The sequence below is a fragment of the Centruroides vittatus genome, unplaced genomic scaffold (assembly GCF_030686945.1).
Source record: "Centruroides vittatus isolate TY-2023 unplaced genomic scaffold, ASM3068694v2 scaffold_2979, whole genome shotgun sequence".
NCBI lineage: Eukaryota > Metazoa > Arthropoda > Arachnida > Scorpiones > Buthidae > Centruroides > Centruroides vittatus.
Genome location: NW_027122697.1, coordinates 298,923 through 363,254, shown reverse-complemented (window position 1 = coordinate 363,254; position 64,332 = coordinate 298,923). Strand labels below are relative to the sequence as shown.

Sequence of the window (64,332 nt, the reverse complement as noted above, 5' to 3'; positions counted from 1 at the left end):
CTCACAAAAGGGAATACTGGTCATAGAAGTACGACGGTTTACCCGGTGGGAAAACGACAAATCGGTCCCAAGCACGACAGTATTTATAGAGATAGCCAACGGATCATCGGTAGAGATGGTGAAACTTTATTACCAAAGATATAGATGCAAAAGGTTTTACCCCTATAAATGAATATGCGGCAGGTGCCAGGTGTTTGGACACGAGCCAACTTCCTGTAGAGGTAATCGACGGTGCCCTAACTGTGGGGGCAGCCACGACCGGGTGGACTGCACGGAAACAACCAGCCGGTGTGCTAGATGCGGAGGGGATCACAGGGCAGATTTCCAACCTGCCCAGAATATAGGAAGGAGGCTCAGCTGCTGAAGGTGAGCACGCTATGGAGATGTTCGTACATAGAGGCTAAACGACAGAAAGGGAAAGCCCCTATCACCTATAGCTAACCCAGGACAAAGGTATTGGAACCCAAAGGAAGGACGATAGAGCTCCAAGCCAAAGGGAGGGGGACGCGGCTATGCTGACCCTGGCAGAAAGGATAACCCATCTAGAAACACTAGTAGAGGAGCTCAGCGCATAAATACATCATCTTTGGCGAGATAACAGGCTAAACCAAGGAACAGGGACATGTGAGGGAGGGCAAGCAGCAGCTGTAGAGGGACCGAGGGCCCCTCCGGCGTCAACATCCCAGGTCTTTAAACGCCCGCCGCTTGAGGAGGGGAGGGCCTGGCACCCCAAGCCATCCAAGAAGGAAAAGGGGGATCAAATGGTCTAGATATGATCTCGGCAACTTCGGAGTCGAAAGGGCAGCCCTCCGATATAAAAATTGGCTTGAGGACAGGCCACAGGCAGACAGATGTAGCAGAAGAGAGCTGTGGAATGCCTCCAGCAGAATGCCTGACAAAGTAAGGGGAATAAGGGACATCCAGGTTGTGCACTGGAACGCACAGGGGATATCCTCAAAACAGGATCTTTTGATGGGGGAAAACTGGTTTAGGAAGGCAGATGTAATCATGATCCAGGAGTCATGGCTGGGGGAGGGGAGAGCTTTTAGTCTCCCGGGGTATATGGTCTTTAGGGCCAATAGGTCAGGGTCGCATGGCGGGGGTTTGTAACGGCCTTGGCTCAGAGGTGGCCGGCCAGGGTTTACGTGGGGGGGTCGGTTTCTACAGGGGTGGAGTCCCTGGAGGTACAAGTGTACTTCATGAGGAACCCCATCTCATTCGTGAATGTATACGCCCCAAATGGGATTCAGGAGGAGGGATTACTAAACAGGCTTACGCAGGACAACTACAGTCCAAGGATATTGGAGGGAGATTGGAACTCCCACCATCCATATTGGAACCAGGGGTGCAGTAGGCCCGACACTTTGGGGCGTGTCCTTTTCAATTGGCTGGTGGACAAAGACCTTTGCTGTTGGAACTCAGGAGAACCCACCCATTTCCACGCTACAGGGGCAACTGCCATTGACCTGATGCTTTGCTCCCCCACCCTTTTAGGGTCAGCCATCTGGCGGGTGGGCTACGACCTGATGAGCAGTGACCACGCGCCCATCCTCCTCACTTTGACACTTCCGGCAAACCAAGACAGGCAGGAGAGACCCAGAATCCATCAGACTACAGACATGGGGGGAAGTAACAGTGCACCTGGGAGACATTTGGGCAGCGGAGAGCGGCAAGCTGTGGGACCACAAAGAATTTATAGGCCAGGTCAGGAAGGCAGTGGAGGATCACTCCCGGATCCGAGTCTTTCCCCCGAGGGAAAGCCCCCTTGGTGGAATTTAGATTGCAACCTAATCAGAGCACGGAAAAGACGGGCGTTTAGGAAGGTGCGGCAGTATGGCTCCCTTCAATGGTGGATGAAGTATAAGCAGCTGGGAACGCTTCTTCGGTGGACAGCCCAACAGGCAAGGAGGGCATGGTAGGGGGTGTGTGCGACCCCCCGAATCGGTTGACCATCTACAGGATCTTCCGGTGGCTGCGGACCCCAGTCAGCCAGTCAACGTCCCACTATGTCTTACAAACAACGGCCACCCTAACGGCTCTGGAAGAGCAAGCGGTAGCACTGGCTTCCTTTTTCGGTCGGCCCCGCCCAATAGGGACATATGCTTCGCTGTAGGCTCCACCACAGACAAAGGTTCGAATGAAGGAAGGGGAATTCCAGATGATCGAGCTTCAGAGGGCTCTTCACAGCCTACGCAATGAAACACCGGGGCTGGACAGTATCTCTGCGAGGGCTTTGAGGGGGGTCCCCAGGGAGGGGAGGCAGGTACTGCTGGGGATCATAACCAGATATGGACTCGGGGCAGTGTCCAACGTAATGGAAGCGAGCACATATTATCCCAGTTTTAAAGCCAAAGCGTGAGGCGACGGTGTGTGGGGCGTACTGTCCAATCTCCATAACCTCACATATGGCAAAGCTATTTAAACGGATGCTACTAATCCGCCTTTAGGATGACTTGGTGGGCTCGCCAGTGTTCAATAGGAACCACTTTGGGTTCATCCCGTATAGGGGGGTAGTGGACGCCATAATAACAATCCATCAGACAGTAGCGGTCACCAGGGCCCAACGGAAATGAACGTACATGATTTCACTAGATCTGGAAAGGGCCTATGACTCGGTACACCAACAAGGCCTGCTAGCTAAACTGGATAACTTTGGGATAACAGGGAAAGCCCAATGGTGGCTGTCTTCTTTCTTACTGAACAGAGAGTTCCAGGTGAAGTGGAGGGGGGGTAATGTCATCTCCCCACCAGTACGTTCAAGAGGTGCCGCAGGGGAGTGTGCTTGCGCCATTACTGTTCACGCTATACATGGCCGACATGTGGACTACCCTTACTGGGGACGTGACGACGATTCTATATGCAGACGATTTATACTTGATAGCGACGAGTACCCAGGCTGCAATGGCGGCGAGGAAAGCCCAAAGGGACCTGGACCACATGGAACACTGGGCTGCGGGGTAAAGTATGGCCTTTTCGGCTGCTAAAAGCGCCGTCGTCGATCTATCCCCGATGAAACAGAAGCCACCGGTCAACCTCCGGCTACTCTCAGGAAGTATCTCACAGAAGGATACCTTAAGGATCTCGGGGCTGCATTTTAACAGTGCTCTAACTTGAAGCTCCCACAAGCAATACCTCAGAAATAAACTAACGTGGGCGGGGGGTATCTCAGGTAATTCGCGTCAAGGTGCAACGGGGCGAGGACAGCAGACCTACTTAAACTGGTTCAGACGGTCATTCTCCCCATGGCAGAGTTCGGGGCACCTCTGCTGGATGGCGCACCTCCCACAACTATTACACGGATTGAGAAGCCCATCCATGCAGCTTTCCGGATGGCCCTAGGGGTCCCGAAGACTACATCGCTCCTCTCGGTGTACACGGAGACCGGGTTCATAGGACTGAAAGCGTGGTTGAATCACCGGGCGGTAACCCAGGCAGTTACGTATATCTTGCGGGGAAAGTTCAGCACTCTACAGGGGATGCTATCGGCTGTGGGCAGCCTGGGTATTACAGGTGGCAAAAATACCAGGAGCCATTCCTGGTCCAGGCAATGGCAACTCTGGACCAGCTGGGCATTTCTATGGCCAGGATACACAGGCAAAAGCGGATTCTGCCAAATATCGCCCAAATTCAGGGGAAGGTCAATCTAACAACTTTTCAGGGGGTAAATTACACCCACCCAGGGGAATACAGGGTACTATTCAACAAGATTGGAAAGAAGCAATGAGAGGGGAGGTTTTTATTAGAGACTGATGCCTTGGTAAAAAACGATAGGGCATCGGCAGGGATCTGTATCCTCACATGGGGCCTCCAGGAGATTTGGGGCCTAGCAGCGCACAGCGGGGTTTTGGGGCAGAGGCTACCGGGATACAGTGGGCAATTGCCCTGGGGAGTAGTGACCTTGGGCCAACGACGATTTTTACCGACAGCAAGGCAGTACTTCAGTCTATACTGAATGTCAATTTCAAGTCTCCAGCGATGATAATAGACTTAGCCTTGTCGATCCACTTGTTTCCGGCTCCACTAGAGATAGTCTGGACGCCTGGGCATAAAGGGATAAACATTAACGAAGAGGCAGATAGGGCAGCGCGGGGGGGGGGCACCCTCACAGGCTCGGGCAGGGGTCTCTCATGCCCGCTGACATCCACCGCCTGACGCGGGACAGAGTATGGACCACTCTAACAGACCGCTGGGTGGCGACCCTCAGGAATAAAGGGAGGGAACACCTTAAACCTTTCGACAGGTGGCCTTACCAGCTAACTTCAACGTGCGGGACAGAGACGCTTCTGTCCAAGCTTCGAACAGAAATGGCTCCCCTCAACAGGTTTTTGTATTCGAGGGGTCTACACCCCACTAATGGGTGCCTGCATTGCGAGGACGAGGAGACTACGGCGCACTACTGGGTGCAATGCCCAGAGTACGCGGCGGCCCGCCGGGACTTGGGCCGGAGCATGTCGTTGGACTTTACCCTTGTCAGGTCATTGGCCCCGCTTTACTGGCCGAACGCGGCCAACAATCCAAAAGCTCACTTAGCAAGCCTTGAGAAGTACATAATACGGACAGGCTGCTTCTCGTAGGAAGATGGCACTGTCTATCGGAGAAAAGGCGTATCAAGGCCAGAATCTCCAATCTATAAACCGAAAGACAAGTACAGAAAGAAAGAATTCCCACCTTTTTCCTTTGGCGCCTAATGAGAACCAACTGCTTCCATCCAAGGGCGTCTCCAGCCAATGGGCCAGGGGGGGGCAAGATGATATAAATTGATAGAGGATATGAATTGTATGTAGGTAAAATAAAAACGATTCATAAATTTTAAGAAGCTTAAGAAGATTATTTTAATTAAAACATAATCTTCTTGGGTTTTTCGCGCGGGAATTATAAATCTGGCAATAAATGACTTAGCATTTAAATAATTTTTTTCGCATGTCTAGGGAGAGGCAACTGCCCCTCTGCCCCACCTCTGGCGACGCCTTTGCTTCCATCTCTCAAGGACTATAGTGCCTGACGACCACAGCCTACACGACCCAATAACTGCTCGCTAAGTACAGGTATACCTCGTCTTACATCGGTAATTGGTTCCAGGAGAGGCGACGTAAGTCGAAAAACGACGTAAGTCGAATTTACTTGTGTAGTTACGACGTAAGTAGTAGTTTCGACTTACGTCGTAACTAAACACTAATAATGGAGGAAACGCCAATAATGAGCATTTAAAGACCGCTAAATAAGATGACAACACAGAAACACAGATGTTTTCATGGTTCGTTCCCTAGGATTTATGATGATTATATTAACATTTACTGTAAATGTACATATTTTAATATGATTTTATGTGCTTTCAACGCTTTTCTACTGATATTACGACTTCAATGTTTATAGCGAACAGATTTAAAGTCGAATAAACTGACTTAAACTTGATTTTTATTTTTCCATATACTTTTTTGACAAACGACGTATAATCGGAGAACGACGTAACTCGAGAGCGACGTAACTCGAGGTATACCTGTATTACAATTATTATGTTTGTCTCATTTCAAACATATCGATTATTTTAATTGAAAAATAAAATAATAATAATCGGTCTCCTTGCTTTCATTCCTTGAGTTACCCATGTTTTTGGAGTGATTACAGGTTAGTAATTTATACGAATATGAAAAACTTTAGAGGTTTACTTTTACCAAACGAATTTACGTTTTAAAAAAAGAGACGTTTTGAATTCACTATAGAAAAATTTTGCTGTGAAGATATAATTTTCCTAAAAATCATATTAAACTTATAATGTACTACTCAGTATATGCACCGTTTATTTTGAAAGTGGTGTAAATCCATTTTCGACCCAAAAAGAATATATTGATTTAGTTAAATTCACATAAAACTCTTTATGTAATCAACTTACGTATTTTTACGGGAAGGCTCCAAAAAGCCATTTTCCAACAGGACAATGCTTGATCACGCATATCAGGGGTGTCACAAGACTGCCTCCGCAGTGGCGTAGCGTGGATGTCAGCCGCCCGGGGCGGAGAAAAATTTTGCTGCCCCCTTGTTTGGGTATCTCAATTTAAAAGACTAAAATATACAGTAATTCTAAAGAACTTTTCGGCAAGAAACAATCATCATTATTGTGTATTGTACAGGTTACAAATAAAAAAGTCATGGATATATGTTTTACAATATAATAATCATATTTATTACAAACATTTTTACAAGATATTATTATTATTTATTGTGAAATTTTGCCGCCTCCTAAAAGTACCGCCCAGGGCGGGCCGCCCCTGCCGCCCCCACTATGCTACGCCACTGTGCCTCCACCACATTGCCACTCTTTTTCTGATTTGTCGAGAGACAGTCTCCTCTGGATTAAGCCAAGTTTCCTCGTTATTCGGATAACAGTCGTGATCTGTATTGAGTTGTGTCGTCGCTCAAGATAGAACTCCGTTGCACCATTTCCCCTATCGTTCGGCTATCCAGCGATCTCATCTCGTCCGCCCTGGGGCTACGACTGGGACGCTGAAGTTCTCGTCTGGATTAGTGAAGGACTGTCGATTGACGATGTAAGCACTAATGTTAACAAATAAACGGTTTTCGTGTGAAAAACACTTGTTATCATTTGTCTCCTCCGTCACTATCCACATACAACCCTCTTTTCGGTTTATCTTGACGCAGGATTAACCGATCCCACCTAAAGGGCGGCAACCTAACACAGGTGCCGAGGAATGGGTTTTAACTTCCCCTATCTCCACCGGGTCGGCTACCTTACAAATTCACATAAAAGTCTTTATGTAATCAACTTATTTCTAAAATCATAGAAACATTGTCAAATTTAGTAGACTTTATTTGTATTTTTAAATTAACGAAAATGCAACCATTAAATATTTTGAAAAAAAAGAACTTACACCACTTTAAAATAAACAGTCGATATTAGGAAGAGATTTGCAAAAACTAAACGTAACAGAAAATTGATCAAATTATTGACGTCAATGAATGTATAGGTTAGTCCATAAGTTCATGCATATTTTTATCTATAAAAAAAGCAGCAAAAACTTTTAATTAAATTTTATTTCAATCTATAATGTATTCACCATTATTTTGTACAATTTTTTGCCATCTTGATGATAGCTTTTTAATCCCATCTTCGTAAAATGATTTCGGTTTTGAATCAAAATATTCAGAAATAGCCTTTTTTACATTGTTCTCATCCTCAAAAGTTTTCCCTTTTAAAAAATTTTGCAAACTGCGAAAAAGATGATAATCACTGGGAGCAATATCTGGCGAATATGGTGGATGAGGTAAAATTTCCCAGTTGTAGCTTTCAAGTTTCTGTACAGTTATTTTTGCAGCGTGTGGTCTGGCATTGTTATGCTGCAAGAGAACCTGCTTTCTGTTCACTAACGACGGTCGATTTTTTTCAATTTTTTCATTTAAACGCTCTAATTGCTCACAATACATTTGAGCTGTAATTGTTTGATTAGGTTCTAACAGCTCAAAGTGAATTACACCTGACATATCCCACCAAACAGACAGAAGAATTTTTTTTGGATGCAACTTACGTTTTGCAGTCTGTTTTGGCTGCTTGTCGCGATCCATCCATTGTTTTTTCTCGTCACATTATTATAGAGGATCCACTTTTCGTCTCCAGTAACCAGCCTACCAAGAAAAGGTTCTAAAGCAATACGAGATAAAAGAGACGTGCAAATGTTTACACGTTGTTGTCGGTTAGCTATTGACAGTTCATGTGGTATCCATTTTCCTAGCTTTTCCGATTTGTCGTAGGTGTCTATGAACAGTTCCGTGGGATGAATTTAAACGTTCCACAATTTCATCAATTGTTAAAGATGGCTCTGCTTCAACTAGTGCAGAGAAAGCATCATCATCAAAGTCAACGGATCTTCCAGTACGAGCCTTATCCTCCACACTGAAATCATTGTTTCTAAATCTTTCAAACCACTTCTGCGCAGTCCTTGCACTAATTACGATTTGATTATGTACAGTATTTATTTTTTGGCTGCATTTGTAGCATTCTCACCACTTAAAAATAAAAAGTATAAAACATGTCTTTTATATACATCCGTTACTTCCATTTTAACGAAAATAAACAACTGAAATGTTCACAATTCTGAACAGTATTATATGAATGAGATCCAATTTAACACTTCAGTGTAAAAATTATCACATTAGACTGACATTTTTAGCAAAACAAGATTTTTCTCAAGGTCTTAAAAATGCGGATGGACTTATGGACTGACCTCATATATAAATCACATATAAGAACTGGTTTTCCTTATAACGTTTCAATATTGCGAAGATGATTGCCATCGGAATTTTCACTTCTTTCCTTTTATTTTCGTCTTCGATTTCTGCGGAAAACTGGAAACGACATTTAAGATTCGATTCTAATTATGAGCTTTGGTGGTCCATGTACGACGATTCCATCACTTTCCAAGTAGAAGTGGCGACTAATGGATGGGTCGGATTTGGAATCTCCTCAAACGGAGGCATGAAAGGCAGTGATATAGTCATTGGATGGATTAACGATAACCAAGCGATATTTCACGTATGTAAATGAAAATACATTCTTTTATATAAAATACCTTAAACCTTTCCTAATTTTTAAGAAGTGTGTTCAAGTAATTTGATTAGTTGAAGTCATCAGTATGTTATGTCACGATAAACAACGTGAATCTGCCACCAATTCATAACGCTAATATTTAATTGCTTGCAATTTTCACTAAAGAATTAAAAAATAAATATATTAGTAAGAGATTCGTAAATATTACTGAGTAAATTTATGCGGTATTTAAGATCTGTTTATCAGACAATCAATAAGCGCACACTTGGGCGGGCGGAAAGGACGGCAAAAGATATCTTCATTATAAGTAGAGCAAGGACAACTAGACACTTAAAAGATATGTAATACAGTAGAGCATCGATTATCCGATTGGGGACTGGGGTTGGTCGAATAACTGAAAAAACGGATAACCGAAAAGTATGAAAAAATACATTAATTAGTATAGTATAGTTAATTATTTGAAGACAAAGTCCTTCCCAAAATAAGGAACCACCATTTATTGTGTTCTGGACACCTGGTGGTTCCTTATTTTGGGAAGGACTTTGTCTTCAAATAATTAATCATAATTATCGCCATCGGACGAAGATTTACAAAAGTATAGTGTGAGGTTAACCGAGGGTAGGAGATGGAGGATGATTCCTATCTTCTCTACCTCTTAACGGCACAAGACCTTGAGGTCCGACCTCGGTTGTCGAAAGGATGATTAAGGCTCGAGCTGTCAATGATTAGTTACGGATTTGGGATCGTAAGATCCCGTTTACGTCAGGAACTGACACCAATCTATCAAACTTCTCGCGGATAGATACGCGTTATTTTCCGAATCGTGGGATGCCAGATGGTGGCAATGGAGGAAGAAACGCACACTCTTCTAATATTAAACAAAAATACCCGTTTATTTTGAGATTGATAGGGAATACATCAATTAACATATTTGGAAGTATTTATATCATCGAATCGAATTATTAAACCGCGTCTCGAGTGATTGGAGAGAGAGAGTTTACAAAACATCGCGAGTAGGATAAATACCTTAGTGATCCTGAGATTTGCACAAAGTCCGAGGAACGAGAGTTCGCTTGAAAATAAGAGTCACTGGACTGAAGATAGATGGGATGGACGGCTTCAACGGCGGGAGATGATAATCCACGGCACACACACACTTGACAGTTGTCGAAACTCTTTCTCTCTCTCTGCGTCATCGTTCGTTTTCCTTTTATTTCGGAATCTCGGGTTCGAGATTTTTGTGAAGTTCGTCAAGGGTGGAAGTCCTTTTTGACCAATGGTGAATTACATGATATAATTATTTTTCAACAGTTAACTCATCTTCTACAAGGAAGTATTACCGTGGGAACGATGGTTTATGATTAATTTTTACGAGAAAATTTGTCGGGTGTTTTTCCGTTTTTTGTTTCTGTGTTTGATTTAACCCTAACTGTCGAAAATCGGTTGGTAAATAAAATAAAAAATTTAAATCGAATCTCGTTATTCTTATATTCGGGCCTTCACATCAGTATAGTAGTATATTAGTATATTAGTATATTGCTATTAACCTACTTCGCGTTGAATTTTCATCGATGATAAGCCTAACAAACTTTTTTTAACATATAATAATCGTCGCTATTGTATGTGACGATTATTATTGTATTATAACCGATGTGACGGTTGATCGGGGTCGGATAATCGATGCTCTACTGTAGTTATAAAAATCATATAAGTAATAAATCAGAAGTAGTTACAATTTTTAGTGTCTAGATGTCCTTCTTGTTAATAATGTGAGCACTGTAGTCTTGTATGCAATCTGAGACGAACAGTAAAGGTTCTACTCCCTTCCTTAAGACTGTTCTATCCCGAGGATTGTCGTGGACTAAAAATGAAGATATTTTGTGGAAAGTTTGAATACGTTCTGAAAGAGTTTTGAAGTTGTAAAGAATCTCAATAGTTATAACCTGATGAAGACCGAGTTAACGGTCGAAAACGTTTGTTTTCAATTAACTATTACAGGTTTTTTCAAAGATAGTTGAGAGTGAATTATTTTGTGGTTCTTCAATTATTTTTTGTGAATGTTTTAAAAACAAAATTGAGCAATCAAGTAATTAATTAAATTTTACTAACAGTTATCGGATATATATTTCTTTATCTTAAACAGAAGTATAAGAAAATGAAAGAAACTATAGAATAATATCATAATTTTATATAAAAATATATAGTACAAATATGGAATTTATAAACGATTGTATTAAAGGCACAGTATATGTTTAGTTTATATATTGCTGATTATGCACACACGAGATAGCATAAACATACTATATATTCTGTTGCGTATATTTTGAATAGTATTCACTACTGTGAATTACACAGTACTTTTTTGAACATTTCCAATACTAAAGTTAGCATAATATTTAGCTATTCGTTGATAAGTTTTAAAATGATTTACTATCCATGGATGTAACAAGGATTAAGAAAAATTCTCAGTAGACTACTTGTGATCTTTCAAAGATAAAGCTAGTAGTAATCTAAATGCAGTGTGTACTACGCTGACTATATGAACTTACAATGCGAAATAAAACAGTAATTTATTCGTTTTCCTTAAATATATAACTGCATTTCCGATTTTCATCAGTTTCATATGATATACTGTAATTCAATTGTTTGCCTGTTCCGTAAGCAAGAATGCTAACCAGTTTTTCCAGCTCAGTTTCTGTCATAGCGGGGTTCACCAGCAAAAATAACGGTAAGCTTTCGGCCATCATCGAATAATGTTAATAGACGTCTAGACGGCGTAACATGCTGAAAGTGCTTTCACAGGAGCATGAATAGAAAGCCAAAATGCACAGAAATTTTAAAGCTAATAAAATGTTCCGAAACATTTCTTTATTACATTCTGCAAGTGTTTCAGGACGTGTGTATGGCAACTATGCTTTTGGCACACTAACCGTCTCTCACTTGTGCTGTCATCTGTTAATTTCCTGTGACTGTAAATCGGAATTTCGCAAATCACCATGCTGAAATGATGCGGACACTAATAAGAATTTAGAACTGTCATTAAACGTGATACTTGTCATGAGGTTTAATAATGGCATGTTCTTCAGTACTACTTGAAAAAATTTAGAATTCATCTGCGTAATGTTGTGGCCAAGAAAATAAATAGAAAAATCGCTTAAATACTACTGTCCAGATCTGTCTTAATGCAATCACCGACATTGCAACTTCAACATGCTCAGAACGAGCCATATTCTGAGATCGGGTAAGGGCATTCCGAAATTTGATGTAATTTCTTTATATCTTCAACTTGCCAGTATGCATGCAATACATCAAAATGAAATGACTACAATTTAGCATTAATATATTCGAGGTTTGATAGTAACTAGCATGCTGTGAAAAATCAAGTCGTGTTATAATAAGGTCAAAAGATGTAATGTTTTCCTAACAAGGATGCTCCATTAATATTTGACAAACTGTTCCATGCACCTGCGAGTTTTTTTATATGGTAACAAATAAACGCAATGCATTTGCTTACGCGATGCATTCAGAGGTTTAATAATGAACGAGTAACTCATTAAAATGGCCATAAGCATTGCCTATCCTATTTTATATATGTTAATTATTTGCTTTTGTTGTATACTCTTATTCTGTCTAGATAAAACAATATAAAACAAAGACTTTTTTCAGAAACTGTAAATATTAATTAATAAGGAATAAAATTTTCTTTAAGTTCCACCACTCTCACATGCATCATTTTTTGACTTTTTTGAGAAGGTCTTAAGATGTGAAGTGTTGTAAAAAACCCGGAGGGTCAAATTTGACACGATTGGAATACCTTCCTTTGTTATGTATACATAACAGCCGGGAAATAAAAGCAGTGTTAAGAAATTTTATTTATTGTTAGTAAAAGTAACATTCATTTATACGGATAGGAAATAATACGCGCCGCTATGTTATGTCTGGGCCGGGTGAAAAATCCCTAGCATTCTCTTCTCGACGGCCCTGACTGACGTTGTCTTTTTCTGTGGCTACCAGCCAAGGAAGAACTGACAGGTTCACGGAAAAGAGCCCCCTGGCTATGGCTTTGATGATGCAATTATTAAATTAATGTATTCAAAAACAGCGTTTTAGAAATATCCACTGCATGTACATTTTACCTTTAACGACCAGAAATGAAACTTAATCCCAAGTAAAAGTAATATAAATTAAGTATAACTTGACTGGATTCTACTAGATGATAATGTTCGTTTTCCCCAATATTGCGTATTTCTTCACACAATAGATGTTTTCTTCAGACGTTTCTCTTGGAAAAACTAACATGGTAAAGGTGTGAAACGAGAAAGTAGGTAGATTCTAACAATTACTTACTTAATACCAAGGTTAGCTACAAAGAAAACCAGTAAGTTGTGTAATTAGATATAAAAACTAATATCTGGTTGATCGCAATGCAAATTGCCGTTCCAGCTTCTGTTTCTTTCTAATACAAAAGGATTATATTAATGACGGATTGTGTTTAATGAAGGCCTGTCAATATATAAAAAACGAATTTTGTTTATGAGACTATTAAAATAATTCTATAAATATTTCATACTGTTGCACATATCGTCTCTTGTTTCTTACATTTGTTATAGTCTTACACGAAATATTTTATTTTCTACTTTGATAATTATGCTAATACTTTTTATTCAATGAAAAATTATATCGAATTTTAGGACAGACACGCCGAAGGAAAGTTTCAACCGAAAATCGACGAGCAACAGGATTGGGAATTGTTATGGCACGAGAAAAACAACACTCATACAAAGTTACGATTTAAAAGATTGCTGGACACGTGCGATGATCAGGATATGGTCATAACGGTTAGTTATCTACAAATGTTATTCCTTTTTATACATCACAGTAGGCATTTCGGGCGGAAAAATTGACCCCGGAAATCGTTAACTCTGACTTCCGTATAGCCCACCAGTGGCCGGCTAGATAAAACCACTAAACACTGGTCGTTGGTTCGCGCCTGGCCAATGTGCACTTTCCGGTTTTCTTCACGATAGTAACACCTAAATAGGGGTTAGTTTCTCATCCCATCTTCCGGGAGGTATTCCCCCCTCGGCAGATCGCCCATGCGTCGTGTTGCCGTAATCGAATAAAACCAAAATTGACTTTTCTATATACTTATTTTTCATTAAATATATTTCTCCCTGTGTTTAGGAAGAAACTACGAGACTGATATACGCTTACAGTCCTGAAAATCCCAATTCTATAGATGCAGTTAGTTATCACGGACCAACCACTAGAGGAACTAGAAGCGTTTTACTGAAAGAGGAAGTTGAACACAGATTTACAGAGAAACCAGAAGACATTTATTATTGGGATGTTCGAAGTCCAAATGTAAGAATAACTTAACGATTTTGGTATTATTTATTAAGCATAAATATTCATTATATTATTTAATTTACACATTGCAGGTAACAGTTCAGGAAGGAAGCGACACGGAATATATTTGTACATTTTTCAGAGTTCCTCATCTTGATAGAAAACATCATATTATAGAAGTAAGCGTTATTAAAAATAACTGCATTATACATTTAATTGTGTGTAAATTGGCAAATTTTATTAATAGTTTGGTCCACTTATTCAACCGGGACACGAAGGCGTTGTTCATCATATGCTTTTATACGAATGTACGGGACTTACAAACGAAACTGTATTCAAATATGCAGATAAAACATATCATAGATGCTACACTAAGAATTCAATCCCGAAATTTCCATTTTGTTTCACTGTAAATATAGTTTGGGCAATTGGAGGTGGCGTGAGTATTTAGAAATTAGTTATTTTAATATATTTTAATTTTATAAAATGAAAATCTTATTGCTGCTGGGTTTCATCATTTTCAGAAATTTTATTTTCCTGAAAATATCGGTCATCCTTTGGGTCTGCCTGATGCTGAATGGTTCCTGTTGGAAGTACATTATGATAATCCGTCATTAAAAAGGGGTAAATTTTAATTAGAAACTATAATATTTTATTAAACTTTGATAATTTGTGTTTAAACTCTGTTTCTCAGTTGTCGATAATTCGGGATTCAGAATCACATATACACGAAAACTCAGAAAATACGACAGTTCGGTGTTAGGCACGGGAAACTTGTGGTATCCTTGCATGTTGGTGCCGCCGAAACAAAAAGAATTTGTCGTGTCTGGACACGTAGCTCCTTCTTGCTTAAAACAGGTAGAATTACAAAAAGTTTTGAGATTGTACAAAAATGTCTTAATAATACACAATTGTTAATCATTTCTATTCTCTAGCGTGTTCCTCCGGGAGGTATCAAAGTCTTTGGTGTTTTGCTTCATTCACATTTCCTAGGTATGGTAAAAGTTAATATTTGATATTAAGAATATATTTTTGCTTACATTACATTAATTGTAATGTCAAAACTTTAATATAAAATTTTTTATGTGAACCATAAGTAATCATCAATACATTAGGTCACACCACCCGATGTAATGCTTCGTAACGCTGTCGTACAGTAATACCTCGAAATCACGAAATGAATATCCTGTCAACCCTCTTAATTGTACTCATGAATAACGTACAGCCCGAAAATAATTAATTATTTGTTATTTATAAATTAAACGATCCAAAACTACGTGTTTACTTATATGTTGAGCATCAAACACAAGACCGTGTTATTTATTAAACACTTGGCACTTTTCCACTTCTATTAGTTGATTCTCTTTCTCGATGGAATTTGCCGTTTCTATGACAAAAATTTTTATAATTTAGGTACTTAAATTTAAAATTTTTCGTCATAGAAAGCGTCAATATTCGATCGAGAAGAAATCAACTAATAGAAGTGGAAAAGTGCCAAGTGTTTAATAAATAACACGGTCTTGTGTTTGATGCTCAACATATAAGAAAACACGGTTTCAAGAATACCTAAATTATAAAAATTTTTGTCATAGAAACGGCAAATTCCATCGAGAAAGAGAATCAACTAATAGAAGTGGAAAAGTGCCAAGTGTTTAATAAATAACACGGTCTTGTGTTTGATGCTCAACATATAAGAAAACACGGTTTCAAGAATACCTAAATTATAAAAATTTTTGTCATAGAAACGGCAAATTCCGATCGAGAAAGAGAATCAACTAATAGAAGTGGAAAAGTGCCAAGTGTTTAATAAATAACACGGTCTTGTGTTTGATGCTCAACATATAAGAAAACACGGTTTCAAGAATACCTAAATTATAAAAATTTTGTCATAGAAACGGCAAATTCCATCGAGAAAGAGAAATCAACTAATAGAAGTGGAAAAGTGCCAAGTGTTTAATAAATAACACGGTCTTGTGTTTGATGCTCAAAATTAATTAATTTGTTATTATATAAATTCAACGATCCAAAACTACGGTTTAATTATGTTTATTTTGGTTGATTTGGTTATGTATTAAATATATACAGTAGAGAGTCGAAAATCGGCATCAATTGGGGACTGGGGTTGTTCAGATTAGGGATTTGTTCCGATTACGGTCTATGTACGAAAAAATATATTAAGCTGTCCGATGTTCAAATTTTTCTTCGTTGCGTGTCGCTTCCTGTTGAATTTTTATCCGTTGCGTGTCGCTTCGCGTTGAATTTTCGTCGATTTTAAGCCTAACGAAAATTTTTATAATAATAATCGAGGCTATTGTATCGTTAAAAATTATTTCTGCATTTTGTACAAACAAAATAAATATATTGAAGAATATAAAAACATGAAAATTATACTTTAGAAGTAAATTTAGTATCAAAAACGTTCGATTCAGCACGACACAGTCCGACTGAAAATCGTGCCGATTATCGGGCGATTCCGATTACCAGGGTGCCGATTTTCGACTCTCTACTGTATGTTTAATACATTTTTAATTAAGGAGTTACAAATAATTGTTCTCATTCTCATCCAGTGAATTGAGCTGATTTGGGATGAGTTTGGCCATCCCAATAACCAGCGTGAACTAAGCCAATGTTGAAATATAACATAGTCGAGCTCATATATTTGAGAATAGTCTTGTAAAAACTCAAATATCGTTTAATAATTATATTCAATTATTTCACATAAATGATGCTATTCGATTTCTTTGTAAATAATTAAAAATTGTGTAATTCACGTTTACAGGAAGAAAGATAATTGTGAGGCATTTTAGAGGTAATGAAGAACTCGAACCGATCGCATCCGATGCTAATTACGATTTTAATTTACAGGTGTTAATTTTATATGATTTGAATGTTAATGGATAAAAAATATCTCGTTATATTAAAACTTGGATTATAACTATTTACAGCATGTTCGTAAGCTTTCGAAAATTCATACTGTTCTGCCTGTAAGTATATAAAAATACATATTTTTTTTACAATATAATGTAGAAGTTTCATATATTTTATATGTAATTTTATTGTAGGACGATCATCTTATTGTTGAATGTTCCTACGATTCTCGTAAAAGAAGCAGAGTAACCTTTGTATGGAACTATATAGATTTAACTAATACTTTTTATTTGTAAATTCATAAATGTTAATAACTAATTATTTTATTCTTTTAGGGTGGTTTATCTTCGAGAGACGAGATGTGCATGGCATTTTTAATGTACTATCCAAGGATAAGTTTAGCATTGACTGGAAGTTGCTCTCTTCCTAAAAATTTTCTTAGTTCTCTTGGAGTTAAACAGATATCTGAGTAAGCATCTCAAAATTCTACAATAAATAAAAAATCGAATGATAAAATAATTCGATATTTTGACATTTAAGAGACGACAAATTTCTAATTTCTCCATTTACTGGGAAGAACGAAAGTTTCTTCGAATTCCTTTACGATTATCCATGGAACCAGAACGCAATTGACGTTACGAGAAAATCCATGAGATACAGTCCTCAATTGAATCTTTGCACAGATCGAGGATGGAAACTTGTTCCGGTATTCTAATTTGTTAGCCTAATAATACAAATTTTCAAATAATATTTCATATTAACAGATGTATTGAAGATAACGAATCATTTCAGACCTTTATTCTATCAACTTATCCGAAAGTGAAGAAAAGTTACGTGAAGCCAAATAAATGCGCTTTAAGAAGAAACAACCCGAAGCGATTAGATGAAGAAAACGAAAATATTGAATCCGAAAACAAATTTGAAGATATTGATTTTATTAAACGTAGCTTTTCGAATGGAAGTATAATTCCGTACGCATTACTCGATCAGTTCTTCGCCACTCTCTTCTAAAATAAGCTGTTAGAGAATTGTATTATATTACTAATTCGAATTAAAGGTCATCGCGAGAGACTCAGTTAGTGAGGAGTTTACTGTATAAAACTTTATTTTTCGATTAAAAAATTGTTATTATTCGTTTAAAATAATACACTTTACTTTCAGGAAAGATTATTATAAAATTGGCATTGATTCAACAGAATACAGTAATGATGTTTAATTCTAATTATAATCTGACTTTCTCCCATTAATATTTCAGGTATTTTTAATATCATTCATAGAGTGTTGTAAAGTTTATTAAATAAACACATATATAACACGCTCTCTTTTGTTATTTATTTCATTGTTACGTATCTTTTCAATACATTAAACTATTATAAAATGCTTAAAATAAATACAAATTAATGTTAATGGCTTTTTATTCATAGGTAAATAAACATCTTAATAAATCTGTGAAGTTTCCAGCCTTAAAAGATCTCTGAGAAATTTTATTCTCAACGAATTAAATACAGATTTTCACTTTTTATATCAATGTCAGAAATTTTTAAATATAATACTGTATTTTAGCTGTATTGAAGTCAGAAGATGTAGTGAAATATAAAAACTTAACAACCTTAAACATAAAATGTATTTTACTTAAGAAATTTGCCCCTAAAGCCACGTACAGCACAGTGCATTGTTATGTTACATTCGAAATAAACGTAATACTTTACAAATTTAATAAAATAGATATTTCTATAATTTAAAATGTTTAAATTTAAAAAATAATATTTTGCTATTTTCATAATTAAGTATAAATTTTTATATTTAATTATGAATAAATTGTATTGTTACAACGATTTATTAGCATTGGTACCAAATCATAGGATGTTTAATTAACAAGAAAACTATAAACGAGACTGCAAAATAATGAATAACAGAAGAATAAATCAATTATTAATTAGAATATAAAAACTAGTCATCCTCGATATAATAGTCAACAACTGAATATGCTGACCATGAAAATTTCAAATTAATTTTTTTGTTTATGTTTACTTTTTATTTAATTCGTGAAAAATTAGGAGAGACATTTAAAATTTTATTTCATATAAATGATGCTATTCGATTTATGAGGTTTAATGGTCCACGTAATCCATTTCTTCCAAATACAAATGTCGGCAAAAGGACGCTATCAGATTTGGTGTTTCTTCCACTGGAGAAATGGCAGAAAGTTATGTAGTCATGTGATGAATATATGAATATTACATTTAAATTTTGAGACATCCTGTATTTGTGTAATATATAATTTTTAAACAGTTTTCAACAAAATCTTACATATTAAGATTTATTAAATAAGTCGCTCGGGGGAATATGTAAGATGTGGAAGTATCACATGACAAATTTCAAGGTTGTTATTATGGAACGTTTTCCTATTCTTTATATTCGGAATGCACAATCTTATTTTTTAATCGACAGTTTCAAGTTTTCGAGGTCAGGCAATGAATGACTGATTTCTAAAGACACAACATCTTCCGTACTGTACATCATTCTATCAATATTAATTGTGTTATATTAAATTTTTGCTACAAACCTGAATCGATATTCGCTTCAAGACTTAAATCGAGAAATTCAATTTCCTCAAAAAAAAACAAAAAAAAAGGAAAACAATTTGCTATTTTCTTGGAGTGGTTAACTAACGAAGATTTACACATTTCAGTCGATTCCAAGTCTTACCTTTTTTCTATTGGACCTCGTTAGTCTCTTATTTTATTGCCTTGCGTAATCACTGATTTTAATTAATTTCCCACTTCTACTGATTTATTGGATACGCAACAAATAACTTTTTGTTACGTATTCATAACATAGATTCGTACTACAGACGTCATAATTATATTGTTTACTATTGATAAAATAACTACGAGGACACTTTTCGTACAGATTAATGCTTAAACTTTAAGAATTAAAAATAATTGTACCAACACAAAAATGATTTATTTATTTTAAATTGTAATTTTATAAACTACTCGTATTTTTAATTACTATCCATTCTTAGAAAGTTGTTAATGATGATACCTTAATTTTTGTGGTATTCACAATTTATTATGCATAAATTTAACCATATCTCAGGTTCTAAGACAGATTAAAGAGTTAAACAGGAACAAGTAACAGCATGCGCTGCCTATCGGACATTCCGCGTACTAAAAGTTGCATTCTACTTTCAAAACAGTGTTAACAATCCGAAGATGTCTTGAAACTAGAAATTTTGTCTTGTATTTACTAAATCTGTTACGTCGGAGTCAGTAAAATCAGAATTGAACATTATTATTATTATTTGGTAAACGTTTAAATACGCAATACTAAAACAAGCGAAAAAACGGGAATAATTTTCGAAATTTATTCACTTTTTACATCTTAAGTTTACTTTGATAAACAGAATGTACAGTACATGTACAGTACATACATATAATCTGAACGTCCATTAAAATTCGCATAAACAAATATATAAATGGACCGAATAAGTTTCGATAATATTTATTAATAAAATTATTAATAACAGATTATAAATCTGTTACTAATAATTCTATTAATAACAGATTTATAATCTGTTATTAATAGAATTATTAATCTTAATTAATTTTTTTTAAATAATTAAGAGTTTTTAAAACTTCCCAAGAAGGTTAGATGGATTAAACAAGATGTTCGTATGTCACCAATTCCTATTTTTTTAAATTTATATTTTTAATTGGAAAATTTGTGTTTAAAAAGACTTTTTTAGCGTTTACGGCGGCTAGTAGCCTCTAAGGAAAGGTCGGTCGCCGAAATTGTATTGTCTTATCACAATTTTTAATTCCGTGTTTCTCTGTTTGAGCGAACTGTCTTCAAATTATTAAACATAAAAAAGCCATCGGACGAAACGAAATTCCGAAGTAAAATGTAAAATATCGTCACCAGAGGGAAGCTTTCCAGCATCTACATTTTCCAGCGCTTACTACTTAGTGGATATAAAGCCGAAAACTTCCCAAGAAGGTTAGATGGATTAAACAAGATGTTCGTATGTCACCAATTCCTATTTTTTAAAATTTATATTTTTAATTGGAAAATTTGTGTTTAAAAAGACTTTTTTAGCGTTTACGGCGGCTAGTAGCCTCTAAGGCAGTGGTTCTCAAAGAGGGTGTTGCAAGTACGCCACAAGAATGCCGCGAAATTTTTAAATAATTAAATTAAAATTACTTAAAATAATGGAATTAAAGTATTAAATTAAATAAATAATTAAAACAATTATAAAAAATGAATATTGGTTTTTTCTACTAATCTTGTTACGTCGCCATTTGTCTCAGTGACTCGGTAATTGGCGATACGTAAATACTAGAAAAAAAATGAACTAGTTACTAGTTGTTTGTTCTTCTGTTCCTGCAGCAAGTAGAAGTGCAATATAAATGCGTTGAATGCAATAATTGTTTTTATTATTGCTATATGTTCAGACAATAACGAAAAAGCAGCATATAAAAATATTGTTTTTTCTTTATAACAATAAAAAATAAATTATTAACTTGTAATTAAATTTTATAATAAAATATTGAAGTTAATTATGTCGTTCAATATCGTGAATAATTTTTTCATTAAAAAAAGAAAACGTGAAGATTCTAATGATCAAGAAGTGGTTACTGGTAGCAAAGCTAAGGAATCAATTAGCTTTGCTACCAGTTACCAATTAGTAAATCATCAAAAATTGAGAGCTCATTTTATCACCAGATACCTTTTATAATAATAACTTTTGTTTTGAATGTTTTTGTGTTGTTTGGAAATAAACTTACTTACTTTAAAAAGCTTTTATTTTTTTGATAGACTTTTTATCCTTAATATCTTTACTAACCGTAAAAAAGCAAAAAATAAAAAATAATAATAATAGGGGTGCCGTGAATTTTGTTTAATAATTTCAGTGTGCCACCAGACAAAAAAGTTTGAGAAACACTGCTCTACGGAAAGGTCGGTCGCCGAAATTGTATTGTCTTAAACACGGAATTAAAAATGGTGATCTCTGAGCGAACTGTCGTCAAATTATTAAAAATTATAAATCCTCCAATCAGATTTCTATAAAAATTAAAATAATTAAATGCCGTTTCTATTTTATTATTACACATTTTGTAGTTTAAGTAATTTTATTAAGGCTAATTGTAACTTTTTTGATTACGCACGCGATGGCGTTAAAAGTGGCTTTTTCATTGGAGAAAATCTTTTTTCAAAATTTATCTAAAACGGAAGATAGAACCAATTAGTTTTATGCGTTAGAATCCTATTTGCTTCTTCTATAAACGTACGGTTCAGAATTTTTAAAATCGAATTCGTTAATATTTTGCAAATTTTCTGGAACTTTAAAAATTCAAAGAAAATTACCAAATTTGATTGGGTCCGGGAACATTGCAACTAAACTGTTTCTGAGTGGCGTAGAATCGCGTTTTCAGATTCATCGGGCGAATGGACAGCTGCGGGTGTACGTCAACAGCGTGAAACCATGTACCCATACTGTCAAGTTGTCCATTCAAAGAGATGGAAGCTCTGTAATGGCGTGGAAAGACTTCTCCTGTTTTTAGTGCATCTAGCTAGGTCATTAACTGTCGCAGGCTATTATAAACAAATAAACACCAACAAACCCGATAATGTAAGTAACAACACACCCAACAGCCGTAAGTGAACGGGTTGATTTTACTAGCGCCATTTCTTGCGCAAACTAACAATTAGAATAGTTTAATTTAGGATAAGAGGCCGTCCATAAATTACGTAAGGGAGATTTTAGCCATTCTGGACCCCACCCACCCCTGCGTAAGAAACCGTAATATTTTCGTTGATCCCCCTCCCCTTCCCTTCCCTATCTTACGTAACATTTAGGCATAATTTTTAGAACGATTTTAAGAAAAATAAATTTTTTTTAATGAAACCCTAAAAACCTTAGGTCCAAAATATATAATTATTAATTTAGTTAATTAATATGTACTCGCACTATTATTTATAAAAAACTATGTGAACAAATTTAAAAATATAAAAATTTAATAAATTCGAATGAACAATTTGTTTTAAGAACTTTATTTTTTAATTATTAACAATTATTATGTTGGGTTAAGCTAGATATACTCGGTTAACACCGGTGGCTAAGTACTATGCCGGACCAAAGTCAAAGCATAGTAACCAAAACAGAAATTAAAGAAGTGTATCAGTGTGTGTGTCTGTATTCAGGAATTTTCTCACAATATGACATGTATTCAATATAGTGGCCTTCTGTAGAGTGATATATGTGTTTCTATTCAATTCTAATGTGCCCAGGCTTTTGTGTAGTGTGTGTGGTATGACACCTGTAGAGCAGAGAACAACAGGTACAATAAGCACCCTATCCATCCTCCACAGATGCCTTATTTCCTGGGCGAGTTCTGTGTACTTGCTAATTTTTTCAGTGCATGCGTTTTGTATATTGTGAGTGTTTGGAATGGATATGTCTATAATGTATGTGATTTTATTGTGTTTGTCAATGAGTGTGATGTCTGGTCTGTTGTGGTAAATTGTTTTATCTGTGATTATGGCTCTGTCGTAGTACATTTTGTGCGTGTTGTTTTCCAATACTGTCTGTGGAATGTATTTGTAATATGGTTCGTGGATGTCTGCTAATTTGTGTTTCTTTGCAAGCTCTTGGTGTATTATATTTGCTACTTGATTATGTCTGTGTAAATAATCTGTCTGTGCCAAGAGCTTGCAACCAGAGGTGATGTGTTGTATAGTTTCTGGCATGATGTGACATTTTCTGCATGTGTCATTTGTGAGTGTTGCATCTTTGAGTATGTGTTTTCTGTAGTTTTTAGTATTTATGACCTGATCCTGTATGGCAATCATGAATCCTTCCGTCTCCCCAAAGAGGCATCCCCGAGCTAACCAGCTGTTTGACGCAGTTTTGTCAACAAAATCCTGGGCCAGGTCGTAAGGATGCCTGCCATGGAGTGCCTTTCGAGCCCACGATTGCTTAATGGTGTCTATGCTTTTTATATGTTGTGTTGTGTCCATATGATGTGAGTGTAAGTTTAATGGTGTGTTATTTGAATCTGCTAGAGTTACTGCTTTATGTAATTGTGATGTTTCTTGTTTCTTGTAGAAAAACTCTCGCAGTGACTGTATTTGTTTGTAGTGAAGGTTAACTATGTCAATCAGGCCACGTCCGCCATCTTTACGTGGAAGGGTTAGTCTTTCTGTGGCGGATTTAGGATGATGTTGTTTATGCTTAGTAAGTGTAGTTCTTGTTTTCCTTTGGAGTTGCTCGAGATCTGTGTGAGTCCAATGTATAACTCCAAAAGAATATGTAAGTACTGGAATGACATATGTGTTTATTGCTTTGACTGTGTGTTTTGCATTTAATTGTGTTCTGAGAATAGCATTTAACCTACTTTGGTATTCTTTAATTAATCTTTGCTTTATTTGTGTATGTTCTGTTAGTTTGGCCTGTTGGAATCCTAAATACTTGTAGAACTCGCCCTCTTCCATGGATTCAATAACGTCTCCATTTCCAAGTGCAAAATCTTCTTTCTTCAGGATTCCTTTTTCTATGTGAAGTGTTTTGCATTTATCTAGGCCAAATTCCATTTGTATGTCCTTGGTGTATGAATGTGTGATTTGTAGGAGTTGATGAAGTTGTTTTTGTGTGGATGCATAAAGTTTTATGTCATCCATGTACATGAGATGTGACAGTGTAAACTGTGTTGTTTTTTCGTGTCTGATATTGTAACCATATTGCGTGTTGTTTAACATGTTGGATAATGGGTTCAGGGCTAAGCAGAACCAGAGAGGACTCAAGGAATCTCCTTGAAAAATTCCTCGCCTAATAAAAATTTGGTTTGTTTGTATGGAAGTGTTATGGGCCCTGAGATGTAGTGTTGTTCTCCAGTGCTGCATAGTGTTTTGAAAGAATGCAATGAGTGATGGATGTATTTTGTACATGTGTAGGATATGTAGCAGCCAACTGTGTGGAACACTGTCGAATGCTTTTCTGTAGTCTATATAAGCCATGTGTATGTTTCTGTGTTGTCTGTGTGCTTGCCGTAGAATGACTGAATCTATGAGTAACTGTTCTTTGCATCCCCTGTGGTTTCTACGACAACCTTTTTGTTGTTCTGTTAGAATGTCGTGTTCTTCAACATGTTTGTATATTTTGTTTGCAATACAGGATGTCAATAATTTGTAGAGTGTTGGAAGACATGTAATTGGTCTGTATTGTGTGGGGTCTGTGGTATTGTTGTTTTTAGGTTTCATGTAGGTGATGCCCTGAGTAAGAAAATTTGGCATGTCTTGTGGATTGATGATGATGTGTGTTAGATGTTTAGCTAGTTCCTGGTGCAGTGATGTAAACTTTTTGTACCAGAAATTGTGAATGTTGTCTACACCAGGTGTCTTCCAGTTGTGTGTTCTGTTAACAGTGTATTGGAAATCATGTATGTTTATTTCAACACAGGGCATAGTTGGTATGTTGTGCAAGTTTCTGTTCTCCTCCTCGATCCAGCCTGCATCAGCATTGTGCGTGACAGCACTGGACCAAAGAGAAGACCAATATGTTGTGAGTTTTTCTTCTGTTGGTGTGCCACTGTGCTGTGTATCAGTGTTTGCTTTGTTATTAATTTGTCTGTAAAAGAGTTTTTCATTGTTTGTAAATAATTTATTTTGTTGTTTTCGTAGTGTACATGTTTTGTATCGTTTGAGTCTACGTGCTTTGGCAGCAAGTTTTTGTTTTAGTGTATCAATGTATTCTGTAATGCGTGTGTTGTGATGTTCATGTTTTGTGTGTGTTTTTATTTTCTTGAAAATGTTTTTGAGCTGTTTCCTTAATTTGGGTGTTATGTTGTTTTTAGTGTATTGTGTCAGCCTGCCTAATTGCTGTCTAATGTCATTTATTTGTATTTCTATTCTTCTCTGCCAGGCAGGCTTGTGATAGTATTGTGTTTTCTGTGTATTTGTCTGTGACTGTACTTTCAGTCCATGATGTGTCACTACTGTGACTGCCCCAGCATAAACTAATGTATGAATGTCTGCGAGTGTAGAAATTGAATGAATGTAGTGTGGTAGTAAGTGAGTGTTTACATAATTTAGTGTTTTTCCTACTTCCTTTGACGTGTTGATTTTTGGTATTCGTGGTCGTTGTGTGGGATCTGTACCTGTATATTTAGTGAGTGTTTCCTGAAATATAAGTGAGAGCGTATTAACTAAATCCAAGTCTATGTTATCAGTGATGGATGAGGAAGTGTCTGTAGTATCATTAGTGGTAATTGTTGTATGTGTGTTATTATCAATGCTTGTTGCTGGATTATCCTGACAGGTTACATGATCTTCATTAATGTTAGATGTTTCTGTCTGTTGATGTATTTGATCAGCAACCTGTTGTTTGATAAGTTCAAGTGTTGTTCGTGAGATAAGGTTGTTGTGTATAATTGTTCTTTTTTGATCAACAACCCTTTGTTCAGTGAACAGTGAGGTGAGGATATTGTTGTGTGAATTTATGGTGTAGTTGTTGTCTGTATGCTGTCATGTTTGTTTCGAGTTTTGTGATGGTGTAATAAGTACGGATGATAAACTCGTTCATTTCTACTGTCCATTTCATTCGTTGGCGTGGTTTTCCAGCCTTTGTGGTCTGTGGATGCATTGCCACAGAAACACCAAGGCTGGGTTGGTTTCTCACATCTGTTGAGAGCATTGCAGTAGCCATGCTTGGGCCGGTGCTGCTTTCGCCACCGGTAACCAGGGGAGACTGTGGCCTATTTTTCGAACGTGAGCCTCTGCCTAACCCACGAACGCGGACCTTGTTAACCCGGGCGACGTCCGAGCCGGTATCACACTTTGATCTAGTTATCACCATAATAAATATCTCCACTGAATGTGGGTGTGGTCACTCTTAGCTTCATTTCTCCCCATAGACCTTACTGGCATGGGTGTCCCTACCAGGAGCTTATGCTCCAGCCTGCATTGCCCTATGGATCAGTAAAATTACTGGGCTCTCCCACCACGACCAGGTGGTGACCACGGGAGAGCAATTATTATGTTGGGTTAAGTGAGATATACTCAGTTAACACCGGTGGCTGTGTACTATGCCGGACCAAAGTCAAGGCATAGTAACCAAAACAGAAATTAAAGAAGTGTATCAGTGTGTGTGTCTGTATTCAGGAATTTTCTCACAATATGACATGTATTCAATATAGTGGCCTTCTGTAGTGTGATGTATGTGTTTCTATTCAATTGTAATGTGCCCAGGCTTTTGTGTAGTGTGTGTGGTATGACACCTGTAGAAGAGAGAACAACAGGTACAATAAGCACCTTATCCATCCTCCACAGATGCCTTATTTCCTGAGCGAGTTCTGTGTACTTGCTAATTTTTTCAGTGCATGCGTTTTGTATATTGTGAGTGTTTGGAATGGATATGTCTATAATGTATGTGATTTTATTGTGTTTGTCAATGAGTGTGATGTCTGGTCTGTTGTGGTAAATTGTTTTATCTGTGATTATGGCTCTGTCGTAGTACATTTTGTGCGTGTTGTTTTCCAATACTGTCTGTGGAATGTATTTGTAGTATGGTTTGTGGATGTCTACTAATTTGTGTTTCTTTGCAAGCTCTTGGTGTATTATATTTGCTACTTGATTATGTCTGTGTAAATAATCTGTCTGTGCCAAGAGCTTGCAACCAGAGGTGATGTGTTGTATAGTTTCTGGCATAATGTGACATTTTCTGCATGTGTCATTTGTGAGTGTTGCATCTTTGAGTATGTGTTTTCTGTAGTTTTTAGTATTTATGACCTGATCCTGTATGGCAATCATGAATCCTTCCGTCTCCCCAAAGAGGCATCCCCGAGCTAACCAGCTGTTTGACGCAGTTTTGTCAACAAAATCCTGGGCCAGATCGTAAGGATGCCTGCCATGGAGTGCCTTTCGAGCCCACGATTGCTTAATGGTGTCTATGCTTTTTATATGTTGTGTTGTGTCCATATGATGTGAGTGTAAGTTTAATGGTGTGTTATTCGAGTCTGCTAGAGTTACTGCTTTATGTAATTGTGATGTTTCTTGTTTTTTGTAGAAAAACTCTCGCAGTGACTGTATTTGTTTGTAGTGAAGGTTAACTATGTCAATCAGGCCACGTCCGCCATCTTTACGTGGAAGGGTTAATCTTTCTGTGGCGGATTTAGGATGATGTTGTTTATGCTTAGTAAGTGTTGTTCTTGTTTTCCTTTGGAGTTGCTCAAGATCTGTGTGAGTCCAATGTATAACTCCAAAAGAATATGTGAGTACTGGGATGACATATGTGTTTATTGCTTTAACTGTGTGTTTTGCATTTAATTGTGTTCTGAGAATAGCATTTAACCTACTTTGGTATTCTTTAATTAATCTTTGCTTTATTTGTGTATGTTCTGTTAGTTTGGCCTGTTGGAATCCTAAATACTTGTAGAACTCGCCCTCTTCCATGGATTCAATAACGTCTCCATTTCCAAGTGCAAAATCTTCTTTCTTCAGGATTCCTTTTTCTATGTGAAGTGTTTTGCATTTATCTAGGCCAAATTCCATTTGTATGTCCTTGGTGTATGAATGTGTGATTTGTAGGAGTTGATGAAGTTGTTTTTGTGTGGATGCATAAAGTTTTATGTCATCCATGTACATGAGATGTGACAGTGTAAACTGTGTTGTTTTTTCGTGTCTGATATTGTAACCATATTGCGTGTTGTTTAACATGTTGGATAATGGGTTCAGGGCTAAGCAGAACCAGAGAGGACTCAAGGAATCTCCTTGAAAAATTCCTCGCCTAATAAAAATTTGGTTTGTTTGTATGGAAGTGTTATGGGCCCTGAGATGTAGTGTTGTTCTCCAGTGCTGCATAGTGTTTTGAAAGAATGCAATGAGTGATGGATGTATTTTGTACATGTGTAGGATATGTAGCAGCCAACTGTGTGGAACACTGTCGAATGCTTTTCTGTAGTCTATATATAGCCATGTGTATGTTTCTGTGTTGTCTGTGTGCTTGCCGTAGAATGACTGAATCTATGAGTAACTGTTCTTTGCATCCCCTGTGGTTTCTACGACAACCTTTTTGTTGTTCTGTTAGAATGTCGTGTTCTTCAACATGTTTGTATATTTTGTTTGCAATACAGGATGTCAATAATTTGTAGAGTGTTGGAAGACATGTAATTGGTCTGTATTGTGTGGGGTCTGTGGTATTGTTGTTTTTAGGTTTCATGTAGGTGATGCCCTGAGTAAGAAAATTTGGCATGTCTTGTGGATTGATGATGATGTGTGTTAGATGTTTAGCTAGTTCCTGGTGCAGTGATGTAAACTTTTTGTACCAGAAATTGTGAATGTTGTCTACACCAGGTGTCTTCCAGTTGTGTGTTCTGTTAACAGTGTATTGGAAATCATGTATGTTTATTTCAACACAGGGCATAGTTGGTATGTTGTGCAAGTTTCTGTTCTCCTCCTCGATCCAGCCTGCATCAGCATTGTGCGTGACAGCACTGGACCAAAGAGAAGACCAATATGTTGTGAGTTCTTCTTCTGTTGGTGTGCCACTGTGCTGTGTATCAGTGTTTGCTTTGTTATTAATTTGTCTGTAAAAGAGTTTTTTATTGTTTGTAAATAATTTATTTTGTTGTTTTCGTAGTGTACATGTTTTGTATCGTTTGAGTCTACGTGCTTTGGCAGCAAGTTTTTGTTTTAGTGTATCAATGTATTCTGTAATGCGTGTGTTGTGATGTTCATGTTTTGTGTGTGTTTTTATTTTCTTGAAAATGTTTTTGAGCTGTTTCCTTAATTTGGGTGTTATGTTGTTTTTAGTGTATTGTGTCAGCCTGCCTAATTGCTGTCTAATGTCATTTATTTGTGTTTCTATTCTTCTCTGCCAGGCAGGCTTGTGATAGTATTGTGTTTTCTGTGTATTTGTCTGTGACTGTACTTTCAGTCCATGATGTGTCACTACTGTGACTGCCCCAGCATAAACTAATGTATGAATGTCTGCGAGTGTAGAAATTGAATGAATGTAGTGTGGTAGTAAGTGAGTGTTTACATAATTTAGTGTTTTTCCTACTTCCTTTGACGTGTTGATTTTTGGTATTCGTGGTCGTTGTGTGGGATCTGTACCTGTATATTTAGTGAGTGTTTCCTGAAATATAAGTGAGAGCGTATTAACTAAATCCAAGTCTATGTTATCAGTGATGGATGAGGAAGTGTCTGTAGTATCATTAGTGGTAATTGTTGTATGTGTGTTATTATCAATGCTTGTTGCTGGATTATCCTGACAGGTTACATGATCTTCATTAATGTTAGATGTTTCTGTCTGTTGATGTATTTGATCAGCAACCTGTTGTTTGATAAGTTCAAGTGTTGTTTGTGAGATAAGGTTGTTGTGTATAATTGTTCTTTTTTGATCAACAACCCTTTGTTCGGTAACAGTGAGGTGAGGATATTGTTGTGTGAATTTATGGTGTAGTTGTTGTCTGTATGCTGTCATGTTTGTTTCGAGTTTTGTGATGGTGTAATAAGTACGGATGATAAACTCGTTCATTTCTACTGTCCATTTCATCCGTTGGCGTGGTTTTCCAGCCTTTGTGGTCTGTGGATGCATTGCCACAGAAACACCAAGGCTGGGTTGGTTCCTCACATCTGTTGAGGGCATTGCAGTAGCCATGCTTGGGCCGGTGCTGCTTTCGCCACCGGTAACCAAGGGAGACTGTGGCCTATTTTTCGAACGTGAGCCTCTGCCTAACCCACGAACGCGGACCTTGTTAACCCGGGCGACGTCCGAGCCGGTATCACACTTTGATCTAGTTATCACCATAATAAATATCTCCACAGAATGTGGGTGTGGTCACTCTTAGCTTCATTTCTCCCCATAGACCTTACTGGCATGGGTGTCCCTACCAGGAGCTTATGCTCCAGCCTGCATTGCCCTATGGATCAGTAAAATTACTGGGCTCTCCCACCACGACCAGGTGGTGACCACGGGAGAGCAATTATTATGTTGGGTTAAGTGAGATATACTCAGTTAACACCGGTGGCTGTGTACTATGCCGGACCAAAGTCAAGGCATAGTAACCAAAACAGAAATTAAAGAAGTGTATCAGTGTGTGTGTCTGTATTCAGGAATTTTCTCACAATATGACATGTATTCAATATAGTGGCCTTCTGTAGTGTGATGTATGTGTTTCTATTCAATTGTAATGTGCCCAGGCTTTTGTGTAGTGTGTGTGGTATGACACCTGTAGAGGAGAGAACAACAGGTACAATAAGCACCTTATCCATCCTCCACAGATGCCTTATTTCCTGAGCGAGTTCTGTGTACTTGCTAATTTTTTCAGTGCATGCGTTTTGTATATTGTGAGTGTTTGGAATGGATATGTCTATAATGTATGTGATTTTATTGTGTTTGTCAATGAGTGTGATGTCTGGTCTGTTGTGGTAAATTGTTTTATCTGTGATTATGGCTCTGTCGTAGTACATTTTGTGCGTGTTGTTTTCCAATACTGTCTGTGGAATGTATTTGTAGTATGGTTGTGGATGTCTACTAATTTGTGTTTCTTTGCAAGCTCTTGGTGTATTATATTTGCTACTTGATTATGTCTGTGTAAATAATCTGTCTGTGCCAAGAGCTTGCAACCAGAGGTGATGTGTTGTATAGTTTCTGGCATAATGTGACATTTTCTGCATGTGTCATTTGTGAGTGTTGCATCTTTGAGTATGTGTTTTCTGTAGTTTTTAGTATTTATGACCTGATCCTGTATGGCAATCATGAATCCTTCCGTCTCCCCAAAGAGGCATCCCGAGCTAACCAGCTGTTTGACGCAGTTTTGTCAACAAAATCCTGGGCCAGATCGTAAGGATGCATGCCATGGAGTGCCTTTCGAGCCCACGATTGCTTAATGGTGTCTATGCTTTTTATATGTTGTGTTGTGTCCATATGATGTGAGTGTAAGTTTAATGGTGTGTTATTTCGAGTCTGCTAGAGTTACTGCTTTATGTAATTGTGATGTTTCTTGTTTTTTGTAGAAAAACTCTCGCAGTGACTGTATTTGTTTGTAGTGAAGGTTAACTATGTCAATCAGGCCACGTCCGCCATCTTTACGTGGAAGGGTTAATCTTTCTGTGGCGGATTTAGGATGATGTTGTTTATGCTTAGTAAGTGTTGTTCTTGTTTTCCTTTGGAGTTGCTCAAGATCAGTGTGAGTCCAATGTATAACTCCAAAAGAATATGTGAGTACTGGGATGACATATGTGTTTATTGCTTTAACTGTGTGTTTTGCATTTAATTGTGTTCTGAGAATAGCATTTAACCTACTTTGGTATTCTTTAATTAATCTTTGCTTTATTTGTGTATGTTCTGTTAGTTTGGCCTGTTGGAATCCTAAATACTTGTAGAACTCGCCCTCTTCTCATGGATTCAATAACGTCTCCATTTCCAAGTGCAAAATCTTCTTTCTTCAGGATTCCTTTTTCTATGTGAAGTGTTTTGCATTTATCTAGGCCAAATTCCATTTGTATGTCATTGGTGTATAAATGTGTGATTTGTAGGAGTTGATGAAGTTGTTTTTGTGTGGATGCATAAAGTTTTATGTCATCCATGTACATGAGATGTGACAGTGTAAACTGTGTTGTTTTTTCGTGTCTGATATTGTAACCATATTGCGTGTTGTTTAACATGTTGGATAATGGGTTCAGGGCTAAGCAGAACCAGAGAGGACTCAAGGAATCTCCTTGAAAAATTCCTCGCCTAATAAAAATTTGGTTTGTTTGTATGGAAGTGTTACTAACCCTGAGATGTAGTGTTGTTCTCCAGTGCTGCATAGTGTTTTGAAAGAATGCAATGAGTGATGGATGTATTTTGTACATGTGTAGAATATGTAGCAGCCAACTGTGTGGAACACTGTCGAATGCTTTTCTGTAGTCTATATATGCCATGTGTATGTTTCTGTGTTGTCTGTGTGCTTGCCGTATAATGACTGAATCTATGAGTAACTGTTCTTTGCATCCCCTGTGGTTTCTACGACAACCTTTTTGTTGTTCTGTTAGAATGTCGTGTTCTTCAACATGTTTGTATATTTTGTTTGCAATACAGGATGTCAATAATTTGTAGAGTGTTGGAAGACATGTAATTGGTCTGTATTGTGTGGGGTCTGTGGTATTGTTGTTTTTAGGTTTCATGTAGGTGATGCCCTGAGTAAGAAAATTTGGCATGTCTTGTGGATTGATGATGATGTGTGTTAGATGTTTAGCTAGTTCCTGGTGCAGTGATGTAAACTTTTTGTACCAGAAATTGTGAATGTTGTCTACACCAGGTGTCTTCCAGTTGTGTGTTCTGTTAACAGTGTATTGGAAATCATGTATGTTTATTTCAACACAGGGCATAGTTGGTATGTTGTGCAAGTTTCTGTTCTCCTCCTCGATCCAGCCTGCATCAGCATTGTGCGTGACAGCACTGGACCAAAGAGAAGACCAATATGTTGTGAGTTCTTCTTCTGTTGGTGTGCCACTGTGCTGTGTATCAGTGTTTGCTTTGTTATTAATTTGTCTGTAAAAGAGTTTTTTATTGTTTGTAAATAATTTATTTTGTTGTTTTCGTAGTGTACATGTTTTGTATCGTTTGAGTCTACGTGCTTTGGCAGCAAGTTTTTGTTTTAGTGTATCAATGTATTCTGTAATGCGTGTGTTGTGATGTTCGTGTTTTGTGTGTGTTTTTATTTTCTTGAAAATGTTTTTGAGCTGTTTCCTTAATTTGGGTGTTATGTTGTTTTTAGTGTATTGTGTTAGCCTGCCTAATTGCTGTCTAATGTCATTTATTTGTGTTTCTATTCTTCTCTGCCAGGCAGGCTTGTGATAGTATTGTGTTTTCTGTGTATTTGTCTGTGACTGTACTTTCAGTCCATGATGTGTCACTACTGTGACTGCCCCAGCATAAACTAATGTATGAATGTCTGCGAGTGTAGAAATTGAATGAATGTAGTGTGGTAGTAAGTGAGTGTTTACATAATTTAGTGTTTTTCCTACTTTCTTTGACGTGTTGATTTTTGGTATTCGTGGTCGTTGTGTGGGATCTGTACCTGTATATTTAGTGAGTGTTTCCTGAAATATAAGTGAGAGCGTATTAACTAAATCCAAGTCTATGTTATCAGTGATGGATGAGGAAGTGTCTGTAGTATCATTAGTGGTAATTGTTGTATGTGTGTTATTATCAATGCTTGTTGCTGGATTATCCTGACAGGTTACATGATCTTCATTAATGTTAGATGTTTCTGTCTGTTGATGTATTTGATCAGCAACCTGTTGTTTGATAAGTTCAAGTGTTGTTTGTGGAATAAGGTTGTTGTGTATAATTGTTCTTTTTTGATCAACAACCCTTTGTTCGGTGACAGTGAGGTGAGGATACTGTTGTGTGAATCTATGGTGTAGTTGTTGTCTGTATGCTGTCATGTTTGTTTCGAGTTTTGTGATGGTGTAGTAACTACGGATGATAAACTTATTCATTTCTACTGTCCATTTCATCCGTTGGCGTGGTTTTCCAGTCTTTGTGGTCTGTGGATGCATTGCCACAGAAACACCAAGGCTGGGTTTGTTCCTCACATCTGTTGAGGGCATTGCAGTAGCCATGCTTGGGCCGGTGCTGCTTTCGCCACCGGTAACCAAGGGAGACTGTGACCTATTTTTCGAACGTGAGCCTCTGCCTAACCCACGAACGCGGACCTTGTTAACCCGGGCGACGTCCGAGCCGGTATCACACTTTGATCTAGTTATTACCATGATGAATATCGCCACAGAATGTGGGTGTGGTCACTCTTAGCTTCATTTCTCCCCATAGACCTTACTGGCATGGGTGTCCCTACCAGGAGCTTATGCTCCAGCCTGCATTGCCCTATGGATCAGTAAAATTACTGGGCTCTCCCACCACGACCAGGTGGTGACCACGGGAGAGTTATTATTATTATTATTATTATTATTATTATTATTATTATCATCATTAATCAACGTCATAATATTTATTTTTATACTAATTTTGATTTTCACAAAAACGACACAAAACAATTTTTTTCAAAAAACATTGACGAATTGACCAGCTAGTGCAAGTGTAAACAGAAACTTCATACAAAATAAAACAAGAGAGAATAGAGAAACCACATTCCGTTGCCATATTAATTACATCTTGGTTAAAGACAAATAATAAACTACACGCTAATAAAATGTGCTCTGTGCACCAGGGGACTAAATCGTACAGCTTATAAAATTCTATATAATGGGGCAACACAACCAATGCTACTTTACGCGGCCCATAGCCGGAGTCATGTAACTGGTAAAAATTCAGTAGCAAGTAAATTACTTTCTCTTCAAAGACAGTTTGCCATCAGAATTTTAAAGTGCTGCAGAACTGTTTCTACTAATGCCTCTCTGATTCTAGCAGAGCTCCTTCCTTTGCCGCTATGTATTGTAGTAAAGGTTCTGAACTACTACATCAGAACTACAAACATCAAGGCTCAACAACAGTCTCTAGTCCTATCTATGGCTGTTCAAATGCTACCAAATTGCAATTACACTATCTCTGATCATCACCCTGTAAACAAGGTTACCCTCGCTGTACTGTAAATTTGGTGTCATCTGCTTCCTCCATGGATAACCATGCAGACATTAATATCAACACAGATGGGTCAAAAGCACCCTTCATGTTGGCTCAAAAATCTGTATCTTCCTCCAAACTGACATATTTTGCTCAAAATATGTTAGAAGGTACAGATACCTCCACATATCAAGCTGAAAAAGATGCTGTCTACCAAGCTGTTCAGTGAGCCACTTTACTACCAAATAAAACTCTGTCTATCAACATTTACAGTGATTCTTAGTCTGTCCTAAAAGCTCTATTAAATCCCAATTACAATAGCAATAAAATCACATATATCCAGTACCATATTAAAAATCTTGTAAAGAAGATAACTTTTCTGTTTGTTCGTGGCCATACTGACATACTAGGAAATGAGAAAGCCGACTTTGAGGCTAAGTCAGCTGCAAAGGACACTGACTTGGACTATACTGACATCCTTCTCTCACGCAGCAGCCTTAAAAATTATATTTATGACAACGCTATGCAAAAGTGGAATTAATAATAGTTGAGCAGTAAAACTGGTAGAATAACAAAATTTTATTTTCCTAGTGTTAAATGCAGGTTCTCATCACCACTTAGAGATTTAACGTTTGCTACTGCTTAACTACTTATTGAGCATGTATAACCGGGCAGAAACTGCCTCTTGCTTTTTCTCTCCAGAAAACTTAGACACCGTCCACCATATGATCTATTATTGTCCAATTTACGATCAAAATAGACTTATTCTGAAATTAGAAATTTTTACGCTTGGTTTTAGGTGGCCATATCCACTGGATAAGCTTGTTCAGAAGCCACTGTTTGATGCTTTTTACAATTATGTTCAAAAAATATGGAAGATAAGATTATTTATAATTTATAATTTCTAATTTTACATTTTAGTTTTCACAAAAAATCGAATACTAATTTTATGTTTACTTTGTACCATGTATTTCGGTTTATGTATACTTAGTGTTATACACCCATAGGAGTGGTGCACTTATTCAAAAAAAAAAAAAAAAAAAAAAAAAAAGAGAGAGATAGAAACAACTACACGGCTTTTCTCCCATGATAAAAAATATGTCTGCTAGCGTTATTATTCTATCACGTCACACTTGATGGCGTTAGTACAACGAGAATTCTTAATAGAAACCGCCAAATTAAAGCCAAATTAAAAACTCCACCACTCAACGACATCAAAAAATAAAAATAAAAATATTATGTAAGACGAGATCTATTACCCCCCTACCCCTGAGTAAGAAATCCGTGATCCCCATCCAACGCAAAATATCTTACGTAATTTATGGACGGCTCCTAAACTGGAAGAAAAGAATCAGCCCAAAGCGGGACTCGAACCCGCAACTCCCGCTTGCATTGGGACGCATTGCCAGTTACGCTAACCAGAATTTCGTTCCGAGATCCTCTTCCAGCATATATGAGCCACGACTGGGGAAGCGGGAGTTGCGGTTTCGAGTCCCACTTTGGGCTGATTCTTTTCTTCCAGTTTATTCTAAACTAGTTAAGTAACGCTGCACCAGCGCGTAGTCGGAACGAAGCTGCTCGCACCTTTATTTTCTAGATTATGAGGGAAAATGAATCAAAAAATCATTCGTTCTCAACAAAATATTTGATTTCTATTGGATCATTTAAAGGTACAAATATAAGGTCAGAATAAAGCCATTAATTACTATGCAAACGTTTCACGAAATTCTGGCTATCACTACGGGCCTTGGACTTACAGATTGACTCGTAGCGATTTTTATTGTAACTCTTTAAAAATACTGAGTCAGTTATTTTTTTTCACTCGACTCAATGTAACATAGGTAAGACCGATAGCTGTCTCTTTTTCCCTATATCTATTTTGATTTTTGGAAGAGTTAATCCCTGTGATTTATGTATAGTCATCGAGTATGCTAAGGTAAGGGGAAACTGTCTACAAGATCGCAATATACTGCCATCGTTCAAAGAGCGTGTAATGGGGATTATTGGAAACAGATTACCACAGATGAATTCCACTAAAATAAACAGAGGAAGAGCTGGAGGGCAAGCATTAGGAGCATATATAATGTAGCGTATAGTTCCTAGTGAACCATTGACGAGACCTCCTTGCACCCATAAGTTGACTCTCAGCATGATTCTGGCATTCACTGAGAGATTCAAATACTTGGAGAGACCAAGAGCTGAGTCATCTTTGGACGAAGGCAGGGCAATATCTGGAGTGTTTTCAGATGCTATATAAGCAACAGGGTACCAGTTGACTGCAAGTAGTCTTCGTTGCTTTGTTTAACTTGCTCGTTTGTTGGATATAGCCGTTTGGAACTGATCAAGTTCAAGGTTCGAATAATTCACCCTTAACAACCTTTTAAAAAACCAGTAATAGTAATTGAAAACAAACGTTTTCGACCGTTAACTCGGTCTTCCTCAGGTTCTAACTATTGAGATTCGTTACAAGTTCAAAACTCTTTCAGAACGTATTCAAATTTTCGAATAGAACCGTTGCGCGTTCGTGTTGCCATGGAAACATACGCGTTGTTGACATACGTAATACGTGTGGCGCAAAAACACAATGTAATTACATTCCATATATAAACGAAGGGATAGGGATGTACATTAAATAGAGCTGTGGAGAACTTCCCCTTCGTAACTAAACTTCCAAGCTTGAAAAATGTTACATGCATCTTTAGAATTGATGCAGGTTGTGTGCAGTCCAGCTTTGTATATTTCCAGAGTTTCCAGGGATCATAGATGGACCAATTGGTGGGAGAGTTTAATCAATTCCACGTTTTGCAGATCAGCACTTATGCCCGGGGTTGAGGCATACGTGGAGAGGGCAGTGGTGCCTCTGTTGCGCTGAATATCATACTTGTGCTCGCGTAGACGCTTGTCGAGCGACCGTTTCGTTGAACCGATGTATACAAGCTCTCTTTGGAATCTGCCATCCCATAATGGAACAGAGTATACCCCCGGTGCCATTCTTTTATCTACGATGTCCTTGGAATTGCGCATGAGGTCATATATAGTGTTACGCCTCTTGTAAGCGATCTTTTTGTTGGTGTATGCGGCAATTTCCTTGTAAATGGAGTCTAGGTGTTTATTATATTCAACCACAACAAGTGATTGAGTGGAATTGGAGTCGTTAGTGCGTGTGTTGGTGTTGTCAGTACGATGCAATTGGGTATAATATGCAGACGCAAGGTTATGAACCAATGTACGGCTATAGCCATGTCTTGTGGCTATGTTCTGGATGCGCTCTAATTCAGATATGGTGTCCTCGATTTTGGAGTGGTGCGTGAACGCTCTTTTCGTAAGGGCCCGGAAGGCAGCTACCTTGTAAGAGAAGGGGTCCTCTGAAACGGCAGGGATGAATAATGGAGTGTAGCATGGTTTGTAATGGACCTTAGTGGATATTGTGTTGCCATCTATTTGCATATGGATATCTAAGAAGTTTGCATTTGAGTTGCTTATTTGGTCAAGCTTGATGTGGAGTCCATATGGGTTGTTGTTCATTGCATCGATGAACCTGTTTATATTGGGCTTAGTTTTCCATAAGATAAAGATATCATCGACGTACCTCCTATAAATATGTATATCTGAATTAAAGAGGGGTATGATTCTTTGTTCCAGCTTTCTAATGACCAACTCGCATAAATCGCCCGACAGCGGGCTGCCCATCGGAACACCACGTTTCTGAGATATGTTTTGATCGTCGAAACGGAAAAAGGAAGTGTAGCACAGAATGTGGGCTAGTTCCAGGACCAGTTTGCGGTGCGTTACGTGCGATGTTAGTAAGAGGTCTCTAATCGCGCAAATGCAAGGTTGGATTTTTATCGACAGGTACAATGAAACTAAATCGAGAACAGTGATGTGTGCCTGGTCGGTTACGTTGAGGGATCTCAATGCGTCTAATAATTCTTGCGGGTTCCTGACTGTCCAGGGATAATTGTTTAAGTCGTGAATTATGTGCTTGTGCACCGCCGCATCCAGCTCTCTAGTGGAGGATCTTGCCTTGTCAAGGACCGGTCTCAAAGATGGCGTATCTTTGTGAATTTTAGCGAACGCGAATAGCCTGGGGGTATCAGGGAAAGGTACCACTGCTTTGTTAAGGTTCAGCTCTCTGGCTGAACATGTTTATGTAAATCTTTTCACATGTGCTTGTAGCTTGTTGACAAATCCATCATCGATGCGTTCACATTCTGTGTCGTTGATGTATGTTTGCATCATGGAAGTGTATGTTTCTTTCTTCAATAACACGAGAGCCTTGCTTTTGTCCGCCTTGAGGACGATTATGTTATGGTCTTTTAACCATTTTTTGGATTTGGTAACCTGTTTCCACATCGTATCCTTCTGTTTCCGGTTGTTAGCAGCTATTATCTTGAAGGCAGATTTCCATCTGTAATATTCCTTGTGTACGTCATTCATTCCAAAAATGAGGTTTCGACGTCAGGCATGACCTTTTCCGGTCGTATGCAAAGACCAAGTGGTGCACACATAGGACCATGCGTTAAAGAACGGAGGAGGAAATCAGGTGGTGAGATGTCGTCCCAGCATATCAAGGATGAATGTTGTAATAATGCACGCGGTCTTTGTTTGTTAAGAATCCACTGGAATTTCTTTTTATAACGTCTGGAGAGGTCTCTTTCAAGCTTACATTGGAAAGTAATAATCCTTGTATGGATCTCATGTAGTAATTCAGGATCCTGGTTGTGTATTTGATTTTCCACGTTGATTACACTATTGAGCTTAGAGAATACAGTCTTGAGTGTTGAGCGTATCGCCTTTCTTAAACATAATATTCTAAGCTTGGGTAACAACGACTCACATCCAGCTGGAAGGCGTATACGTTGAATGGACATGGGAAACAACCCTTCGTTCTTGCACATCGTCATGATCAAGTTCATCTCACGATAAATAGGCTCCATTTCTTGTCGTCAGAGTGTTCAGATCTGTATCAGAGAAATCACCGGAATGTAGATGTTGTAAGACATCTGTGAAGGAACTATCTGCGCTATTTTGTCTATGAAAATTACTAAGTTCAATGAACTTCTCAAAAGAATCAAATGCGAATGTAATGTAATGTCCCAACAAGGTAGGGACCTTGTTGGGACATTACATTGTAAAAAATACTCGAGGAGAGAGGAGTATCTTTAACAGGAGAAAGCTGACGAAAATCACCAAACAAATAGACAAAGAATCCACCAAATGGCTCATCTTTCTCGGAGTTTATCTCCCTGAATCTTCTCTCGATCACGTAAAGATTGCACCAATATTGCCTCAATCTTCTCTCGATTGCACCAATCATTGACATTTCATGATGATGATGAATTTGAGCGACTTCTTCTCAATCTGGAATTTCTGTGCAGCTTCTTCATTTACAGATCGAAATTTCGTACTAACAATAAAAAGACGAAGAAGAAAATGGATCGTAAAGCCATCAATATTGATCAATGCTGCTCCATGTTATAGAATAATAAGTTAAAAAAAGAAAACTTTTTTTTAACTTATTATTTTATAAAGATTCTTTATATTTGTTGTGTATCTAGTTAGCGATAACATTTACCTTTCAAAATTATTGTTTTAATGCTTGTCATATTTTCCGACTACTAGATGACGCTTCTATACGTGCGTGCAGGAAGCGACTAACACTTGACTTCATGCATTCCTTGTCAACGTTATAACTCTAGAATGAGTTGTCCGATCTTGATGAAATTTTCTACGACGACTCACCATCACTCAAGGACGAACTAATTAAAATTTCAACTCTCAAAAATGATTCATACTAAAGAAAAACCTCTATCTCCAGTTCTACAAAAACGGATCATTTTTGAAAGTTGAAATTTTAATTACTTTATCCTTGAGTGATGATGAGTCGTCCAAGAAAATTTCATCAAGATCGGAAAACTCATTCCAGAGTTATTTTGTTGATAAGGAATGCACGAAGTCAAATATTAGTCATCACTACGTTCCAACAATTAAATTATTCTAATTGTTAGTTTGCGCACGAGATAGCGCTACTAAAATTAACCCGTTCACTTACAGCAGTTGGGTGTGTTGTTGCAGGCTATTATATTTTGTTTGCTGACCATCTTGCAACCGTTTATCACCTTTATGTGTGCTGCAGGAGATGGCATGTTTCAACAAGATCAGTTCATATCAGTACTCATATCAACACAGGTTATCAGAACACAGAAGCATCACATAATAGAGGTGAAGTTTTTATATAAGTGAAAGAAACTAAAGTTAACAAATGAAATGTGCAAGACACGCGTTTTAATATTCCGAAATGTTTTTTATTATTAACAGAGTTATTACTGCAAAAACTATAAGCATATTATTACTTCTTACGTAGATTTGTCCTTTGATTAAACCAGAAAATGAGCGATTTGTGCATCACATGGTACTGTACGAATGTTATGTCGATGAGGAAAAACTGTTACCTTATTTGGAAAAAGAATATCACGAGTGCCTTGGAGATTCCGTATCAAAATTTCAGTTTTGTTTAATCCATCTATAGAATGGGCTGTTGGAGGAGGGGTAAATGCTAGTATTTTAAATTATTATTATTTTCTATTCCGTGAAAAGAATTTACAAATATTTTCCAGACAATAAGCTTTCCGAAAGAAGCGGGCTTACCAATTGGATCACCAGACTTGGTTTGGTATCTTTTAGAAGTTCATTACGACAATCCTGGTTTCGAAAAAGGTCATTCATTTTATAATCTTTAGCTTTACTGAAAATACAACTGTTTATTTACACTTCTATTTATTATATTTATTAGGCATCGTTGACAATTCTGGATTATTAATCACTTATACATCCAACCTTAGGCAATACGACAGTTGGACTTTAACATTTCCTTGTATATTTGTGCCTCCAAAACAGAGAGAATTTACAGTTTCAGGTCATGCACATCCTTCTTGCCTTAGACAGGTAATTTTAATTTTTTAGTTTTCTCATTAGAAAATTCATGCTTAACAGTTCTAAAACTTGTTTCTAGAGAATTCCTAAAGAAGGAATTAAAGTATTTTCTTCTATGCTTCATTCACATCAGATCGGTTAGTAAAATATATTGTTCGTTTTTTCATAAACTTATTTGATTATTTAAATAAATGAATGTAAGTTTCTTGTCAGGTATAAAGGTAACTGTAAGGCACTTTCGAGGAAATGTGGAATTGCCGCCATTAAGTAGAAATAGAAATTACGATTTCAACTATCAAGTAAGATTATTTAAGCTGATTTTTATATATTTCTATATATGATTATTGTAAGTTTATATTATACTTTACTCAAGTAAGAAAATCGAAAGGTTATTAACATAAATAGTCATTAACTTCCTAGAATGAACGATTATTATTTTTATTCATTCATGAGCTTATTTACCTAACTCTTTATTGTTTATCTTAACTGAATTATTCACTACAAACTGGCAAAAAACAAATTGAGGCTACAAAATTCCCATTCGACATAAATTCGACTTTATTTAAGCTCTCATCTCTAGAAATATTGTATATATAAACAAATATTAAGCAATATTTAAAAAAATCTTTATATTTTATCAGGAATATCGCCTCTTACCTAAAGTCCGCACTGTTTTACCTGTAAGTAGTTTTGAATTGTAAAGATGTTATTTTCCAATTCTTTATAAATGCTATTTACAAATATTTATTCATTAAATCGCAGACTGATCATCTAATCATAGAATGCACTTACGATTCTTCAAAAAGATCTTCTCCAACTTACGTAATTATGAATTGCTTTGACATAAAGGAAAACATTTTATAGATTTTATAATTGTACGAAATTAAATTTTCAGGGTGGGTATTCAACAAGAGAAGAAATGTGTGTAGTTTTTCTTGGATATTACCCGAAAATAAATTTGTCTGGAACTTACAGCTGCCCTTTTCCCGCTAATGTCCTGAAAAGAATGGGAGTAAAGAAAGTTTCAGAGTAAACATTTTCTTTTAAATTTATAGCACAGAGACGCCAAAATTATATTATGTAATAAATAAGCTTAAACATTTGTTTTTTTATTTAAATTCAGCGATGAAAGGTTTGTCATATCTCCGATAACGGGTAAAAATCAGACTTATTATGACTTTCTTGAATCGTATCCGTGGGATCACGATGTAGTGAGTCGCGTAGAGAGAGCAATGAAGTACACTCCTCATATGAATTTTTGTGTAGATAAAGGAGGAAAAGGAATACCGGTAAGCACAATTTCAATATTTCGATTTAAACGTAACCATGTTTAAAATAAAACTTATTTAAACTCAAAAACATTTCTAGAATCTAATCCTTTCAAGATATCCAAAAATAAAATATATGTATAATGAACCAGACATTTGTTCCGTAAGATCTCAGCCGCAAATTACTGAAGAACAAACCAAGCCATTTACAAGCAGACCAACTCGACGACAGCAAAATATATTTCCTCCAGGTATTAGAACTTCTACAGTGAAACCGACAAGAGAATATCCTCTTCCTAGAGCAACAGAATCGACTATTAAGCCAACTAGAAGACTCACCACTTCGACTGTCGATCCTTCAAAAGTTCGCCATGTTTTTCCTATTCCCTTAATAGAACAAGCAATTAAAGACGCCAGTTAAAGTTTCGTGTTAATTTTAATCGCGATTTCAACTAAATTTGTACACATTTATAAGTGAACAATTGATTAAATAATTTTTAATTTATTACTTATAGATTCTATTTATAATTTTGTACAGGATTTCATTTATTTACAGGGTCGCATTAAGTATTTCGTAGGTAATTGAAACAATATAATTACTATGTATTTTATAATTAAGATACGAGTACAATATAGAATACATACCATCAATTTTTAAATTAAACAATAAATTATAATATAATATAAAGGAGGTGTCACGTATCCTGTCTATCGAATTTCACAATCTTCCCATTTTCTCCGTAGTTATTCGTAGTTAGCAGTACAGTTGACCCCCCATAACACGGGTTCATATAACACGGCGAAAAAATTGCGAGCGTGTTCGTAGGCCTATAACACGCTAAAAGAGACTCGTATAAGGTCTGTTTCTCACTATGACCGAATGGACCGACTCTAAGTCGTGTTGACATGGCAACAGCAGTCGGCTGACCGACTGGTCGTTCCAGTCGGACATTTAAAAAGTTAAATATTTGTAGTCGGGTCGGAGCAGTCGGTGAGCTACAGCCAATAAGAGCTTTGAAGCTATAACCAATCAGAGTTTAGATTTATCCGAAGTTAGAAAATGGCGGAAGGTACAGTTTTCTCGGAAGCTTTAATAAACGAAGTCAGAAAACATCCGTGGCTTTATGATATTCGGCCACAATCGCTTTCCATGATGGTCATGTTTTCTGTGTAAATTGAAAAACTTTTTGATCCGACCGATCTTATAATCGGACCGACTAGTAGTAAAAGCATTCACACTGAGTATGATTATGTCGGTTGCCGACTGGTAAGGACAAATCGGAAAGCGTGTTACGGATCAGAACATTAGCCAATCATGGTAAGTTTTTCAATTTACACAGAAAACATGGCCGTCATGGAAAGCGATCGTTCATTTCGAATTGTTTTAAAACATATTTCATTCGTATCCAGAAATTCTAGTTCTGAATATGTTACAATTTATCGTCAGGCCATATCTTTGGCAACAATACTTAATGGAATGTTTTATAGTCAGTCACGTATAGCACAGTAGTTAGTTTCTTGGAAATCTCCGTATTATTTTTAGAATTATTTTTAAGGTTTTATTTTTTTATTAAGAATTATTTTTTAAGGTTGAATTATTTTTTTTAAGGTTGTATTTATAATCGGCTGGCCGAATATCGTAAAGCCACGGATATTTTCTGACTTCGTTTATTAAAGCTTCCGATGAAACTGTACCTTTCGCCATTTTCTAACTTCGGATAAATCTAAACTCTGATTGGTTATAGCTTCGAAGCTCTCATTGACTGTAGCTCACCGACTGCTCCGACCCAACTACAAATATTTAACTTTTTAAGAGATTAGGGAATTGGGGACATAAATAAAACCCTGCAGAAAGAGCCGGAATTTTATTTAAACAAAAGCTTAACCGAACCAATCTCTAGCCGAGTACAGTGAGGACTGATTTCTTCGTAATATCAGATAATAAAGACAGAAATTTTTCCAGTTCAATGAGAGTGACCGAAAAGTGACCTGGTCCTAAAACGAATTAGTTAGAAAACAAATGACGGACAATCTATTAAGTTTAACATATTTAGATTTTTTTTAGCTATGGCGAGAAACGTTTAAAATGTACAACAATCTTGTCGCGTTCTTTGAAGTATACGAGTGATGCGACAAAAGAGGCATTTGACATTGACCGGTATCGGCACCCTCGGGATTTGGCAGCCTGCGTGCATGCACCTACCGGGACCGTCTCTGATTCCATCCATTAGTCACTCGTAATGAGCTATTTGACTAAGTGGATTGTTTTAAGATTTAAAAAGTAAAGAATATTTTATGTTATTTTTATGTACATTTCTTTACCAGTGGCGTGCCGTGACATTTGATGACAGGGAAGTTGTGTTTCTGTAAGAAGCCAACTTGCAGGGGCAATCAGTTAATTGCGCGTCAGTGATGGTCTAGGGCAGGGATGGGCAACCTGCGGCTCGCAACGCATAAAATGTGAATAAATATATTAATTTCCCCGCTTAAAGTAGTATGCAGCAAAAATTCAAACGTTATTTTTACAACTTATGTATGTGAATAGTTTTTCCAGCGATGAATTTAGTAAAAATTAAAACAAGAAACTGGCTAACAGACACATCGAAACTAATTTAAAAATAGCAGTGTCGAATATTTAACCAAATATTTCAGATATATTACGTTTACATCAGTTTTAGAAGCTAAATTAAGTATACCTATGCTAATTTATAATTACAGTAGAACCTCTATTATCCGGACAAATTGGGAATGAAGTTAGTCCGGATAAGGAAAAATCCGGATAATCGAAAAAATAATAATTGACAGTGCATATAGTATGAATAATTTTTTTTGTCTAGATTTACATATAGCTTCAATATTAAATTATTTTTTATTAAGAAATTCAATTAACGATTTTTGTTTAAAGCTAGCTGTTCTTTTTGAAGCTGCTAAATCGCGAATACTTTTAAGACATATAAGTTGTCCTGAGTTACACTCGTCTTAGCTCTCAAACCAGTTCATGGCGACATCTAAGCACTGAAAAGCTTCAGAATATGTAGGACCAATATCTCTTACTTCGCAAATCTCTTCGTCTTCTCGATCTTGTTCATCTGAGGCAGATATTTCTTTAATTATTTCCACATTGTTCAAAATTTGGAATCCAGGTTCGTTCGAATCGCAATTTAACCACTCGGTTACATCTTCTTCGTCACATTCAACACATTGAAATTTGTGCTATTGCTTCCGCAATGTCTTCTATATCACTTTCTACTGTTACTGGAATTTACTAATGGTCTTTTCAAAATTTTGTTTCATGCATTCCATCACGTACGTACATAAATAGTGTCGCAATTCGCCAAGTGCAAATCAGCAAATTCGTAGAATTTTTGTTTATTTTGAACAATCCGGGTAATCAAAAATCCGGATAATAGAGGTTCGGATAATCGAGGTTCTACTGTATATATGAATAAATAATTCTGATTTACCAACATTTTTTTTTCTCTTTCTCTTGTATGCGGCCCGCACCAGTTCAAAAGTTATAAAATGCGGTCCTTACATAGAAAAAGGTTGCTCATCTCTGGTCTAGGGTCCATTCGTATTCATTTGTTCGATAAGCAAGTAAAAACTGTAGACTTCTCTAAATGTATTTTTAATGTCACAATTACATTCCGAATCGCTAGCCACGATATAAGGGCTAAAATTAAAAATAAATTATAAAAATTTACTTGGTGAAATAAAATGTGCGGTGGATATACATACCTGGTACAGTATACAGTAGACCCCTCTACAAAACGGGTTCATATAACACGGTTTCCTATAACACGGCGAAAAAATTACGATCGGTTTCGTAAAACACGCTAAAAGAGACTCGTATAACACGGTAAAACGTCATCGCCGACTCGTGTCGCGACAACATTGGTCGAATCTCGACCAATAGTGGACTACAGCCGAACTACTTGCCGCTGTCCAGCCACGCGTGTATACGGAAAGTTTAGGCGGGAAAGTATTGATAAATTTTTATACAGTTCTTGTGAAAACAACATTTACAGTATTATTCAACGGCCATAAAAATTATACTTCTATTAATGATGTCTTCAAAGTTAGCGAATTCTTCACAGAAAGAATAACTTATCAGGAAACTCATCGGCCTTTCGATGAGTCGCTCCGCGACGAAAACAAGCTTAGGCAATGGCGTCTTCGAACGGTGCACACTCGGTAAGTAATCCAACAATTTTTTGTTTATAACATAATTTACATGGATTATTTCCAAAAAATTATACGTTATTTGGAAATGTCAAGTCAAATTATTCTAGAATCGATTAATTTTATGGAAGAAAACCTTTCAAATATCCGTAGCCCCTAAACGGCACACGTGCCAGGCTGTGATTGGCTCATATATTTAAGGGACTCGTACAACACGGATTCATATAACACGGCACGTATCTACCGCGTTATAGGGGGTCTACTGTCTTGTTCAGTCGTATTAATATACTTTTAAAGAAAATTATAATTAAATGTAGCTTTGTAAAGAAACGTACATAAAATTAACATAGAATATTCTTTACTTTTTAAATTTTAAAACAATCCACTCAGTCAAATAGCTCGATACGAGTAGCTAACTATGGAATCAGAGACGATCCAGGTAGGTGTGCAGTGTGTGCGTGCCAAATCCCGAGGGTGTCAAATGCCTCTTTTGTCGCATCACTAGTATATCTCAAAGGACGCGACAGGGCTGTTGTAAATTTTAAACGTTTCTCACTATAACTGTAAAAATCAGTGGCGTGCCGTCATTGGAAGCGATGGAAGCACCGCTTCCATTGTATTTTCTAAAAAATAAATACATATTGTGCGATTATTTTCATATAATTAAAATTAATATTTTATTATAATTGCATTATGTATCTTATTACAGATTTCTATATTACATGTGAGAAAAACGATAAGATTGCTATTGTATATTCGAATATTAGAGGCGGAATGAAAGCGCTGTATTGTCAAAACCGGAGCAGCCAGATTATACGCATTCTCGCATCACCAATCTCGCACGGTTTAGCTGGTGGAAGCTACACACGTATAACGCTTCCAATTCTATCCAGGACCGGTCCTAGGCTGTTAGCCGCCTGTCTGTTAGATATTCGGTCACCCTCGCCCCATTATGGGAATCACGAGTAGATTTATAACTTAACCCAACCGATAAGAATTTACTGGTATGATGTTTTTATGATAGTTCTGTATAGTTGACAGGAGTTTAAAAACATCCATTAAAATATTTGATATTTTTATTCCGTTCTTCCATCTTATATTACTTACGGATTTCAATGTTAGGCCGCGACTCCACTAGCCGTAAAACCCCTCACCGTAAAAGCTTTTAATCACGTGACCATGATATTTTACGCCTGAGCAGGTCGTAAAACCAACGTAAAAGCGAGTTGAACACTGCTCAACTCGCTTTTACGTTGGTTTTACGACCTGCTCAGGCGTAAAAGCTTTTACGGTGAGGGGTTTTACGGCCCTTTTACGGCTAGTGGAGTCGCGGCCTTAAACCAGTGATATTACGATTTCGTATGTCCCATCTATAAGGAAATGTAGAAAAAACGTGTACAAATCTTGTACAATGTTAAAAAATTAACTGTTACTTTGGCAGCATCATTTACAACCAAATTTAATGAAAGATGCATAAGGTACAAAAAAGCTCCAGAATTTATTTTCCTTAAATTTACGATTTATGCATTCGTTGTCATAAAAATTTGTCTTTCCACCTTTTCCCAAGACTACAAATATTCAGGTACAAAGTAACTAGTTTCGACTTATTTCTACTTAAGAAGTAGTTAAATAATTAAGAGATTAGGGAATTGGGGACATAAATAAAACCCTGCCGAAAGAGCTGGAATTTTACTTAAACAAAACGTTAACCGAAGTACAGCTTAACCACTGTACTCTAGCCGAGTACAGTGGGGTCTGATTTCTTCGTAATATTAGATAATAAAGACAGAAATTTTTCCAGTTCAATGAGAGTGACCGAAAAGTTGTAAATTTTGGAAATTTCCGTGGACCTTGGTCGTAAAACGTATTAGTTAGACTATCCGTCATTTGTTTTCTATTAAGTTTAACATATTTAGATTTTCATAGCTATGGCCAGAAACGTTTAAAATGTACAACAACACTGTCGCCTCCTTTGAGGTATACGAGTGATGCGACAAAAGAGGCATTTGACATTGACCGGTATCGGCACCCTCGGGATTTGGCAGCCTGCGTGCATGCACCTACCGGGACCGTCTCTGATTCCATCCATTAGTCACTCGTAGGGAGCTATTTGACTAACAGTAAGTGGATTGTTTTAAGATTTAAAAAGTAAAGAAGATTTTAATGTACGTTTCTTTACAAAGCTATATTTAATTATAATTTTCTTTAAAAGTATATTAATACAATTTGAACAATATATTGTACCAGGTATGTATATCCACCGCACATTTTATTTCACCAAATAAGTTTTTATTATTTTATATATAATTTTAGCCCTTATATCGTGGCTAGCGATTCGGAATGTAATTGTGGTATTAAAAATACATTTAGAGAAGTCTACGCTTTTTACTGGCTTATCGAACAAACAATACGAATGGAACCAAGATCATCACTGACGCGCAATTAACTGATCGCCCCTGGAAGTCGGCTTCTCACAGAAACATAGCTTCCCTATCATCAAATGTCACCGCACGCCACTGGTAAAAATCTAAATATGTTAAACTTAACAGTCATTTGTTTTCTAACTAATTCGTTTTAATACCAGGTGTACATGGAAATCAGTTCCCCACTGTACTGAGCTATTGATTGGTTCGGTTAAGCTTTTGTTGAAGTTAAATTCTGGCTCTTTCAACAGTGTTTTATTAATGTCCCCATTCCCTAATCTCTTAATTATTTAACTACTTCTTAGTAGAAATGATCAGTTACTTTGTACTTGAATAACTGTAGTCTTGGGAAAACATTGGAAAGACAAATTTTTATGACAACGGATACACAAATCGTAAATTTAAGGAAAATAAATTCTAGAGCTTTTTTTGTACCTTGTACAGGTACGTCTCATTCATTAAATTTGGTTGTAAATGATGCTGCTAAAGTAACAGTTAATTTTTTTAACATTATAGAAGAATTGTACACGTTTTTTCTCCACCCCCTTACAGATGGGACATACTAAATCGTAGTATCACCGGTTTAACATTGAAATCCGTAAGTAATATAAGATGGGAGAGCAGAATAAATGCAGAATAAATATATCAAATATTTTAATGGATTTTTTTTAAAACTTCTGTCAACTATACAAAACTATCATAAAAACATGCCAGTAAACTCCTATCGGTTGGGTTAAGTTATAAATCTAGTCTACTCATGATTCACATAATCGGACGAGGGCGGCCGAATATCTAGCATGCAGGCGGCTAACAGCCCCGAACCGGTCCGCGATATAAAATTGGAAGCGTTATACGTGTGAACCCTCCACCAACTAAACCGGGTGAGGTTGGTGCTCTGTAAAGCGCATGCGCCAATGCCTATAATCTGGCTGCTTGGAAGCTGACCCGGTTTCGACATTCCTTCCGCCACTGAATTATTCGAATATACAATAGCAATCTTATCGTTTTTTTTACATGTAGTATAGAAATTTGTAATAAAATACATAATGCAGTTATAATAAAATATTGATTTTAATTAATTCAAAGTACGTTAAAATATGAAAATTTATATTTTAGAAAATACAAGGGAAGGTCATTGGAAGGTGGCAATGACGGCACGCCACTGTTCTTTACAAAGCTATATTTAATTATAATTTTCTTTAAAAGTATATTAATACAATTTGAACAATATATTGTACCAGGTATGTATATCCACCGCACATTTTATTTCACCAAGTAAGTGTTTATTATTTTATTTATAATTTTAGCCCTTATGTCGTGGCTAGCGATTCAGAATGTAATTGTGTTATTAAAAATACATTTAGAGACGTCTACGGTTTTTACTGGCTTATCGAACAAACAATACGAATGGAAAGAAGATCATCACTGACACGCAATTAACTGATTGCCCTGGAAGTCGGCTTCTCACAGAAACCAGCTTCTCTATCATCAAATGTCACAGCATGCCACTGGTAAAAACATTACCGATCAGAGGCTTGTAGCTTTAATTACACGCTAATATTTCATTAATTACGATTTATATTTTATTAAATGTAAATAAAAATGGATTATAAATAAGAAAAATCCGGAATATTGAGCAAATCTTCGTAATTTTTATGTGTAAAGTTGAAATTAAAATGCGTTTTTCTGATTTGTAAATGAAATCGATTTTATCTATTTTATATTATAACAATAATAGTTTCTTAAAAGATTAATTTTGGTAAATCCTACGTAGGTGATTTATATATAAATGAATTAATTTAATTTATATCCTCAAACGACTTCTTTTTTACATTATTACAAAAATTATATTGGTCTATTTTTTTAATTTTTAATATTCATGTACCAAAAACGATATTATTTACTCATACATATACAAAAATAACTTTGTCAAAAGAACAATTTTTTATGTTATAAACATGTTATTGATATCAATACATACAAATTAATTGTTTGTTTAATTATTGATGTAATAGATGAAACCGTTTAACATTTGAAATGCTGTTTCACAGTTTTTGTAAAAATTGATTCCATTTTTTAAACTAAATTAAAGAAATCTTCTGATGGTTGTGATAGTCCACCAGAAGATATATCCTGAACAAGGGACATTATTGTATAATTATGTTCATTTTTATTTTGGTGACTGACACTTCCTAAATTTGGATATATATTTTATTCTTATGTATCTTCTCACAATCCATCCTGCTAAATATTGTAATCCATCATTTTTTAATTCATCTAATTCATCATTTTTTAATTCTACATTTTCCTGAGATATCTCACATAAATCATCATCATTTACATTGCACGAATTTTCAGATATTCCTTGTTCTTTAGAACTAGACATATCTGAAACTTCTTGCAGTAAATCTGCCTCTTCAAACATTTCATTTATTAAATAATTTTTGGCTATCTGATCTTCTGTGTTTAATTTATTTTGCAATATTTCTGGTGATTTGCCTAAAATTATCATTCTTACTCTATGTATTACTCCGAGTGGACTAGGATGATCGTATAAACCACTTCTAGTTCGAATCTGTGAAAATAGATTTTCTAAAAAATCCTGATTTACTTTACATGTTAAGATATAATGGTATTTAGGAAATTTTGAACTAAGGTCGATAAATAAATCTTTAATAGATTTAATAGATATAAGCATTCCTTTTTGAAATGTTTGAAGTGATTGTTTAGATACACATCTCATACTTTCAATTATTCTGTAAGTATTATCAAGTATATTATTTTGTTCAGTTATGTTAATGCCATAAGCACATTTGGAGGGATAATCAATTTTGTAATGAAAATTGGGTGTTGAACTATTCATAACATCAAACCATGCATTAATTGATGATATAAATTCAGAAGCTGCTAAGGCATTTTCAGTTTTAGTATATCTTTTAATAGCAATAGCTGTAGAGTTAGAAAATAATTCACAAGCTAATCTAACATTTTGTCGTTGAAATTTTTCACACGTAATATGCTCTTCTTTTAATTTATGGCAAACTTTTATTTCATTGGAATCTATTTGAAGTAACTGTTATGATGAGTCCTTGTTTATTAATGTATGATCTGAAGTTAGAAAACCTGTATCTAAAAACCAATTTCTGAGTTTTAACAAATGAGGTGCATCTGGAAAATAGCAAAATTTATGAACCTAATTATATAAAAATGCATTTATTATAAAATATTATATTTATGATAACTATAATGTTTAAATTAAAAAAAAAATAACAACACGTCTGTTTAGAAAATTATGTTATTTAAGTATACTAAAATTTTTAAATGAAATATTAAACAGAAACGAGCAATTATTTATTGTGACATGATCACGACCGGATGCAATTTTTAATTTAATTTAAAATATACGTATGCTCTCCACCTCAAATCAGTACTGTAGTGTCTTTCCCCTGTACACTATCCTTTTCCATTAGCAATTAAGTCGTGCCGGCCAACTATCTGTTTTCAGAGGAAAAGGTTTAAATTGAAATAATATGACTTTCAGTTTGCATCGGAAATCCGTATACAGTTAGTTAATCAGGGCCTCTTGCCACCAAGGGTTTTGTATCTGGTTTCATTTTTTTAATTATACTTTTCAAATTTACATATATATATAATTGACAAAACTATGTCTTGTTTATAAAATTGTACTGCCTGCTGGGTAACCAGCTTAGAGGTATGAAGGAGTTTATGTCAGGAGTTGCAATTTGGCACAGAGTATTAAGTGCCCAAATCATGCGCTCATAAAAAAACCAGACTTGTAGGTACTCAGGGGACCGAGAACCGAGTCAAAATAAAATTCAAAATGGCGACACTCTACAAACAGGCAGTAGTGCGAGATTTCCCATGTGTTGCTCGTTGGGAAGTTGGAAATGCGAACGTTGCAAAATCGAATTTTGACAAACGAATCTTTGAAAAAGATTTACCATTTACCTGTTCCCGACATATCTCTGGTCACCACGTACTGACCTTGACTGTTTCATCCGACATGTCTCGTTTTGTCATCGAAACTTTTTGAAACCAGATGGCGCGTCGTTATAATTTTATAATTTTATATGAAAACCAACTTCCGAAATAGAATTATTTTTTCTTTTTACATTTATTAATACATGCAAATTGTTTGTGCAAAATAAAAAAAAATAATTTCGGACGATACGATAACCAGGATTATTTTTTAAAAAACGGGAAATTTTTGTTAAGCCGTGGCAGTCGGTACATTACCTGGTCTTTCGACTAATAGTTCAAACTTAGCTAGAGCCAATATTTGCGGCCAGTTGGCGCCTCGGTTGGCAGAAGAGCTTTGTTCTTGCTTTGGATATATTGAAGTCAGTGATTTCGACCTATAGCCTAATAATTGCTTTTTTTTTTTTTTTTACGCTACATAAAAATGCCAACGTGCTTCGTGCCGGAATGCAAAGCAGGATATAAGTCATCGAACGAGAAAAGACATTTCTTCCGTGTTCCTAGCAATAAGATTGAGGAGTGGACGCGATGCATCCACGAGATGACAAGATGCTAAGAAGTAAATGTTACGTTTGTGACGTACGTTTTGCGAATAGATTTATTTTAAAATTGTACTCCCATGTTATAAATGGAGAGAAAGTAGAAATTCTACGAGATCGCTGGGCATTAACGTCAGATGCATATCCATCAATTGTCTTAACTACATTAGTAAGTCTGTACCTCAAAAACGATCAACACGATGTTTCAAGAAATGCACCTCGCGAGCTAAATAGAAACTTTTTGTTACTCCACTCGATAGGAGTATATGTAACCTAATTGCATCTAATTGCATATTCAGTAGAAATTAGTTTCACTAGTAGAATTGTATATAGAATATTATAGCGTAGTTATATAATAAACTTTTATTTTTGTTGTTAACCTGTCCACCTGTCTTATTCGGCTATGGGATACCTATTGACTTACCAACGCGCTCAACACGCTCCCCACTCGACATTTGCCCTCCTATCAAGGTTTAGTCATCCGACGACATCGAGCTCGAGTTCCAACAACCCGTGCCGATTAAGTGGTTAATAGGGCAACCCCCTTTAGCCCCCGGCTTATCTCATACTTGTAAAAAGAAATTTGTATGCCTATCTATCTAACTTACCCAATTCTCGAGATTAAAGATAGACAGACAAACGGACAGACGACGGACGGATTACAATGAGAATTTATAGATCTACAATTTTTTTCAAACTGCAATCCAATAATTGCTCGTTAAGTATTGCAATTATTATTCTTGTCTCATTTCAAACATATCGATTATTTTAATTGAAAAATAAAATAATAATAATTGGTCTCCTTACTTTCATTCCTTGAGTTACCCATGTTTTTGGAGTGATTACAGGTTAGTAATTTATACGAATATGAAAAACTTTAGAGGTTTACTTTTACCTAACGAATTTACACTTTAAAAAAAAGAAGACGTTTTGAGTTCACTATAGAAAAATTTTGCTGTGAAGATATAATTTTCCTAAAAATCATATTAAACTTATAATGTACTACTCAGTATATGAACCGTTTTTTTTGAAAGTGGTGTAAATCCATTACGACCCAAAAAGAATATATTGATTTAGTTAAATTCACATAAAATTCTTTATGTAATCAACTTACGTATTTCTAAAATCATAGAAACATTGTCAAATTTAGTAGACTTTATTTGTATTTTTAAATTAACGAAAATGCAACCATTAAATATTTTGAAAAAAAAAAATGAACTTACACCCCTTTCAAAATAAACAGTCGATATTAGGAAGAGATTTGCAAAAGTCAACGTAACAGAAAAATAATCAAATTGTTGACGTCAATGAATGTATATAAATCGCATATAAGAACTGGTTTTCCTTACAACGTTTCAGTGTTGCGAACATGATTGCCATCGGAATTTTCACTTTGTTCCTTTTATTTTCGTCTTCGATTTCTGCGGAAAACTGGAAACGACATTTAAGATTCGATTCTAATTATGAGCTTTGGTGGTCCATGTACGACGATTCCATCACTTTCCAAGTAGAAGTGGCGACTAATGGATGGGTCGGATTTGGAATCTCCTCAAACGGAGGCATGAAAGGCAGTGATATAGTCATTGGATGGATTAACGATAACCAAGCGATATTTCACGTACGTAAATGAAAATACATTCTTTTATATAAAATACCTTAGAACTTTTCTAATTTTTAAGAAGTGTGTTCAAGTAATTTGATTAGTTGAAGTCATCACTATGTTATGTCACGATAAACAACGTGAATCTGCCACCAATTTATAACGCTAATATTTTATTGCTTGAAATTTTCACTAAAGAATTAAAAATAAATAAATATATTAGTAAGAGATTCGTAAATATTATTGAATTAATTTATGCAGTATTTAAGATCTGTTTATCAGAAAATCCATAAGCGCACACTTGGGCGGGCGGAAAGAACGGTAAAAAAATATCTTCATTATAAGTAGAGCAAGGACATCTAGACTCTAAAAGATATGTAATAGTTATAAAAATCATATAAGTTATGAGTTATATAAGTAATAACTCAAAAGTAATTACAACTTTTAGTGCCTAGATGTTCTACCCTTAATTATGTGAGCACTCTAGTCTTGTATGAGTCGAACAGTAAAGGTTCTACTCCCCTCCTTAAGACTGTTCTATCCCGGGGATTGACGTGGAGTCTATCGGAGAAGAGGCAAATCAAGGCGAGAATCTCCATATAAACCGGAGGAGAAGTACAGAAAGAAAGAAAGATTGACGTGGACTAAAAGTGAAGATATTTTGTGGTTTTTCAATTAATTATTTTTTGTGAATGTTTTAAAAAGATAATTGAGCAATCAAGTAATTAATTAAATTTTACTAACAGTTATCGGATATATATTTCTTTATCTTAATTAAACGGAAGTATAAGAAAATGAAAGTAACTGTAGAATAATATCATAATTTTATATAAAAATGTATAGTACGAATATGGAATTTATAAACGATTTTATTACAAGTATAGGGCCTATATTTTTAGTTTATATATTGCTGATTATGCACATACGAGATAGCATAAACATACTATATATTCTATTGTGTATATTTTGAATAGTATTCACTACTGTGAATTACACAGTATTTTTTTGAACATTTCCAATACAGGTATACCTCGCCTTACGTCGGTAATTGGTTCCAGGAGAAGCGACGTAAGTCGAAAAACAACGTAAGTCGAATTTACTTGTGTAGTTACGACATAAGTCGAAAGTACGGTGAAAAACGCTAATAATGAGCACTTAAAGACCGCTAAATAAGATGACAACACAGAAACACAGATGTTTTCATGTTTCGTTCTCTAGGATTTATGATGATTATATTAACATTGACTGTAAATGTACATATTTTAATATGATTTTATACGCTTTTAACGCTTTTCTAGTGATATTATGACTTCAATATTTGTGGCGGACAGATGTAAAGTCGAATAAAATGACTTAAACTTGATTTTTATTTTTCCGTATACTTTTTTGACAAATGACGTATACTCGAGAACGACGTAACTAGATGTATACCTGTACTAAAGTTAGCATAATATTTAGCTATTCGTTAATAAGTTTTAAAATGATTTACTATCCATGGATGTAACAAGGATTAAGAAAAATTCTCAGTAGACTACTTGTGATCTTTCAAAGATAAAGCTAGTAGTAATCTAAATGCAGTGTGTACTACGCTGACTATATGAACTTACAATGCGAAATAAAACAGTAATTTATTCGTTTTCCTTAAATATATAACTGCATTTCCGATCCTCATCAGTTTCATATGATATACTGTAATTCAATTGTTTGCCTGTTCCGTAAGCAAGAATGCTAACCAGTTTTTCCAGGTCAGTTTCTGTCATAGCGGGGTTCACCAGCAAAAATAACGGTAAGCTTTCGGCCATCATCGAATAACGCTAATAGATGTCTAGACGGCGTAACGTGCTAAAAGTGCTTTCACAAGAGCACGAATAGAAAGACAAAATGCACAGAAATTTTAAAGCTAATAAAATGTTCCGAAACATTTCTTTATTACATTCTGCAAGTGTTTCAGGACGTGTGTATGGCAACTATGCTTTTGGCACACTAACTGTCTCTCACTTGTGCTGTCATCTGTTAATTTCCTGTGACTGTAAATCGGAATTTCGCAAATCACCTTACTGAAATGATGCAGACACTAATAAGAATTTAGAACTGTCATTAAACGTGATACTCGTCATGAGGTTTAATAATGGCATGTTCTTCAGTACTACTTGAGGAAATTTAGAATTCATCTGCGTAATGTTGTGGCCAAGAAAATAAATAGAAAAATCGCTTAAATACTACTGTCCAGATCTGTCTTGATGCAATTCAATTACCGACATTGCAACTTCAACATGCTCAGAACGAGCCATATTCTGAGATCGGGTAAGGGCATTCCGAAATTTGGTATAATTTCTTTATATCTTCAACTTGCCCGTATGCATGCAATACATCAAAATGAAATGACTGCAATTTAGCATTAATATATTCGAGGTTTGATAGTAACTAGCATGCTGTGAAAAATCAAGTCATGTGTTATAATAAGGTCAAAAGATGTAATGTTTTCCTAACAAGGATGCTGCATTAATATTTGACAAACTGTTCCATGCACCTGCGAGTTTTTTTTATACGGTAACAAATAAACGCAATGCATTTGCTTACGCAATGCATTCAGAGGTTTAAATAATGAACGAGTAACTCATTAAAATGGCCATAAGCATTGCCTATCCTATTTTATGTATGTTAATTATTTGCTTCTTTTGTATACTCTTATTCTGTCTAGATAAAACAATATAAAACAAAGACTATTTTCAGAAATTGTGAATATTAGTTAATAAAAAATAAAATTTTCATTAAGTTCCACCACCTCACATGAATCATTTTTTGACTTTTTTGAGAAGGTCTTAAGATGTGAAGTGTTGTAAAAAACCCGGAGGGTCAAATTTGACACGATTGGAATACCTTCCTTTGTTATGTATACATAACAGCCGGGAAATAAAAGCAGTGTTAAGAAATTTTATTTATTGTTAGTAAAAGTAACATTCATTTATACGGATAGGAAATAATACGCGCCGCTATGTTATGTCTGGGCCGGGTGAAAAATCCCTAGCATTCTCTTCTCGACGGCCCTGACTGACGTTGTCTTTTTCTGTGGCTACCAGCCAAGGAAGAACTGACAGGTTCACGGAAAAGAGCCCCCTGGCTATGGCTTTGATGATGCAATTATTAAATTAATGTATTCAAAAACAGCGTTTTAGAAATATCCACTGCATGTACATTTTACCTTTAACGACCGGAAATGAAACTTAATCCCAAGTAAAAGTAATATAAATTAAGTATAACTTGACTGGATTCTACTAGATGATAATGTTCGTTTTCCCCAATATTGCGTATTTCTTCACACAATAGATGTTTTCTTCAGACGTTTCTCTTGGAAAAACTAACATGGTAAAGGTGTGAAACGAGAAAGTAGGTAGATTCTAACAATTACTTACTTAATACCAAGGTTAGCTACAAAGAAAACCAGTAAGTTGTGTAATTAGATATAAAAACTAATATCTGGTTGATCGCAATGCAAATTGCCGTTCCAGCTTCTGTTTCTTTCTAATACAAAAGGATTATATTAATGACGGATTGTGTTTAATGAAGGCCTGTCAATATATAAAAAACGAATTTTGTTTATGAGACTATTAAAATAATTCTATAAATATTTCATACTGTTGCACATATCGTCTCTTGTTTCTTACATTTGTTATAGTCTTACACGAAATATTTTATTTTCTACTTTGATAATTATGCTAATACTTTTTATTCAATGAAAAATTATATCGAATTTTAGGACAGACACGCCGAAGGAAAGTTTCAACCGAAAATCGACGAGCAACAGGATTGGGAATTGTTATGGCACGAGAAAAACAACACTCATACAAAGTTACGATTTAAAAGATTGCTGGACACGTGCGATGATCAGGATATGGTCATAACGGTTAGTTATCTACAAATGTTATTCCTTTTTATACATCACAGTAGGCATTTCGGGCGGAAAAATTGACCCCGGAAATCGTTAACTCTGACTTCCGTATAGCCCACCAGTGGCCGGCTAGATAAAATTACTAAACACTGGTCGTTGGTTCGCGCCTGGCCAATGTGCACTTTCCGGTTTTCTTCACGATAGTAACACCTAAATAGGGGTTAGTTTCTCATCCCATCTTCCGGGAGGTATTCCCCCCTCGGCAGATCGCCCATGCGTCGTGTTGCCGTAATCGAATAAAACCAAAATTGACTTTTCTATATACTTATTTTTCATTAAATATATTTCTCCCTGTGTTTAGGAAGAAACTACGAGACTGATATACGCTTACAGTCCTGAAAATCCCAATTCTATAGATGCAGTTAGTTATCACGGACCAACCACTAGAGGAACTAGAAGCGTTTTACTGAAAGAGGAAGTTGAACACAGATTTACAGAGAAACCAGAAGACATTTATTATTGGGATGTTCGAAGTCCAAATGTAAGAATAACTTAACGATTTTGGTATTATTTATTAAGCATAAATATTCATTATATTATTTAATTTACACATTGCAGGTTACAGTTCCGGAAGGAAGCGACACGGAATATATTTGTACATTTTTCAGAGTTCCTCATCTTGATAGAAAACATCATATTATAGAAGTAAGCGTTATTAAAAATAACTGCATTATACATTTAATTGTGTGTAAATTGGCAAATTTTATTAATAGTTTGGTCCACTTATTCAACCGGGACACGAAGGCGTTGTTCATCATATGCTTTTATACGAATGTACGGGACTTACAAACGAAACTGTATTCAAATATGCAGATAAAACATATCATAGATGCTACACTAAGAATTCAATCCCGAAATTTCCATTTTGTTTCACTGTAAATATAGTTTGGGCAATTGGAGGTGGCGTGAGTATTTAGAAATTAGTTATTTTAATATATTTTAATTTTATAAAATGAAAATCTTATTGCTGCTGGGTTTCATCATTTTCAGAAATTTTATTTTCCTGAAAATATCGGTCATCCTTTGGGTCTGCCTGATGCTGAATGGTTCCTGTTGGAAGTACATTATGATAATCCGTCATTAAAAAGGGGTAAATTTTAATTAGAAACTATAATATTTTATTAAACTTTGATAATTTGTGTTTACACTCTGTTTCTCAGTTGTCGATAATTCGGGATTCAGAATCACATATACACGAAAACTCAGAAAATACGACAGTTCGGTGTTAGGCACGGGAAACTTGTGGTATCCTTGCATGTTGGTGCCACCGAAACAAAAAGAATTTGTCGTGTCTGGACACGTAGCTCCTTCTTGCTTAAAACAGGTAGAATTACAAAAAGTTTTGAGATTGTACAAAAATGTCTTAATAATACACAATTGTTAATCATTTCTATTCTCTAGCGTGTTCCTCCGGGAGGTATCAAAGTCTTTGGTGTTTTGCTTCATTCACATTTCCTAGGTATGGTAAAAGTTAATATTTGATATTAAGAATATATTTTTGCTTACATTACATTAATTGTAATGTCAAAACTTTAATATAAAATTTTTTATGTGAACCATAAGTAATCATCAATACATTAGGTCACACCACCCGATGTAATGCTTCGTAACGCTGTCGTACAGTAATACCTCGAAATCACGAAATGAATATCCTGTCAACCCTCTTAATTGTACTCATGAATAACGTACAGCCCGAAAATAATTAATTATTTGTTATTTATAAATTCAACGATCCAAAACTACGGTTTAATTACCGTATTTTACGGACTATAAGACGCTACAGACTATAAGACGCACCTTAATTTTTAAGCAATTTAAAAAAAAAAAAAAAATACCTATAAGACGCTACGGAGTATAAGACGCATCTGAATTTTGGAGGCAATTTTTCGAAGAAAAAAGTACGTCTTATAGTCCGTAAAATACGGTATGTTTATTTTCGTTGATTTGGTTACGTATTAAATATATATGTTTAATACCTTTTTAATTAAGGGGTTACAAATAATTGTTCTTATTCTCATCCAGTAAATTGAGCTGATTTGGGATGAGTTTGGCCATCCCAATAACTAGCGTGAATTATGCCAATGTAGAAATATAACAAAATCGAGCTCATATATTTGAGAATAGTCTTGTAAAAATCTCAAATATCGTTTAATAATTATATTCAATTATTTCAAATGAATAACTATTCGATTTCTTTGTAAATAATTAAAAATTGTGTAATTCACGTTTACAGGAAGAAGGATAATTGTGAGGCATTTTAGAGGTAATGAAGAACTCGAACCGATCGCATCCGATGCTAATTACGATTTTAATTTACAGGTGTTAATTTTATATGATTTGAATGTTAATGGATAAAAAATATCTCGTTATATTAAAACTTGGATTATAACTATTTACAGCATGTTCGTAAGCTTTCGAAAATTCATACTGTTCTGCCTGTAAGTATATAAAAATACATATTTTTTTTACAATATAATGTAGAAGTTTCATATATTTTATATGTAATTTTATTGTAGGACGATCATCTTATTGTTGAATGTTCCTACGATTCTCGTAAAAGAAGCAGAGTAACCTTTGTATGGAACTATATAGATTTAACTAATACTTTTTATTTGTAAATTCATAAATGTTAATAACTAATTATTTTATTCTTTTAGGGTGGTTTATCTTCGAGAGACGAGATGTGCATGGCATTTTTAATGTACTATCCAAGGATAAGTTTAGCATTGACTGGAAGTTGCTCTCTTCCTAAAAATTTTCTTAGTTCTCTTGGAGTTAAACAGATATCTGAGTAAGCATCTCAAAATTCTACAATAAATAAAAAATCGAATGATAAAATAATTCGATATTTTGACATTTAAGAGACGACAAATTTCTAATTTCTCCATTTACTGGGAAGAACGAAAGTTTCTTCGAATTCCTTTACGATTATCCATGGAACCAGAACGCAATTGACGTTACGAGAAAATCCATGAGATACAGTCCTCAATTGAATCTTTGCACAGATCGAGGATGGAAACTTGTTCCGGTATTCTAATTTGTTAGCCTAATAATACAAATTTTCAAATAATATTTCATATTAACAGATGTATTGACGATAACGAATCATTTCAGACCTTTATTCTATCAACTTATCCGAAAGTGAAGAAAAGTTACGTGAAGCCAAATAAATGCGCTTTAAGAAGAAACAACCCGAAGCGATTAGATGAAGAAAACGAAAATATTGAATCCGAAAACAAATTTGAAGATATTGATTTTATTAAACGTAGGTTTTCGAATGGAAGTATAATTCCGTACGCATTACTCGATCAGTTCTTCGCCACTCTCTTCTAAAATAAGCTGTTAGAGAATTGTATTATATTACTAATTCGAATTAAAGGTCATCGCGAGAGACTCAGTTAGTGAGGAGTTTACTATATAAAACTTTATTTTTCGATTAAAAAATTGTTATTATTCGTTTAAAATAATACACTTTACCTTCAGGAAAGATTATTATAAAATTGGCATTGATTCAACAGAATACAGTAATGATGTTTAATTCTAATTATAATCTGACTTTCTCCCATTAATATTTCAGGTATTTTTAATATCATTCATAGAGTGTTGTAAAGTTTATTAAATAAACACATATATAACACGCTCTCTTTTGTTATTTATTTCATTGTTACGTATCTTTTCAATACATTAAACTATTATAAAATGCTTAAAATAAATACAAATTAATGTTAATGGCTTTTTATTCATAGGTAAATAAACATCTTAATAAATCTGTGAAGTTTCCAGCCTTAAAAGATCTCTGAGAAATTTTATTCTCAACGAATTAAATACAGATTTTCACTTTTTATATCAATGTCAGAAATTTTTAAATATAATACTGTATTTTAGCTGTATTGAAGTCAGAAGATGTAGTGAAACATAAAAACTTAACAACCTTAAACATAAAATGTATTTTACTTAAGAAATTTGCCCCTAAAGCCACGTACAGCACAGTGCATTGTTATGTTACATTCGAAATAAACGTAATACTTTACAAATTTAATAAAATAGATATTTCTATAATTTAAAATGTTTAAATTTAAAAAATAATATTT

General features: G+C 35.8%; 2 protein-coding genes across 2 annotated transcripts; both read left to right on the top strand.

Annotated features, from left to right (window-relative positions):
- The first annotated feature begins 8,295 nt into the window (after window positions 1-8,295).
- Window positions 8,296-43,314, top strand: LOC136987992 (DBH-like monooxygenase protein 1). The gene is made up of 22 exons (XM_067285761.1): window positions 8,296-8,545; window positions 13,252-13,398; window positions 13,745-13,924; window positions 14,002-14,088; window positions 14,157-14,348; window positions 14,434-14,533; window positions 14,604-14,767; window positions 14,845-14,902; window positions 16,689-16,774; window positions 16,855-16,893; window positions 16,972-17,031; window positions 17,113-17,246; window positions 17,318-17,483; window positions 17,570-17,785; window positions 41,713-41,841; window positions 41,966-42,065; window positions 42,142-42,293; window positions 42,361-42,418; window positions 42,495-42,580; window positions 42,923-42,961; window positions 43,044-43,103; window positions 43,177-43,314. The coding sequence occupies exons 1-22, from the start codon at window positions 8,297-8,299 to the stop codon at window positions 43,312-43,314; spliced, it is 2,640 nt and encodes an 879-aa protein (XP_067141862.1). The 5' UTR covers window position 8,296.
- A 12,733-nt stretch (window positions 43,315-56,047) lies between these two features.
- Window positions 56,048-63,881, top strand: LOC136987995 (DBH-like monooxygenase protein 1). Its single transcript, XM_067285763.1, has 14 exons — window positions 56,048-56,310; window positions 60,050-60,196; window positions 60,543-60,722; window positions 60,800-60,886; window positions 60,955-61,146; window positions 61,232-61,331; window positions 61,402-61,565; window positions 61,643-61,700; window positions 62,475-62,560; window positions 62,641-62,679; window positions 62,758-62,817; window positions 62,899-63,032; window positions 63,104-63,269; window positions 63,356-63,881. Exons 1-14 carry the CDS (start codon window positions 56,062-56,064, stop codon window positions 63,572-63,574), a joined length of 1,881 nt encoding a protein of 626 aa, XP_067141864.1. The 5' UTR covers window positions 56,048-56,061; the 3' UTR covers window positions 63,575-63,881.
- Window positions 63,882-64,332: the final 451 nt, after the last annotated feature.

Coding starts and splice junctions, on each gene's coding strand:
- LOC136987995 (XM_067285763.1), top strand. CDS start 56,062: ATGATTGCCATCGGAATTTTCACTTTGTTCCTTTTATTTTCGTCTTCG. Junction 56,311..60,049: donor ATAACCAAGCGATATTTCAC/GTACGTAAATGA, acceptor ATCGAATTTTAG/GACAGACACGCCGAAGGAAA. Junction 62,561..62,640: donor ATTACGATTTTAATTTACAG/GTGTTAATTTTA, acceptor AACTATTTACAG/CATGTTCGTAAGCTTTCGAA.
- LOC136987992 (XM_067285761.1), top strand. CDS start 8,297: ATGATTGCCATCGGAATTTTCACTTCTTTCCTTTTATTTTCGTCTTCG. Junction 14,903..16,688: donor GCTTCATTCACATTTCCTAG/GTATGGTAAAAG, acceptor TCACGTTTACAG/GAAGAAAGATAATTGTGAGG. Junction 42,419..42,494: donor GCTTCATTCACATCAGATCG/GTTAGTAAAATA, acceptor GTTTCTTGTCAG/GTATAAAGGTAACTGTAAGG.